This window comes from Calonectris borealis, chromosome 1 (genome assembly GCF_964195595.1).
Source record: "Calonectris borealis chromosome 1, bCalBor7.hap1.2, whole genome shotgun sequence".
Lineage (NCBI taxonomy): Eukaryota > Metazoa > Chordata > Aves > Procellariiformes > Procellariidae > Calonectris > Calonectris borealis.
Genome location: NC_134312.1, coordinates 142,925,681 through 142,997,769, shown reverse-complemented (window position 1 = coordinate 142,997,769; position 72,089 = coordinate 142,925,681). Strand labels below are relative to the sequence as shown.

The 72,089-nt window shown below is 39.8% G+C and overlaps 1 protein-coding gene across 1 annotated transcript; it reads right to left on the bottom strand.

The window, feature by feature from the left end:
- Window positions 1–26,226: 26,226 nt before the first annotated feature.
- MXRA5 (matrix remodeling associated 5) lies at window positions 26,227–47,613 on the bottom strand. The gene is made up of 7 exons (XM_075133732.1): window positions 47,414–47,613; window positions 44,822–45,043; window positions 42,334–42,463; window positions 41,612–42,002; window positions 33,933–38,942; window positions 32,391–33,291; window positions 26,227–30,867 (listed from the first exon to the last, which is right to left on the bottom strand). Exons 1-7 carry the CDS (start codon window positions 47,611–47,613, stop codon window positions 28,956–28,958), a joined length of 8,766 nt encoding a protein of 2,921 aa, XP_074989833.1. The 3' UTR covers window positions 26,227–28,955.
- Between the last annotated feature and the right edge of the window lie 24,476 nt (window positions 47,614–72,089).

Here is a 72,089-nt window from a genome sequence, read left to right as displayed (position 1 = left end):
TTTATTCCACACCTTGGAGGCTAGAATGTGGGACATGCAGACGTCTACCTCCTTCTCTGTCTGGAGGCATCCTGACACCAAAAAGTAATGTATGAGTAAAAATGATTACTCTCCCCATCTCCTCCTGAATAACTTCTTGTTAGCATGGATTACATAGATGTGCAGTGGGCTCAGAGGAAGAGGAGGAGTGAATGGATGAGCCTGGAGTGAGTGTTATGAGGGCTGTCACCCAACAAGGACAGAGCAACGTTTCCATCCCTTCACCCCTGAACAGAGCCATGACTAACTCAGGCATATTTTCATTCACTACACTCTGTCTAATCATGCTTATTGAATCTGGACTCCCAATTAAGGAAGATGGAGAAATGCATCATCTGTGAATCTTGGTAGTGGTTAGGCCTATTTACTGAGCATTTATAGACATGCTTAGCATCAGATACTGAACTGTTCCAAAGAACAGATGACAACATGGCAGCCTGTAGGCCTTAATCATCTCCTAGGCCAGGCAATCATTGCAGGGGAATTTTAAGTATCCGCATTTTCAACAGGGTACCCAAGGTGGTGACTGGACCTCTTGTTTTCCCCTAGTTCCCTTTGCAGTCCTGGCCCTACACCATATGTGTCTCCAAAGTCATACTATGCAAACACTTTTGCTGCTGTGGTACTGCTTGTTTTTACTAGCTTATTTTAAAAGCATTCCATTTGACTAAATCAGTTGCTTTAACTCCCAAACAATGAATAATTATTAACTTCATTTTTTCACTGGAGGCCAATCTTTGCTTATATCAAGGAGAGTTTTTATGTCGGCAGCTCTGTTAGTCTTGCTATTAGTGAGAAAACAGTCCTTTTTCCCATCTAATGCTGGGTCACTTCTCTTCTCCCCTTTCTCTTACATGAGAGTTCCTTATTCTGGCACAAAGAGGAAGTTAGTTACAGCTGTAACTTCACATATTTCACATCTGTCACCCATTATTTTAGGCATAGGCAGTAATGATTGACATGTATTGTATAGTTCTACAGATTAGTTTAAAGGAATTCTACTTCTGTTTCTACTAGAGCAGCAACTTGGTTACATTTTTAGCATTTTCTTATTCTCTTCTTGTAATTACAGCCTTTCTTTGGCTTAGAGTTAAAAGAAATATTTTGTAACTATCTTCAGGGGGACGAATTCACCCACCGTAGCTGAAGATCCAGATTCACTTCGCTATATTTTTTGTAATTTGAGTTTGACGGTGAATTTGACAGGTCTGCTCCATGATCCATTTTCCTCATGTCATGGTTAGGCTAACTACTATTGTCCTCACCTTGTGCACAATTAGAGTAGGTCCATTAAGGGGTCAGTGGATCACTGATGCTAGCACAGCTGAGGACCAGGCCCAGGAAATTTGTGAAGAAGCTATAACCATAACACCATTTCTTTAAAAGAATGCAGCTAAATAGGCATGTGAATAGGATCCATACGCATATTTTTACTTTATGTGTGTGGTTTTTGCACGCTGTGATTAACTCCTCTATCTTGGAATAATATGTGTTATTTCTTTTTAAATTAATCTGAAAAGTGATTAAAGTTTCTGGCCTGCCATGTAACATGTTACCATGCAGTCACATACGTAATTAATCGTTAAATTAAAAACCCTACTTTGTCATTTTTTTCAGAGTGATCTGGTTAGCATTTGTGAATTGATAGCACAGAACATTTGCTTTGAAGACTTTTTCATGAAAAAAAGTAACTATCATGCCTCTAGTCTATCAGTTAGTATATGGGGTCAAAACTATACTGACGAATGGTCCTGATCAGGAGTCTGCCGTGGGAGTTTTTCTACCATTGGGTTTACTAGTCTTTGGAACAAATCCGTGCAAGTACATATACACAAGGAATGAATTTGGCTCAAGTCACATAAACTGTTTAGAAACAAACTGTTGCTTTAAAAATTTTGTATTATTACTACTAGTATTGCTTACAGGATTTCTACTTATTTCAAAAAGCATAGTTTACACTTCTTGGACTCTTGTATACTCACTTATCTTTCACATCTGATCTCTCACATTGCTTACATAAGACAGTAACTTTTCTGTTTACCTCTTATTAAAAAATAATAACTAAATCCTGAAGATGTGGTTTAGACCAAAAGAAGGAGGAAGATGATTAATAATAATTTATTCTTCCCTCCAAAGAGAACATTTTCGTGCATGTTAAATAAAATTATCAAGTCTGCATTTCCATGTCATGTGCTTCCTCTCCACATTGAGCTTTCTTTCTTTTTCTGTCTTCTGGTGCAATTCCTGGATCAGTTTTAATGTAGAAACAGAAACACAAGACGACCAAGATATTTCTGGCAGTACTTCCAGACCAACTGGAGCAAGGAAGGCCTCGACACCATCCTCCTCAAGCCTGTTGGTTGTGAAATTTTCAGGGTAGGTTTGCAGGCACAAATGCTTAGATAAAGTAAATAAGAGTGAGTCCACGTTTCTCCAGTGTCAATGTTTTTGTTTTGTAGAATAGTGCCCTGCTCAGCCTGAAGGTCTTTCCCTTCCCCTAAAGCAGGTACTGCTCTCTTATTGTTGAAAATTATTAACAAAATCTGTCAAATGATCTATAATGATACTAGGGATGTGGAGAAAGGTGCTTTAACAAGTTAAAAGAAGCTCAAGAATATTTTAGATTTCTTACATGAACATTTTGTGGATACCTGCTATCTCTTTTTAGTACTGGTCACACATAATTTGGTTTTAACACATTGGCAGGTATGCAATCATTAAATATAAGCATCCTTCAAGTATGGGTTCCCTTACTCCACAGTCTGTCATCTCAGACATAGCAATTCTGTGGTTCCCTCACTTTCCACTTCAGGAGAGGCAAATTATAGTGCAGGCAAGTTTCACAAGTGAATTCCAGGTCTCGGAGGCTATCGCTTGGAAGCCTAATATCCATGTGATCACTGATTAATCTCTTTCCATTTCTTCCTTTTTGGCAGAGTAATATAAGTTCTTGAGATGAATAGCCATGACATCTGGTTTGAAATAAAACTTTCTAACCCATTTATTCCCCTAGCAGAGAATCTGGCAATAACCTTAGATTATCATCTGTGAACGAACACTGTCATGTTCGATACTCTGGACATAGCATCTGAGCTGCCATGCAGCTCTGTGACTGCATGGAAGTGATACTTGTTAAATAGTTTTATTTCTGTGACACATAAAACCCACCCAGGCAAGGACTGTGTTATGGCAGATGCTGTATACAATATATGATTATACTTTGAATATGCCCCTAAAGATCTTCTGTTTAGTATCTGGCCTTTATCCACCCTTAGATGCTTAACCAGCCAGAACTAAATACGAAATTCATCTCCTTATTACTAGCCTTCTCACAAGTATTGGAATTTGGATATATGCTTATTCATTGAATAAAGATACAGGAGAAATGGAGTGTAAAATGAATTAATTGAAGCATGCTGTTGAACACAGGAAAAAAACCCCACCATAACTTAACTTGAGGGACTGAAATAAAAAAAAAATATTAATAGAGAAAAAGATGTTTTTCAAACGTGATTCTCAACCTCTTAGAAATAACAAGCATCTATGCCTATGGCTGTCATTTATACTTTATGCCAATGGGAAAATTCAGGGTGCACTCAGCTCTGAGCACATCTACAATCTGAATGACAATTCAAGAAAATTTGCTGTTGATATTAAATATTTTTTTTTTAAGGAAAAAAATTACTCTCATCTTGATGCCACCAAGATGTTTAAATAAGTTTTTAAATCTTGTGATTACTTTAATTTTATTTAAATTTATTTTCATTTAAATGATCCTCATTGATATTGGAAGTATAATCTATGAAATGCATTAGTGGGCTGCTACCTCTATGAAACGTGGGAAATGTTTGCATCTTTTGTTGTATGACTTCCAGAATGTAAGCTAGCTAATGGAATATGAAATAATCGATATAGCCAGGAGACTGTCTAGGAAAAATACGTGTGATTCCCTTCCAATCTGAATTATCCTATGAACCTATGAGTCTAAGAATCACACCTCTTCTCCTCCTTCCATTTGTTTTAGCCAAGCTCTGTGATTTATTTTTATACATAAGCTTGGCAGAAATAAAAAATAAACCCCAAAATGGCTCAAAGGGAGAAACCATTAGATGAACCATTTTAATAGAACACATGGATTAAGGAAGTATATCAAAAAGAGAGAAAAAACACAATGTGTTGGATTCGAAGTGGTGAAACTGTAAAAAAATGTTAAAAAACATTTCAAGCTAATTAGATGCTGGGTGTGGCTTCAGCCTGTGCAGAGAATTTTATTGTTCAGTAACATTTGTGAATAATCTGAGAAAACTTTTGCTCCTATGAATGTTTTCAGGCAGCAGATTCCAGATCTGTAAGTCATGGTTTTGTTTCAAAATTTGTTCCAATAAACAGGGAACCAAAATTCGCTGTGGGTGGAACAGCTGTAGAGCTTGGCTCTTCCAGTCAGGGAGCAGAACCAAAATCCTGTGGCATGGCATTTGCAGAGCAAATATCAAGGGCCTTACTCAAAGGATGTCTATGTGTACATAATGAAGTTGTAAGTTCAAACAGACCAGCAAAGAAAACAATTGTTTGTTAATTTTTATTACCTAACTTGTTTGTAATAATAATTTCTGGTTATTAATAAATTAATGTTAAATGCAGACAACATTGTTCTTATTTTTCTTTTCTCTTAATGCCCAGTCAGTTCAACCCTGCCAAAAGCATAATGCAATCATTGACTAGACTGGCTATCCTCTATTATAGAATCCATATGCCTGCACTTAGGATCATATCTATTCTGCTTCCTCTTAGAGGCTTTTGAGAACATAATCACAATACAGTTAACAAAAACTAGAAATTTTAAGCAAATTTGTTATTTAAACAAAACAGAATTGAAAAACAATGCCTTGGTATGTAGGCATAAATGGACAAAACCATCTAAATTTTATAGAGTTAAAACTAAATTAAAATATTTAAATATATGACCTATAAAGCTGATCACTCAATGCCTTTAGCCCTGAAAACTAACGATTATCAAACAGGGTCCTTAAATGGAAATATCACTTGGGAGAACTAGCACAATGTTAGGAGGATAACGTTCATATTAAAAGCAAACAAAGAACATGACAAAAAAAAAAAAAAAAAAGAAATACACTGCATCTGGCACTTTAACTGGCGGGTGATTTAATGAATAGGGATTTTTAATCTCTCCTTCACCCTCAAGGGTGAAATTCCCTTGCAGTATACAGCAGAACTGGTGGGGAATGAAATATCTGCCACAGTGCTGGTCCCTGTAGACTGGGATTCAGGGCCAAAATTTGGATTGTCTGAAGAACTTAAATTGAGGATCTCTGTTTTGTAAAGGGTCTATTAAAACCAGGATTTTTCAATTCAAACCATTCAGCTGGCATGGGGAGGAAGGTTTCCTGCTCACTCTCCCTTTTGAAGTGTTTTCTGTTCCAATGTTTGTTCTGTTTTTGTTGCTTTTGATGTCTAGATTTGTGGCTCCCTCCATTCCTGAGAAAACAGACTCTTTTTTCCTCCTGCTGGAGAACTCAGTGAAGCCCAGAATTCAACTAGTCTGGCCAGGAAAATAGGTCTACCTCTATTCTGTGTTTCAGAGTGCTTGACCATGTTCCTCACATGTCTGAAAAATCTATATTTCTAGAGAAAAAACCTCAACTTTGAAGGTAAATCTTGTGTAATGTACCATACCATTGGTATCCATTATAGAAATAGTTGAAAATAGTTTTGTGTGTTGGTATTTCTGGACATTAGTGCTCCTTTTCATAAGAGTCAACTTCCTGGACAAGACCCAGTAAAAGAGCAAAACATCTGTTTCCAGGACGAAGGGAACTTTCCTTCTTTAAGTGTGATTTAAGAATATCTTGCATTCTAAGTGGTCAGTGATATGGTTCTTGAACTACTCAAAAAAAAAAGAAAAAAAAGGGAAGTGGGAGTAAAACCGGAGAGAAGAAACAGACACACGATAATTGTCAAGAGACATAAACTTACCAGGCGGCCTAACAAGACCAGCTAAGACTCTCTGCTCAATGTTTGCATGAGGCATTAATTCCCTATAAATTATGAGATGTCACAAATCTTTCCCTGTAATTTTTTTCTTCATTCAGCAAGATTTGTTTTGAACAGTACACAGGTATCTTCCTGGGTTACGTGGGAAGATAAGATCTGTGTTTGAAGATATGTGTAAGAGATGATTCAAAAAAGAATAGCTATGATGTCTAAAATCTGAGTTTTATGAAACATTTATTAGTCTGACTTGTGAAATGTGCTTTTTTTTTCCCCCCAGATAACAATTCAAGGGGTAAGGGGCAATGGAGACATGGCCGTGATATCCATGGTAACTCTGTAATATAGACAGTTTGATGATAATTAGGGCAACAGAAGGAATTTTAGAAATGAGGGTGAAATGTGTATATAAAGCCAAATCTACATGGAGTAATATGTGTTTTGGCATGATATCACTGCCGTTGCAAGTAACTGACTCTAACAGAATTGAACTTTGGAATGGGAGAAAACTCTTTGTTGGGACAGTGAGGTACATAATAAGTCCCATAATAAATAGAAGGAGATTGAAACACTAAATGAGAAGAGCTCATATTTTTTACATCCTTACCACTGGTCATTCTGTAAAAGTAAAGCTCACATTTTAAAATTCTGACTTACTGTGTAAATTGCTTCTTTAGGAAAGTAGAAGCAAGAAATACTTCATACAAATAATGGAAGATAAACATGATTATAAAGTTCATGTTGCAGTGTTTACTTCTGTTGAGACTTTATTTGCTAAAACTGAGCCTGTGGCGACTTTTTTTGAGACAGAGTTATTAAGCCCTGAAAACAGGGGTGGAAATGCAGAACAGCTGGCAACAGAGGGATCATAGCTTTAATAATGGAGGAAGATGCACCAATGGAATATATTGTAAGTATGTAAAACCCATAGGGAACCACACGGTGTTTCACTGCTATACATGTAAAGCAACAATTGCTCTGTGGCAAGTGTCCAGCAGGTAGCTGCTGTAGGTGGCAGCTTGTCTAAGGTGGAAGGGTTGTTGTTCATTTGAAAATAGGAATAGATCTGTGAGTCTTGTGACAAGGAAACTTCCAAGAATTGTAAAGTTTGCTGTGGATATTTATCTATAGTATCCAGATGTCTTTTTTTCTGCTGAATCTTGCCACCAGTAAAGTTTCTTTGAAAGACATCCGTGCTTCCTGCCAGACCTGATTACTGCTAGAACAGCCTCTCCTACAATGTTTAATTCCCTGCCTCTTCTCTTCATACTTTGGTCTATCTGTCAAAAAACACCCTGCCTTAGACATCGTTGTACTGGCTCTGGCTGGCGCTGCTGTGGTTGATGTTGCCTCCTACAGATGGCAATACTTGGATATGGCCCCAGCTAATTTTGGAACGAGAGAAAGGTTTTCTTAGCCATTATGCACAGAATTACAAAAGTTCCCTTTTCTGCTTACACAAAAAGGTGCAACAAGCCAAAGAAAAGATTAACAGGTAATTTGTCTTAAACATATTACAAAAGTGTTCCTTTACATGGTACAGCTTCAAGGAGAGCCTATGTTTATATGTTTACTATACGGCTCTGCAGAAGACAAAGACACTTGATAGACAACAGGAAAATTGTTCATACGAGATTAACCGATCTCATTTGATTAATAAAGTAGGTCTCTTTGCAAAGAGAAATCTTTTAATATATAGCTATAAAAGTTTCGTGGTTAGGCTAGATTAACTGTGATTTCTGAGTTTCCTGTCTGATGGGAACAGGGAGGCACAGCTGGAGCCTTATCTTGGGTCAGATCCAACCTAATTCCCACAGGGAGCCTCTATAAGGGTTTTTGATCTACTGCCTCGGATCATAGCTTCATTTCGGAATTCATTATAGCACACAAAAGAGCAAGGTCCGTTGAGCTAACTTGATTGGCATGCCACACGCTCAAGCTTTGCACCATGTCAGTTCAATTAACTGTTCATTCCTATATAAAACCCGAACAAAAACCCAAACAAAAAAGTCTCTCTTCTGTATTTCAGAGCCATATTGTTTAATTGCTTTTTTCCATCCAGCTTTCAGAATTAGACAATAGGTTGTAAAACATTAGTACCTGACCTACAGAAAGAAAATGAGGTAATATTTCTATCAGGATTGCATGTGCACAACTGAGACCAGAATTTGACTTACACCATATAAAGCTTTCCAAATCTTTAGCAGATCATGGATGTAAACGGAGGAAATAATCAAGTATGAATCTACAGTGGTTTTGGAGAAAGGAATAGATAAAGTTGGTGAAAATTTATACAGACGTTAAAACAAAATGTGCTTCCACATGAAAGGAAAGAAATGAAACTCTTCAAGCCTCCAGAAGTGTTCATCTAAATTTTGGTGGGATTGCCTCTGAGAGGCCTTTCTGTCTCTCTCTCTTGCTCTCTCTCTTTTGTCTAACCCCAAACTGACAAAATGGTTTTCTACTACTCTTGGCTGAGGGCGGGGCAAGAGGGAAGAGGCCTGTTGTACATTTGGGTAAAATCTTCTCCTGCTCTGGGTGGCTCAGCTAGCCCTAAAACATTGCCAGCTGAAACCCACCAACCAATGGCCCTATAAAAGTGGTGGCACGCAGGCTGGCTTGTTATATGACAGCCAGTCCATTGGTGAAGGCCAGAATACGGGGTGACTTCATTAGCTCTTGTGAGGGAAGCAGGGAATTGCCTGATTTACACTACATACCAAACCTGTTACTCATGTCAAATGAAATTGTGTAATCACTGTTTGATTTTTAGGGTAAGCTATCAAATTCAAATATGTGAGGTGCTAATTAAATACACCTAGTAGAAGAGATACTCATGCAGTAAGAAATTGGTCCAAGATATGCTGGAAACTCAGATCTGTAAAACATTTTGTCCAAAAGGTTTAAATTATAAAAAAAGAGACAGATTTATTCTTCTGTGTCCCAAAGCAAAACACAGTTTCTATGACAGGAAAACCTGCAAAGCAATGCTGAGGGAAAAGTGTTTTATTTTATCGTAATCCATCAGCGATTTCTGATAATTGCTGAGTAGTCAGGCAAGTCAAATACTTTTGAGATGCATAAACAAGTGCAGGCAAGTTCACTTTTCTTTGTGTTACTATTTTAGACATGCAGGCCTCCATGCACAAATGGACTTATCCTGAGCAACAGAATGAAAGCCCTGTAGGAGGTGACTAGGAACTCTGTGTAATACAGAAATTTAAAGAACTGCCAAAGCCAGTAAGATAGTTTTCCTAAAGTAACCAACAGATGCTGACGAAAACAGCTGGGCTTTCTAAGTCTCACTCTAAATATGAAACTTGGTTGTCTCCTTCTATCTTGCCTCCCCCTGGGATTCATCTTGACCTGTCATTTGCGGTTAGAGGCTCAAGCACTGCAGGGGTATAACCTTCTGTCCCTCCTCACAAAACACATGGAGGAAGGTATGAAATACTTGGTCCAGTCCATTGCAGCTCTACCCATATATACCTTGTTCTGAGAAAGCACGCTAACCGTCAGATAGAGCAGGGGCAACAACGAAGGCACAGGGGCCAAAGGCAGCGCAGCTTTTGAATGGCATTTGGCGGAGCCAGCAGCTGGTAGATCACTCAGAGACATTTGTGAGAGCCAGCTGTTTCCAGCTGCTGACTGCTGCTGTCTTGCTTCTTGGGAGACAGCGTCTTCTGATTCCCACAAGCACTGAGAGAGAAAAATGTGATGTGCCAAACCACCCTGGGAAGATTGTTGAATCGAGCCAATATGTTTGAGGGGTAGGGAGAATATTCTCCTTCCCTCCTATTGAAGCTGTTCCTCCTTGCATGAATATGCTCGGGCTTCCCAGTCTGTGCCCCCTGCGTCACCCACGGGTACAAAAAGGATCCAGAACATGCTGTAAGCACATGCCAACATTTCTGTCCTGTCAAATTAGCTAGAGTGCATGATAAGGAGCTCAGGCTGGCTGTGCTTTTGTCCCAGCTTGGCTCTGGGTGTGTGAGACCAGATGGTCCCTGATACAGCTTAAAGCCTCTCAGTGCAAAGTTAGCCTGAACAAATCCAAACCTCCTAGACGTCCTTACCTTGGGTCAGTGCTCTGTGACCATGCTGCGTGACCCAAACTTACTCATGTAATCAAAGACTGGTCACGTAATCGCTAGGTCCCAGAGAAAGTACGCTCATACGTGATGTTAGCATAGAAATTAGGACATTTACTTCAGGGGACAGGGAAGGCAAAGCAAGATGGAAGTATTGTTGCCCAGTTCAAGTATCAATCTGTAAAATATTTGCATAAGCAATATTCATAGATATTTCTCTCCTGCACACAGAGAAGAGAAAATAGTAAAAGTTTATGTAATATCTGCTTTTGAAGGGGAAAGATGACAGTGTTTGTTGTTGTTTTGGTGGTAAATTAATTGTCCATCCAAAGATGTTTTGTATGATGCAGTTTAGAAGGCGTGTGGTTTGCAAGCAGTTTATTAGTTTGCGGTCTGCTTGGAGGCTGCGTGTTACCTAGAGGACAGAGATCCTGCCCTCTGGCTTCACTACTGCTTTGTAATTAATTCCAAATTTATTACCTACCCGAAGGTAAAGGCTCAAATAACCAAACTGCCAGCATCCTGAGAGCAAGAAACATAATTTTATGTGTCCTTATCCCACTCTTTTAAAGGTGACAACCAAAAGCAGCCGTGAGAGATGCTGAAGAATAAAGAGACAGTGGAAGGGACTGGATGATGGTGCCGAGCACGTGTGAAAACCTTGCGAGTAACATTTGCATGTTTTCCCTCAGTGAAAGAGCATATGGAATAAAGAAATCGGAAAAATGAGACACAATTGAAAGAAGTCTGATGAACGAGATGGCCAGGAGGATTTGCAGACATTTTTGTCATGACAGTCTCAAATGGGGATATTAAGAGATAACATGGAAAACTGAACTAATTGGCTCAAAGACGTGTGAAAAAAAAACTTGATATGGGAATTTGCTTTACCTCCCCTGGGCTGGAAGTCAATGTGATTGTCAACTATTATTAGAGAAGTACTAGTGAGAATTATGCAATTATGGAAAACACTAATTTCTCAGAAGCAAATGATACTAGTAATCATTGGATGCTTGTGAAGGAAATAATAAATATCTTCACCAGTTATACAGCTGGGAAGACATGAAGCTATTTAAGATTTGTTGGAAAGTAGTGATGACACTGTATAGAAACTGTATGTTCAAAGTAATTTTGGATGGGGCCCTAGCAAGCCAATTGAGTTTAAATAGAAAGAAAAAACCAGAAATAATTAAACAAAACAACCCACCCTCCCCCAAATACAAAAGTATCTAAGGTTCAATATTCAATATTTAAATATTTAACATTCAATATTTAAAATAATTTAGTATAAATTACTTAACATTCAATGTTTTTAAAAAAAATTAAGCCTTGGTAAACTCTGAGAACTAGTTAGTGGAATCAGGTAGAACATAAAGATCAGGGAGCCGTATAGGATAAGTCACAGCTTGTGTACCAGTGACTTAAAAAAGAAAAAAAAACCAAACTATTCTATTTGAAGTTGTATTTAAATGACAGGGGAACTTTGGTGGGGAAGAGTTCTTGACAGAACTGGCTTAAAAGCTAATGGAGGAAAAAAATTAGGAATAAGAGGGTATCCTATTAAACTGAGGCAAAAAAACCCAAACTGCTGAGGAAAGACAACATCTTTTTAGGGAAATAAAAGTTCAAGGAAAGAAAATTGTGAAAAATCAAGTTGAATTGGCACTTTGAAAACCTAAGGGAAAGGAGGGATGACGGATGCAAGAACGCCATATTTATCCATCTGTCTCTTTTTCTTAAAGTTTGTGTAGACATCAATGAGTATTTGTTCTTAGAGCAAGCACATCGGGCTTTAATTTGGGACCAGGATTGAGACAGACTGTAACTGCACAGCATTGCTCATGTTGAGTGTTCTCTGGACAGAATTTCAGTCAGCTAGGGAAAACTAGTTTCTCAAACATAAATCAGATATGGAATTTGGTATCAAATTTTTCATCATCCCAGCTGCAGCCTAGCCCTGAAGTAATGTAAAATATGAGTCAGGACTATGTGCTAAATCCTTCAATAGATCTAGTTTGCAGTTTTGAGAAAGTTTGCCTTTATAGGTAAAGCTGTTCAGTTCATTAAGAATTAAGCTGCCTCTGATTTTGCCTGGGTTTACTTTAGATGTTTTTTCTCTTTTAAATAAAAAAAAAATGTCTGATTTCCTTCACTAAATATGCTTTTTATTTTGGAGTGATAGGAAACAAAGCTCAAAGAAATACTGTAGGCTTCTGGACTGACTGATTGGTAAAATGATAACAAAACCTGACATAAACCAAGCAAAAAAGTTCTGGGGAGTGCATTAGTTTTCCTGTGAGAGATTCACAGAGCTAAGAACCAAAAAGAAAAGAACTGCCAAGAAAAGCTGGAAAGGGAGGGATTTTCTCCAAGTCAGGAAAGGATAGCTCAGGCTAGGAAGGCTATCGCATCGCAATGTACAAGGCCTGGCAGATGACTTGAAAAATGTCTAAGGCCCCAATCCAACAAAGCACTTAAGCGTGTGGGTACCCTCTTTGACAACGGTCGACTAGACACCTACTTAAAGTTATGAGTCAATAACTCAAATGTTTTTCCCAAGGACAATAACCTGAAAATTTTCCCAGAAATAGACTGAAGACAAAAGCACAGACAACTGCAGAAAGGACCCTTCCAACAACACATGTTCTAGTTACCTTACTTTGTGGTAACATTTTAAACCCTGATACGTTTTTATATAATCCATTCTTGTTCGTAGCAGAGGAAAACATATCAATGGCTATACTCATTATTAAAAACCTTTCTTATATTGTGAAAGGAGAAAAAAGTTTTGTAAAAAAAATACATCAATCCCCTTGACGTATAATGTCAGGGACATTTTTATAGCAGTAAACAAAAACACTGGCTACCGAACGTGGCATGAGTTTCAGCAGATACAGTAGGAGAAATCAAAACAAGTTTAAATTAAAGCTCTAAGGATTCTTTCAACTGAAAATAAATGGAGGACGAGCACAGAGGAGTCCACAGCGTACAAAATAACAAATACTTCAAAACTGCTGACAGCAAGGCTGGACTGCTAAGGTGACAAATGCTCAGGAAGCTATACAATATAAACAAACGCATGTTTAAGTATCCAAGTGAGACCACACTTTGAGAGCAATGTCATGTCATTTCAACATCTGGCTGCCTGTGTCTAGTATTGTCTCAGTGGTGGCAAACTGGTCAACTACATTCAAGTCCAAAAGACACTAAGACCTCAAAGGAAAATACAAGTGGCCTGCATTAAGACCCTGGTCAGCAATGTTTCTTTTATTGAGTATTCTTTTTAAGTCAATTGGTGAGAATGCAAGCCCAAACTCAGTAACCAGCGGCAGAATATTATAACAGAATATTATTACTGTGTGGCTAAGATATCAAACTGAAGATCTACATTAGAAATATGTCATAAGGAATCCCAGCAAAAGTGTAATTTGATTGACTGGGGAGACAGGAAACCCTAAGTCCTAGAAATGCAAAGACTGAAGAAAGTAAGGTTAGAAAGAGTCTTGTGTTGCAAAGTATATGTTAACATATTTGAAAAGTCATAGTAATTTAAGAACCACTACTTAGGCTAACGTTATGAAGCACTGCAAAAATATCCCGAAGTGAAAAGAGAGAATAAACGATGAGGAGACACATGTAGGCACCCAGATTTTGACTGCATCAGAACACAGCTGAAGAAAGAATCCCTACAAGATGAACACTGAGCAGTTCCATAGTGCTTGAGGTTATTTTTGTTTAAAAAAGGTAGCAAAATGCCTTCCTAGCCATAAACTGAACAATAGTCATATAGAACTGAAAGAAATTCTGGTATTCTGGTGTTTAATTATTTAAAACAGAGTCTCAAAAAGCCATATAGATTGAATCCAGTATATAGAGACTGGAATACAAGCTATCCCTAATATTTCTAATTCCTTTCAGTGGAAAACCACAAAAAAGTAGAGTTCTTATGATCCTCATAAAGAAAGCATAAGGAAATCTTACCAGTCTTTTTTTTTTTCTTCTTTTTTTCCCTTATATAGAGCATATTTTGAATTCAGAGGACTTCTTAGACAAGTACAAATCAAGAGCTGAGACTGGCAATACAATGGTGGGACCAATGTGAATGATTTTCCTTAAACTGATGCCTCCTAGAGGTGTCTCAAATAGAGAAGAGAAAAAAAGGAGGGTACTCAATATCATTAACACAACTTTAAATCCTCTGGCCTGAGAAATTTAAAAAGAATCTGACTGGTTTATTCAGAAGTATTTAATTTTTCCCATTAACACGAGTTCTCCTTATATTAACCCAAAGCATATATATTTTGTCCAGTTTTAGACAGTGCTTAAGGGAATGGTGTTGTAGCCATAAAGGGCTATTGACAAAAGCAAGACAAAGTTAGGAGAAAGAGAGAATACATTTTATAAGGCCAACTAATATAGTCAGAACAACTGAAAGATACATTAGCGCAAAAGTCTTTCCTGAGGTCATGATACGTGTCTTAAATCCTATATTCACTTTTGGGTAGCCGCATTCCTGAAGTGGAGTTTTGGAAACAGAGAGCGAGCTGATCGAATGCCAGTATAATGTCAGTATAAATCAGTGTACCATCTTGCCCATAACTATCACCTTGCAGAAGCAGATTTTGAGACATGAAATGCAATGTGGTGAGGAATAATAAACAGGAAGCACTAACAATACCACAACTAAATAAAAAGTCTGAATTAAAAAAAAAAAAGGTAATCAAAGGCAGTGATTACCTATGTACTCTGCTAATACACTTGTGAATTATTTTCCAGCTTTGTTCTCATTGTAAGCAAACATTGCTTTAGGGCTGCTTTATTTTGGTAAATACATGTAAAACATCTCTTATTTCAAAGAATCTTTAAACAAAGTGAAAGATTAAGTCTTTTTTTGACATGCAGAAGTATTTGCACTGACACCTCATTTCACTTCAATTCAATGCCACTATGTAAAACACCCAAAGAATAAGGACACAATTATGTAATGATATTCTTTTCAGTTTTCGCTCTCTGGTATGTCCATCTGCTTATTTAGATATTGATCTGGGCATACAACATGCACCCATCTTTTACACTTTAGGTAAACGGCAGCTAAATTCCAGCTAGGTTTCACTGCAGACAATCCTCAAAGAAAGGAAATCAAATGAATGGCTACTATTGTAGTCATCACCTAGTAAACTTAATCTTTTGAAGCAGATATCCTTCCTGCCCTATTGTGTTTGCCTGTCAACCAAGCATGCCCTATCTTAGATCAAGAAAGAAAGAAAAAGAACCCGGAAAGTTTCTAAAGCAACAATATTTTCTTTTTAGTCTGTTTGACAACGAATACATTTATTTATGTTACTGAGCCCAGGAAGAGTTCCAAATTCCCAGTATCCTGTACTCGTATCGAGGCAAGATATTGGCGTGTCAGCCACCTTTCTGCTCCATATTCGAGTTTTTTTTATAGAAAGGAGGCCTGGGCATGTGAGCTTGCGGATCCCATGTGTCAGGGATCCCTGACATGCTCCGACAGATGTCTGAACCAGGAGATGAGGACCTCGGTTTTCACTGCAGTGGATCCCAGCAGGTAAGTCTAGACAATGTGTTCCTTTTTCAATTGCACATTGTATTATAAAGTAGGAGGGATTTGATCACTCTAGCAGTTCTACTTCATTTCCAAGCCCTCAGTCCCACTGGAAATCAAGCTGGGGCAGGGGGGTAAGATCTCGATTGCCATATATTTGGTTGCGTTTTCCTGAAGGAGATATAATATCATTTAAAAGAGCTATTCTGCCAAGATAATTATCTCTCAAATGTCTGAAAAATTTAGTGAGCTCTCTAGGCATGCTTATCCAGAATTTTACAACATGGCAATATGGGTTTACAATTAATTAGCACACTATTTGGGGACCTGAGGCCTCCATTTCATCTTCTTGCTATCCCAGGTTGAGGATACTTGCCTGTCTTTATGTTTTCCTTAGATATTTGTTTGATTTTTTTACATGGTGACCTCTTAACCAGCAATGTACTAGATGTTGATTCCAATATAACTACATTCATCAAAGTCAAGTAATTTAAAAACTACATTCCTGTGGTATCATGGGTTCATCTTGATTTCCCATGTGGATTTTTTTGTTGTTTTTTTTTTTTTTCCCCTTTCCTTATAATCTAGTTCAGCATTTTCAAAAAGTTTGCCATACTTCGTAAGCAGATCAAATCATTATTCAATTTAACTTGAGGTTTATTTGGGCACAATGAAGAGGCTCAGTCTATTCTGAAAGATGCTGAACATCTGTACATGTGGCAACTTAATTTTAGGTTCTTGTTCCCCAAGTTGGAATCTGGAATCCTTACAGGATGTGGGGGCACCACTGAGAGTCCACAGCATTTTCTTGCTGGGAGTCATATTAACCAATGTGCTTTTCTACCCTTAAACACATCACTTGGGGTAAGAAGGAACCAACTGGGATTGGGAAGTAAAACAGAACACAGAGACACACCTCTTTGATCCTAGAATTATGTTTTTCCAAACATCATAGTCTTCACCAAGCACTTCAATGAAATAGTTGGAAAATGTTTGCAATATTGGCAGAAATTTTTTCCTTAGCTTCATTTTTGGAAACAAACTGAGCCATTTTCAGCAATACCCTTTAAGGATTACAAAGAAACAAAATAAAAACATAAATCCTGAATCAGAAGCAAAGGACAAGCATGGAAAATTTCAATACAAACAATTAGTTTAGTGCAGTTATAAATATCTGCAAACTGAGGCTTTCAATGCTTCCATTGAGTTAGGCAATCTTAATGTAGACATTACTGCTTGCTATGCCTATAATATAATCCCCCATCCCTGCCCCCCAAAAAATGCAAAGGCCGCAGTTACTGAATTACTTAGTTGATGGTTTCATATTTAAACTCTTTCAGAGTCTTTATGCAGCTAATGTAGAAATAAGACTTAGTGTCCAAGTGTTGTTCTAATCTAATGAACACATGGAATAAAATAATCAGACACTAGCAAGTTCAGGCAGTTTAGACAGTTCAGTTTTGAACTACTTGTGCAAATAAATCTTTCAAAGTTTTACTTGACTTAAACAATCCAGTGGTTTCTGATGCTAGTCTTGTTCACCTTGTATCTTCAGTTCTCTTTCTCTTATAATTCTTTCCAACATTTTCAGTGCTTGTTTTCAATGTACTATTCTTACACAAAGATCTGCCAGCTACTGTCCTGTGCTTTGAAAATGGGTGCCAACGTAATGACTGTTTTATGTATTTCCTGAACTAAAAACTAGGAGGATAGTATCAATGCTATAATAATCATAAGGAGAAGTAACTTCCAAAAAAAGTATCTTGCTACCTTATATCTGAGAGTCCTTTCTGCACTCTCTTAATTTTTCTTCACTGAAGTCCCATTGTCAAGGTTTGTATGTGCCATGTTTATGTATCAGCTGAGACCACAGGCTAAAATCTTTCCTAACTTTCAACCATCTAATCTCACCAAAGTCAATAGGATTACACCAACACAAAACAAAGCAGTATTTATTCACTTGCCTCTATTCTCTATCAGCCTTTTATAACAGCAATAATTCTTTTGATGACTTCTGCATGTCTTGCCTGTTGTATCTTGTAATCTTGCTTATTATCTTTCTCAGCATGTCTTGCAGATTAGTACAAAAGTAGAGGGAAAGGTTAAATAGGAAGTGCTGTATAAATACCCACCATCAGCCAAGCATGCTTGAGTTCAACAGATGCTGTTTCTCCCTTGCTGTGCTAGATATAGGTTTTGGCAGTCTTGAAAATGGGGAGCTTTGCATTTTTAAGAGAAATGTAGCAAGACCCAGAAAACAATCAATTAAAAAATTCATTAATACCTTTTTAAAATATGTATTTTTAAATGTACAGTGTGATCCTTCCCAGCTCATCTGAATTATTATTAAGCCAAGGAAAATCAAGCTGGATTTTTAAAAAATCTCTCTTCTTTATGTAGATTGTAAATCTCATTCAAGTAAAATTAGCAGATGCTAGTTACTGCTAGCTACTGCTAGCGTCTTCTCTGGATCATGCTGGCAGAATATAAAATAAAAGACTTATAGAGCTGAGAATTTTCCTCAGATGATCAAAGCATTGCAAAATTTGCTGTTTCACTGTAGCATCTGCAGCTGGGTCATCAATTTCCAAAGCATGTCATGCTGGCTGAGAGGAATAAAGAGAGGCTATTCAAAGATGTGCTGGAAGATACTCCTTTGCCAGGAAAAGCAATAACTGAGCCCCTGAGTGAGGTGGAACATCTAGGTACTTCCAAAATAATCAGAAATGGTCCCTCAACTAGCCTGAGGCAAATGTGGTATTCCAGCATGTCGGAGCACTGACTGGTCTTCCTCAAATCTGAGATTTCATTCTGCAGGACTGTACAGTACTTCATGCTTTGCAGTCAAGGAAAAGGATGTGTTTTTTCTTATCAGGCCAAATAAGTTTGAACAAACTTTTTTAAATTTCTTCAATTTATCTTCCTCATTTATCCACACAGAAAGGGCAGAGTGTACATAAACAAAAATGTATGTATGCACATCTATATATACATATATATGCAAAGAGAATGTATGTATAAAGCCACATAAAATATACACATGCACAAAGACATGCACACACATATCTACTATCTAAAGAAAGAGAAGGGGTCATACAAACACACATACACATACCAGGATCTGTGTCTTTGGAGAAAATGGATATAAGTGCAGAATGTTACCCTTAATTTATAATTAACTTGATATAAAGGTTTAATCCTGAGGTTTCTATCTGGGCATTTGGTCTGGGTGAAGATTGAAAGCAGATTATGATACAGACAGCCATGCTGAATAGCATGACATAAGATTACTTTGGGAGTAAATCACTATGATCCAGGCTATTAGAAACTGGCCATAAGCAACAGCTTCTCACCTCCTTCTTTTTTTCCCAAGGGCATTTAGACTCACAGAACATCTGTAACAATAGGGATGGCACAATCCGTTTGGATCTTGTTGAATGGGAGACAAACCTTAGCCATATTGTTTTTCCCTTACCCAGGACCAGATTTTTACTTTTCAGTCTATATTTAGTAATACCTTGCTGCATATGTAGGTTTATCACCTTCAGTTGAATTTAACAGAAAGGTCGTAGCAAGGCTGGCAAAAGCCAGGATATTGTCAGTACGACTCAGTATAAGAAATTATTCTGAGCTACATTTTGCTCTTAGGGATGGTCTGACATCTCTAATTACTGCTATTTTTTGTTTTCCTCAGTTTGGTGTAAACACATACAGTGTCAGGAAGCACAGTTCTAGTCTTCAGTAATTGAATTTGGCTGATGGGCTATGTCAGTCAGTATGAAGAAATCTCTAATGAGGAAGGACTCAAGCCAATCTTTGCTGAGTAAGTCTCCCATGATCAAGTAGTTTTGCTTCCTATATTTTTGTATGTTATGTATGCGTTACCCTGTTTTATGTGAGGTGAATCAGAGAGGAAAAAAAGAAGTCTTCTGATCCCCTTAACTAAAGAATATTAAGCCTTTCAGCATTTGCTGTGTATGATTATGTAAAAAGAGCCTGTTTCTTATTTGTTTTGGTTTTTATGAGCTGGGAATCTCCCTCAGATTCACTGACATGTTGCATGAATCACCAGGACTATTTTTGTTCTAATAATAGTTCTTTTCTAAAAGTTGAACTGGATAAGCTGAAAACTCTTAAACGTTGTCCAGCAGTTTACAAATGGAATTGAAGGCTGTAAGAGGAAACCATAACAGGATACATTTAGTTTTAAAAGCTTGGCACCACATAGCCCAAATACATTCAAAATGAAGTCTGAAATACCAAAAAAGGTCACCACAAAAAAACCCTCAAAACTTAGTCCCCCAAACCTTTTACTGCAGATAATTTTGATGCTGTGGGGTCATGTATCCAGAGTCTTACCTTGTGCCTCCTCTCCATTTAACCCTTTACATGGCTTTCTCGCGACACAGCAAGAAACCATTTATATGAGTCAAAACACTATGATTGATGGAACAGCATGACATACAGCATAAGTTCATGGGGTCAAGCAGACCTTTGTTGTAAGTGTGTGTCTTACAGTGCTTCCCAGGGTACGCAAAATGTTCATTAATGAGGGGAAAAGGAATTTTCTTGAGACACTTGCTTTTCTCATTATTGTTAGCTTCGTGGCCGTTATTAAGCATAATTGTGTGTTCAATGTGCTGAGGTGACTAGGGTATAGATTAATGTTTCTTTTGTTGTGCAAGATTATGAGAAATGATGGGATATGGTCTGTTTGAGAGCAAGTCTTCAAGTCATCCAGAATACAGGGAAAAATCTGCGTAAATTCCTCTGGCCTTAGAAAGCTGCTACAAATTCAGTTCAAAGAGTTCCTCCTTTATAGCCTAGAGAATGTGCAGTTAAGTCATAGTTTGTGAAAAACAATGAAAACTATTGTAAAAGACAATTTGCCTGAGTATTCTCTTTCTTACCAACTCTGCCTTTTATAAAGATAACACTTCTTCACTAGAATGATTATTAGACTGTGCAGCTTTCATGCTATCAAGAGGAATGAACACACTGTGCTTTGCACCAGGAGGTACTGGTTCATTATGATCTCAGTAAGAAAGGCACTCTGTAAAGTATTGCTTAAAATGGCATTTATATATATAGAACAAAGAAAGAGAGGGTGGTATAGATAACCTTGCCCCCCTTCAGGTGCTGGAAACCCTGAGTCGTGCAGTAATGAATTGGCCTCTCATCAGGGCACAGCAGGCTGTGTAGAGCCCGTCCGTGGTAGGGTTGCCTCAGTTTGGTCACTTGAGCTATTTTTTAAAAGAAAACAACTCTATCCATCATTTCGACTGTCAAACAAAGAAGATATTCACGTGTTGCTGCACTGTTAGATAAAGGCAAGGCCACGCAGGTGGTGTAATCGCCGGTACCGAGCGGGAGCTGCCTGCAGGCTCCTCTGTTATCATTACTGGCCAGGTTTATCCTATGGCCGAGGGATGTGAACAGCACAAGGTGGGTCTGAAGGCCACGCTGTACGTGCAGCACAGCGCAGCACGGGCCTGCACCTGCTCAGGTGAGCTGTGACGTGGGTCACTGACTCCTCCATCTACAGTGGTCTTCTGGTCAGGGTCACTACATACAGTTATAAACATACACGTACATAGGCTGCAGGAAAGCATTCACAAGACTATACAAAAGCACATATATTGAACAATTGAGGTACAATACATCAATCTCATTATATTCTAAGAGATTTTCTTTTCCCATTTACTCACAGGGCAAAGTCAGATGAAATGTCAGGGCAAACTTAACAGTTCACTGCTGTTGGAAGAGGTGCTCCTGCTTCCCCTCACTTCACTCCAGACGACTGCATATTTTCCTTCTCGCCCATGGACCTTTCACTAGTTGCTATTCCTGGATGCGCCAGTTCAGTTCACTAACCAGGCAGAAAACGATACGCTCCCCCCCTCCCCTGATTAGTTTTTTAGCAAATTAATGAGTTTAACTGGCTTAGAGGGAGTCCACATTAACAAAAGAGCTGGTGTAAGGGATCTAGGGAAATTCACTGCTGGAACAGGGAAAGCAGAATGTGTGTGGGGGGTTTGTAGCAGCAACCTAACAGATCAGCCCACCCCACCTTGCCTGGCTGCATTGTAAGCAATCATCTTGTCCACACGCACACCTTATTGCATTACAGATGGGAGACCTACAGGTGATTAGAAATACATTTCAATTATATCAGTGTTGCAGGTTACAATACTTTACTAAGAATGTATTACGATAACATGCCTGTTATAGTTTTTTAATAACTATGTACTTTATTTATGTACACACACCTTCCATGGATACTGTAATAACAGCACAGTAATATTGTCACTGTGACTGCTTAGTACGGGTTTCATTCAGATTTTAAGCAAGATACTAGCAGGATTTTTAAAAACAGCTGAACAGGCTAGTACCTGTCCTGCACAGTGTGAAGAACCTTCAACAAGGTGTTAGCTTTTCAAAAGAATACAATTAAATGTTAACCTCTATTTTACATAAGAAAGGTCCCTTGTATCGAATATCCAAGTCTCACTTGCCATATTTTTCCTTTGCTTTCAAAATACTCAGATTTTCAATTTCCTTAAAAGTTCCCAGGCCCACTTTATCAAAAAAAAAAGATTCAGTTAAGGAACTGTTAAAAGTCTGTTTTTATAGACAATTTGGAGTCCAGGTACTTTCCTATTGATTTCAGTGGGATGTTTTGCTTGCTAGCTCTATAGGAGCTGCATGCATTTGTCATCCTTGATTACCAGGCCTCTTTCTCCAGGTTAGTAAATAGGGTTTTATGAAGATGTTGCTTATTTGGTCTGTTAACGTAATATTCCAGAGAAACTCATAAAACCACAGAGCACTTCTTAGTAGGTGAGTACAGTGGCTTAGTCCATTGACCATTTGTGGTAGAAACAAGGAAAAAAATCTAGTTTTGAGTCAGACCCTCAATGGTTTTTTAACTAACACTGCGAGTAAAAGTAACAGTGAAGCCCATGCATGTGTTGTTAATTCAGGGATTACGGAATACGCATATGATGTCAGGTGTGCTTTGAGTGATACAGAGCACCGCATGAGGTAATTAGGTGTGACAGCACCACTTATTCTTTTAATTTTATAATCTGACTACCCATCTCATGTCATTCCACCCCCACACCTGTCAAGACTCAGACTGCTGGCTGCCATCTCCAGTCCCTGGCAGCTGGGAGACATCGCATATTTATGCCTCTTTCCCACTCGGTGATCTGGCACATCAGACGTGGCCAGTCTGTGAATTCTTTGATATTATGGCCAGCTGTGCTTGACAAATGGGGTCATGGAGTAGGGAAGAAACCATAGTGCGGTACTGCTGCCAACATGCATTTCCCTTTACGGGGGCCCCACATTCAAAGAAGTGCTTAGTAGGTGGTACACAGTTGCAGTCCAATGTCATAGCATCTGCAGTCCAATGTCATAGCATCTTCCCTGTCGCATTACCTCAGGTGTCACATGCATCACTCTCACCATATGAAGAGTAACAGTGGGTCTTGCCTATGGGAAGGAAAGAAACATGAGATGTCTACCTTCCAGGCAAATAAAAGTTTGCTTATTCAAAAGAAAGAGTGAGTAGAGAGTGAGAACTTCCCATGTGCAAAAGACTCTGTTGAAAAATAGGAATGTCCTCAGTTACTGCCACACTGTCTTTCTATTGATTGCACTCTCTTTCTCTCACTATTACATCACCTATGAAACTCAACTTCCTTCCAAAAAAAGAGGTGGGGATGCTCACAGAAGGAATATTTTGTGAATATTTTGTGTGGCTCTTTAGCCAGTCTCAGCCAATTCATGGCAGGTGAGATTCTAACCCCGGTATTTACCAAAGTTACTAATGTTTATGCTAGCTAACTGTTCCATGCTGGTGCTACTGGACTGAATGAGCAAGAAAAGGTTTGCAGGGAAAAACAATACCTCTTTTTAGGTCAACAGGAATAGCTGCAAAAATTACACAAGTCTTCAGGGCGCAAAACCCATCTTCAATTTTATAAATCAAGAAATGGCAACAGCTCTAACAAGCCACTATTTCTACCACAAGATGATAATCTTCCATGATCTACTTCATGTGTTTCCCCACTGTGTGCAATGGCTTCTATCTTATTGTTTATCTTTTTCAGGAAACGTGTTTGAGGGATGATTAATGGAGTGTTAATTGTTCTCTGTAAGGACTTATACTGCATTTCATCATTCAAAATACACTATGGTCAAGTTGCAAACAATAAAAGAGAGGGAATTAGAGTAGAAGTTATACATATGCTTGTACAGCTTTTAGGATATTTTCATGTTAGCTGGCTACACTGAAAGATGGTGAATACTTATTTGAAAACATATGGATAAATAAAACCCAGGTTGGGTAAAATAAATACCTAAAGTCCTTGCAGTTCTTTATTTCTGCTCTTTGCAACTCTGAATAGTTTGGTGTGAGATGCCTTGGTAAACTAAACTCTTGGAATGATAAAGAGATCCTGTGATGTAGCTGCTTCTAGAAATTCCTCCATGAAATTTACCACCATAAAGATGTGGTCAAAGTGGACATATTTGTCATGTGCCCATATTTGTCATGTGTCCATATCTGTCATGTACTAAACAGTTAAGAATCTCTCATAGTTTATCATGAAGATTACATAGATAAAAATCACAAGCATAGACTAAAATTAGCAAAGAAATCTTTCTTTTACCGGTGTATAGAATTAGTATCTACCATAGTCCTAGGAAAATCTAGGAAAGATAGCAATGTAGATGCTGAAGGAATCCCAGGATTTCTCAGTTTCTTGGACAAGGATCTTGACTACTCGTGACAGATATCCAACTAAACTGTTTTTAACTGTCTCCAAAGATGGGAATTCCAAAATGTTCTCAAGAAAAATAAGACATTGTTCAACCGTTCTTACAGCAACAAAGTTCTCTTATTATGTAGCCTACAGCTTGCTTGGAGTAAGTTAACACTATTATTTCTCATACTAATGTCAGTGAACCTGAAAAACAACTGACCGCTGTCTTTATAAGGACTTCCTACACATTTGATTAACTGCTGTATTTAATACTTGACCTTTTTTTCTTAGGCAGGACTAACTCATCTTATTTCAACTTATCCTTATAGGTTATCTTTCCTAAAACACTTTCTTGGATTCTTTCCAGTTTCTTTGTATTTGGGTCTGGCTGCAATGAGAGTAATCATCTTCATTATCTCCATTACATTGCTTCACGCAATCCTCATGTGAATAGATTTCAAAGTGACAATGTTTTGTTTGAAATGGCATCATGTTGTTAAATTGTACAACTCCTACTCCTTCTTCACTAATTGTTTGCTGTACGTGTATTCAATTTCTTCCTTTTGAATATAATTTTTGCATTTTTATTTACTGAATAAAATTTTTTTGATTTCCAGTCATTTCACCAATCTAGAAAGATCACTCTGAATTGCAATTCAGTCCTATGTGCTTCAATCTCTTTCAGTTTCATATTATTCACATATTTTCAAAGTTTCTTCTCTGTACCTGATAGCCATTAATGAAAATGTGGGAAGGTACCAGACCTAAGCTGGATTCAGTTGACATGTCCTCCTAACTGACAACCAGTTACTCATGACTTCTCTTTAAATGTTTTGAAAACATCTGTTCTCCCACTTTATAATAGATAAATCACATTTCTTTAGTTTGGACATAAGTACATCCCGTGTGGCTACGTAAAAAATTCTGCTGAAGTAAGATATACCGTGCCAATTTTCTCTTCCCATACTCTGGACTAATTACTTTTGTGAGAAGGTAACTAGTTTGCTATTATGATTTGTTGTGAAAACTTCCAGAGCAGCTGCTTCTTATCACTGTATTATTCTACAGATGGTCTTAGATTGATTGTGTAGTAATGAATTAAACAAAGTATCTCTCTTGATACCAGGATTTGGCTGGTTTGTTTCCTCAACTACAGCTTTAGCATTTTTTCAGTCTTCTAGTACCTCAACTGGACTTCATGAGCTTTTGAAGATAATCACTAAAACATGTTTAGTGTAAATAGTGTTTTAGGAATTTTATCAGATCTTGATGACATGAATTCACTGCTTAATTCTCTGTTTTTTGCTTTTCTGGCCTATATTCCCACCTCCATTTTTGTTAGTTGTGTTAGGGATATGGTCACAGTGAACCTCTTTTTGTGAAAGCCAAAGCAAAAAATGTGTATACAACTCCAGTCATTTGGAATCTAAGCAGTTGTAATGAGACATCTTTTTACTTCTCAAAAAAAGATGTCAAACAAATCTTTTTTCTCCATTTTCAAAGCGAAAAGCAAGGAATGGCAAGTTTTCCTTTCCATGGAAACTATCCAGGACCTGCTTTGATTGATCAAGTAAAAATTGTGAAACCTTCTCAAACCAAGAGCAAGGACTTCATTTCCCAGCACTTCTCAAAATCAGCAAAGGAACAAGCTCTATTGTCTTTGAATGCATGGCTCCTGCTTGGCCTGAAAGACGAATGAAGACTTCTGAAAAAAAAAAGATCAATGAAGAGTTGTGTCCTTGAAGTAATGTGAATTTGTCATTGATTTATTTAACACAACTTGCAGATAATTACATAGACATAAAGGAAGAAGTTATGATTTAAATTCAATGTCCTATGACTGCCTTCATTTGACGGGTGATTCAGCACATGGAGTGACGCGTAGATTCAGGCCTAAGCACAGAAGGCCTGGAACAGACTTGGTTTCCCCGTGAACTTCTTTATTCCTACAAAAGGAACTCAAGATGGACATCCTGGACAACTGGTATCTCAGCAGAGAAAGAATATGACAGACAAGACATACGGCCAAACACTGCTTGAGTGTAAAAAGTGTTCGTATGATATTTGTTACGCTATAGTCACCGTTTATTTTGGAAGAGAATTATATTTTATAGGCCTCTCATTGGGAGTATGTTTTCATAAACGGGGTAAAGGCAAACATCATGGAAATTATAATACATAAAAAAAAGTTAAGTCCAATTTTGAGGGAATTTTGCAAGCATGCAAGACTTGACTTGAATGAAAAAAAGGTCTTGAGCCAAATCTTTCATTTCTTGTGCCTCCAAATCTTCCACTGGCAGCAGTGGAAATTCTGGATTGATGAATAAAACATTATCAGATGCTTTGTTTGATCCCAAAAGATCAAATGTTTGATTTTGGATTCTATTTTCTTCCCTTAACACAAAAAAAATTCCTCTAAATGGAAATATATAGAAGTCATACAGCATCCAAGAATATCTCTAAATTCACGTAAGTGTTAACTGAAGACTGGACAGAAGAATGAATAAAAGTGCTTGACTCCTACTCCAAAGCTAAAATGCTGACTTCAGACTCTTTTAAAAGAGTAGTATTATTACAAATTGTACTACCATTTCTCAAGAACTACTATAAAATAAAAAAGTGCTAAAATTAAGTAAAGGAACTAAAAACATATTTAATCTGTGACATGTTCAAGGAAAATAGCCAGATTAGAAAAGACCACGAGCAATCTAGTTAAAAATCCTAAATACTTGTTCCTTTCTTCATTAACTACTCTCACAAGCAGCTACATCCCTGCCAGATAATTTAGTTATATGCTTCACCTTGAGCACTGATTTGCTCATTTAGGGCCCAAGGGTTTAAACCATAAAAGAGAAACTAAGACATAAGTAAGTGCTATTTAATTAGGCCAGTAACGTAACTGCAATTTTAATAAATGCTTGTGTACAAACCACAACTTTTTAGCCTGCACTGACTTTTTTAAAAGTAAGTTTTATAAAATATTCTATCATACATATTATGTTCCTTGTATCTTCAGCAATGTCCTTGTCCTTGTCATTTAATTCAGCATTCTTGTTCTAATCAAATACTTTTTACTTCAAGTAGGTCAGTTCTGTTTACCATGATGATAAATATGCATTTTGCAACAACTTAAACTGGATAAATTTTGGGGTAAGGAAATCTTTGTTTACAGTTTTTACAAAATGTAAATACTAGAATAACACTCTACATTACTTTCTGTCATGTTTTGATCAATAGAGAAAATAAAAATAAAGCTTTTATTCTCATCATGTTCTAAAACATGAGCATAAGTTTTATGAACAATCAGAACTTTAAGAATTCAGGAATGTCCCAGAGAATTCATATGTTTTTGAGGTGAGTTAACATTTGCAAAATTCTGATTGGAGTCGTTTGTTGAAACATGGGCATATTCAGCATCTTGTAGCAATTATTTGTACAGCATAATTGATAAATCTTATTAAAATTATGTACATTATCCAATAAATGATCCTTGATTGCAGAAAAAGTATTGAAATTGTAAATGTATCCTGAAATATACATAACAGAAGTGTTAAGTTTTGACTAGGAAATCACATTTAGAAAGATAGAGTATGTGTAACACTACATGATTTCTGTGTTTTGAAATACTCTCACTGTTTGGAGTTCCCTATTTCCTCAAAACAAAATGAAAACCACAGTGAATACATTTTTTGGAAAATATTTTTTATTATAAAATGTACAGTATATTGACCTTAATATTATAAAACACTGTAATGTATCAGAGTCTTGTAAAGACCAATAATTTATAAAATGAGACCAAGTTCATTGTTACTCTTTCTAGTCTCATAGTCTGATTTAAAAATATATATAAAATATATAATGAATGACTTGACTGTGGCATCCTTAGTAGCTGGAAAAGGTTTGTTCGTATGTTAAGGTAACTAATGTCTGCATGTATTTTTATTAAAATAGATCACTCTTATTTGCTAAGTTAGTCTTTGATTTTGAAGAGCTGATAGTAGAATGAACAGAAAGGTTAGTAATCATATTCTATAAGGCTAGATTATGTAAAAGCGCTGCAGGGTATAAAGAAAATTATGTTTTACTAAAGCACTTCTATCACTGCAGCTCATTTATTAACAGTTAATACTTCTTTGGTACTTTTAAGGTGCTTGTTAAAACAAGGAATAGCTTTGGACTATTGACAACAGAGTACTTTAGGTCTCAGATGCTATTGGATAGCATGAAAAACCACACTACGCTGTCTTAACAATTTAAAGACCTTTTCCATCGTGTCCTCAATTTCAGTATGTCTACTGCCTCCTTTTATTGCAGGGATGTACTACCATATTGAGTACAAAAGCAATGCACTTTGCATGAAAATAGGGTTTTTTTCTGCCCTCAGCCTTCCTGGCTTTGCTGCAAGCAGTACTTTCCTTGTTGCACTCGCTTGGCAGTGACTTGAACACTAGTATCCAGCCAAAGGCATTTGTTTTAGTGTTAGAATATGTGTATGTAGGTTGTTTTCGAATCACTGCCTAGTATATTTTTAGCAGTGCATTTATAGAAGCCCGCATCCCTTTGAGTAGACTGCTGGATGACTAATGACCCCTGAGGGTGGAGGAATTTGTTTCCATACAGACGGGACTGAGCTCCTGTTGTCAGATGTGATTTGTCTGGAAGCTCCCACGTTATTTCTGCTTTAGGAATCCCAATGGCCATGCAATTCAGTTTTACTGAATTTCCAGGCCTGGCATAGATGACGGGTGCTGGCTCACTGGTGATCCGGGGAGGATAGGCTATCACGATGACGGGCACATTCATAACAGAATTGCCATACTCTGTGGACACCTTGCACAGGTAAGTGCCCCTGTCAAATACAGAAGCCTCGCGCACTGTCAGTGAGCCGTTCTCCAGCAGAGAGAAGCGACCCACAGCCTGGGGGGCATCCAGGACCATCCCATTGGGCAGCGTCCAGGAGATCTGCGCCCGCTGGTTTGGCTGGGTGACACAATGGAGCTGCAGAGTTTCTCCATTGATGATGCTCACCAGGTTGTTGTACTGGTTGCTGATTTCTGGCCTGAGTCCCACCTTCAGGAAGACTACCCGTTCCACATAACCTCCTGGGTTTCTGGCTGTACAGCGGTAAGTCCCAGCGTCCCCAGCGGAGAGGCTGCTGATGTGTAAGATCCCATCCCTCTTATGGTAAAATCTGTGCAGACGGCTGCCACTCAGCACTTCAGTGCCATTGGGAAGGATCCAGCTTGTGCTGGGCTTGGGGTTCCCCTGGACTGAGCAGTTCAGATTGATGCTGTGCCCAGCAATGGCAGTGATCCTTTCATTGACAGGGTCTCTGAAGGAGGGTTTCTCCAAATGGTCTGTGATGAGGAGCTGCACAATCAGTCTCGCTTCCCCTCCTTCATTCCGTCCGATGCATATGAGCTGCACCGCATCTGTCTGCCTCACCTCTCTGATGTCCAAAGTACCATTGCGATGCACAGTGATCCTGTTCCCATAGTAGGGAGCTGGCAGGATTACTCCTTCTGGAAAAGCCCATAGGACCCGTGGAGCAGGGATGCCTTCAGCTTTGCAGTCAATAAGTTTTCGGCTATCCCTCATGGCCGTCTCCCTCACAGATGTTATTGCACTGAGATGACCATTGATTCTGGGAGGCTGAACATTAACATGGATCCACACGATTTTCCGATCTTCTCCAGCGCTGTTCCGCACTACGCAAGTATAGTTACCACTGTCAGATCTTTGGGCCTTTTGGATGAGGAGGGTGCCATCCCTATATACCTGGTATTTGTCAGATAGGGCAGGAATGGGCCTGTTGGTTGGGGAGAGCCAAGTCACTTTGGGAGTGGGTTCTCCTTTGGCTTCACATGCTACTGTCACAACATCACCATAGGGTACATTAATAATGACGTACGTTTTGTTCCTGATAGTTGCAGGCTCGGCCACTACTTTGACCCGCACTTTCATCTCATCCTTCCCAATCTGGTTCTCAGCATAGCAGGTGTAGTCCCCTTCCTCTCTCAATCCAACGTCATTGAAATACAGGGTTCCATTATTGAAGACCACGTATCGCTTTGTCCGGCTGCCGCTGTCATCTGACTGCATGAAGGTATTGATCATGCTGCCATCTGGGAGCCCCCAGGAGATCTCAGGATTTGGCAGACCTGTGGCTACACAGTCAACTTTCAGGTCCCCTCCGTACTTGACCTTGTGATTATTCTCGTTCTTATGTTCTATTTTTGCTGGTTTCATCATCACATTCACTTTGAGGACCACGTAGTCATCCCCGATCTTATTGCGGGCCACACACAAATAGTCTCCTGCATCTTTATCTGTAACTGAATGGACAACCAAAGTCCCATTGCTGAATACTTTGATTCGAGTCTCCAAGCTACTGTAAAGAAAGAAAAAAGAACAGAACATGAGCTGCAAAATCACATTTTAGGTATTAATTATTGAGTGAAACCTGGGAAAAAAACAATTCAACAATACTGAAAAAAAGGAGAGGAGTATTGCTATTGTAGATAATTAGAATCGTCTGAGATGTCCAAGATATTCTCCACCAAAAAACAAATGGAAAAAGATAATTCTACTCATTTGTAACCAAGCAATTCTACTCTGTTACATTCAATGACTTTAATGGTGGTTTTGACCATCAAACAACCATAAATACCAAATGGTGGTATTTTTTGCTCTTCTGACTGCATGTACAGTATTCTGCAACGTTCAAATACAGGATCTTTGAATGATCTATCCCACACAAACCTATACAGACCATAACTATGGAGTCTGGCACTTCAGTCCTCAACAAAAAACAAATCAAAATGAGCAACTTCCTCTGGCCTCAGGTAATCTTTAGAACAATCACAAAGAAGCAAAACATGACTAAGCTTTGAAATATGGAAAAAAATACTTTCAATGTGCTAAAAAGCTATTATTCCTTTCCACTTCACCATGGAATCGGTGCATTGTGGTCAAAACTAATTTCCTCAGTAGCCCCAGCTTTCTCCCCAAAGAAGATCTGCTGTATTTGAAAAACAGCCCACATAAAGAGGAAAAATACCAGTATTTTGTTGCTATCGCTATGAAACGTAAAATGAATTCTGGATTTTGTGCTATCTACAGACTACCTAAATACATTTTTTGTCAGTATGAAAAAAATGATGAGTACATTCAGCTGTCAAGAAAGTTGTTGATAAGCGTGCATTTTCATTTCAGTACATTTCTCATCTGTCTCTAGTGCTCAAAGAGTGAGTAATGAATAATTTATAGAGCAGAAATTACGTTTTCAGCAAAGTCTTAGGACAGCTATTACAGTTTTGGAGAAGTGATATTTTACTTGATATTGTGAACATTGGAGAAGGTATTGTTTTAAGCATTTATATGCAACTAGGTTTACACAGACCTTATTGCAAGGTAACGTTTATTTATACAACGATGTTAAAATGATCATGCTTACTTAAATCATTATAAGATGATTTCTTTGCCCCGTATTTACAGTGTATAATGATTTGTACAACAGATAAACAAAATTCCGCGATCCCATTTCTCCTGGGGAAAAGCAGGCACCTATGCAACTCTATGCAAACTAGGCACATCGGAACAAGCAGTACATGAGTTGTACGTCTTAACTTTTGCCACTGGACTTTTTACTACATTTACAAGTGGCTGTAAAGGACAAATAGTGGCAGCTTATCCTAAACACCTGAAGATGACTTTTCAAGAGTACTATTGTTTTCAAGAAAATTACGCTAAATTATGACTTGGCTATCTTTTGATGTAATTTCAAATTCTTCCTCAAGGGTTGGTGGCCTAATTCAAAACTCACAGAAGTCAAGAATGAAACTTGTACAGATATGAATGGTCTTTTCTCTAAGTTCATCTAAACTGTTGTTTAGCTGTGACACCCCAATTTACCTGTGTAGGGAATCAATCATCCTTTTGGAAGGCAACCTCCATAGTATCCGAGGCCAGGGGTCACCAGAAGCACTACAGTCCAAATGCAGGATGCTGCCGTATGTTACATCTGTCCTCTGAGGAGAGCTCCCAGTGATCTTAGCATTAGATGCATGCTTCTTCACATGGAGTTGTATTGTTCTCCTGGCAGCTCCCACCATGTTAGCAGCAATGCACTCGTAGGTCCCACTGTCCTTGGGGGAGACATTGCGAATATAAAGAGTTCCATTGGGAAAAACAAATAAATTCCCGTTGACAAACTGAGAAGGTCGGATTTGCGTGCCATCAAAGAGCACCCAGCGGATGCTGGGAGAAGGTGCTGCTTTGGCAGTGCAGTGGATGTTAATACTGCTACCAAGGGGCAAGGAAATGTTCTCTTGCTTATCCTGCTGGATGATGGGGGGTAAGGCTGCAATGTGCAGCCTCACTGCAATGCTGTCAGCTCCTGCAGCATTGCTTGCTACGCATTTGTAAACTCCTCGGTCTGAAAAAGTTGCTTGCTTGATAGACAAGGTTCGATTTTCATGAAGCATTATCCTGTTTTCTGTGGTGGTGACTGTCTGCAAAATCTTCCTATCTGGGAAAATCCACGAAATATGTGGGCTTGGAGTCCCACTAGCCTGACATTCCATTGCTATGGTCTCTCCAAAATAGACCGTGACATCTCGATAGCGGGAAAGTAAAATTTTGGGCTGGTAGGCTACGACTGTCAGCACAATGACCAGTTTATCTACCCCATGCAGGTTCTGAGCTGTGCACAAATACTGTCCACGATCCTGAAGTTGAACATTTCGGATAAGGAGGGTACCATTTTTCCAGACTTCAAACCTTTGTAACCTGGTGTTGGCTGTCATTAGAGCTCCTGGGAAGGTGAGCGGAAAGAAAGAAACGGGAAGTCAAAGGGTTTGTCTTTAACACATACATCACTGCATTGAAAAAGGCTTATGGAAGATTTTAGATTTATTTAACACCAACTACAACTTCAGATGGATCGCATCTTCTGACACTCTCCATAACTCAAATAGGTCTTTATTTCTATTGCAGAACTAACCATACTAGCTTGCAAGCCTGTACAGTGTGGGAACTTTTAAGGGCTTTATGCTTTAGGATTCCTCTTAAATCTTTACGTAATTTCTCTTTTCCTTTTGCTTATGGAGATGACACACAATATTTAAGGCAGCAATGTTAACAAACCCACGCTCACAAATGGTGTCATCGTAAATTCTAACTGCTGTGAATAATCAGAGTTGACTGCTATTCCCCCTTCAAAAAATCAACTCGTTAAACGGTTAAAGGGTAGAGGTTTTTTTTACTACAAAGTTATTTTTACCTGTAATGATTAGTTGCAATTAGTCACATTTTATCTATAACGATTAAAAGAGACAGAAACTATTCTTCAGTGTTGTGGACTATTCCTGCCATCACGTTGCATTTCTATGCAACAACCCAAATATTTGTACCCTTAAAAAATTGTGTGGAAGAACACATTTTTCTCTGTCTTACCTGTAGAGACTTTTGTCCAAGTAATAAAAGGCTTGGGTTCCCCTACTGCATCACAAGGGATAAAAGCATCTGTTTCAGCAAGGATGGATATGCTCTGAGACCCTCTTGTGATAATTTTAGGTCTTTCTCCGTGTATCCTGAAATTAGTGGAAGATTGAATTACAGTCGAATTGTGTGGCGTAATGCCTCCCACATAAGGCACAGATGGAACTTTTTGATGACGATGGACATTTTTAAAAGGATGAACTGTAGTGGATATCTGTGGTTTTGTGCGCTGAGAGAGAAAGGCTGGAGCGGTAATCTTCAAAATCGCTGGTGGTGGTGATGTGGTGGTTGTGGTGTGTGGCACTGGAGGCACTGGAATAGCTGTAGCTTTCTGCACTGTAATCCTAGTAGGGGAGACCTGGGCAACCTTCTTCTCATTTGTGTCTTTTGGGACTAGTTGACTAGGGACCACTGGTTTAGGATGAGGGAATATCCTTGTTCTGTTGAAAAGGAATGGCATTCTGGAACTGGGATAATAGGGGATCCCTTGACTTGGTAGTCTCCCTGCTGTGCCTCTGTTATCTGGAACATAGTTATTTCCAAAAAATCTTGAATTAATATTGTATCTGTTCTGACCCTGATTACCGAACTTGCTTGCAGTGAATGGATTTGTTCTGTGAAATGGAGAGGCTTGCGTTGGGGTAGTTGTTTCTCTCTGAGAGGCAAAAGATTTTTTGTTCTGGATGGTATGTGCTGCATATGCTGTTATCTCTGGTTTGTTTGTGTAGTGAAGAGGCTGGTGTGTTATAAAATAGCGAAATGAACCTTGTGTTACAATATATGGAGGCTTCACCGTGCCTCTTACCGGAACGTGCTTTGGAGGCACAACAGGCAGTCTTTGGTTTAGGCTTGGTATCATTCCAGCGGGTGGATGGGGAAGGTTTGGAGTTATCAGTAAAGTGTTGTTTGACTTGCTGTTATACATCTCTTTGAATTGCTCCTCTTTCGACTGTATGCTAATCCTGTTTTGGCTAGAGGAAAGAGTAGGGTGTACATTCCGTCTGGAGCTCACCACCATTTTGTCACCATCTGCTTCAACTTGTTTTGCTTCTGGGAACTTTTCTTCATTGAAGGCATTACTTTCCTCGGTGGTATAATGAAGAGAAGGATGTGAAGTGCTTGAAATGGAAGGGGGAAGAGTGGCAAGTTTTATAAATGGAATAAAGGCAGTGGATGTAGTTGGAGGCTTTTCAGTTGTCTGCAAAGTGGGATCATGATGAAATACATGTGACATAGCTTCCTTTTTATCCAAGGAAGATAGCTTTGTCCCAGTCTGAGAAGCAACAGATTTCTTTATTTCTCTAAGTGGAAAACTCTGAGTTTCTGTCGCGCTGAAGGAGGAGGACAAAGTAATCATCTCTTGTTGCTGAGGTGGCTCAGTTATTGCTGGTGTTTCTAAAGATAGTGTGGGCTTCCATGGCTCCTTTGAAACAGAGAGGTCCTTAAAAACTTCCACTGTGCCAATAGGAATACTTAAGTCAGTCATAGTGGGATATATCAACTGGAACGTTCCAGCGGTTGTTTCATTAACCACAACTTCTGAGTCAAATAGGATAGGCTCTTCTTGAGATTCTGGTTTTGTAGATAGTATCAAGCTGTTCATATGGTCAGGAGAAGTTGTTGTGCTTGATTGTTCTGCCTTACTATGCATACTTTTAGAATCTGCTTTAATGCCCTTCTCCTCAGATATATTGTCTAATGAGTGGTACGTTGGCACTTCACTTTGCTCTGGTTTCAGAGGTGCACTTGACTCTTTTGTGGGAACGGCGTCATGTACAACATATGATGATAAAATCGTGATAGGTGCAGTCACTGGAAGTGCCAAGGTTTCAGGAGCGGTAGAGTGTGTCACATGTTTTGCTTCCGGTGGAGAAGCAGTAGGCCTAAAGAAGGAAGTTGTGTCCACCTCTCTGATTTTCGTAATTTTCTCTAAGACAACCGGATCAGTAGCTAATGAAGGAGTGAACTCCATGTGCTCCTCTTCCTTAGCCTGTATTTTGACATTGTTTTTAAGATCAGGATTTTCAAGAGTTGCAGAAGAAGTTTTGGTCACAGCTTCAACTTCAGGTGTTCTTGGAATGACAGGCATTGCCTCCGTGGTTAAAACAACAGGGGGGAAAGGCTTTGGTCTTTGTCGGATTCTGTTTGGCCTCAATCTCCTTCTCCCATAAGGCCTTTTTCTAGCATGCTGAGTAACAAGTGAAGGCATGGTCTTTCTATAGGGAGTTGTTGTTGTGGCCACAGTGGTCAATCTACTGATGGAAGAAGCAGTTTTTATCCCCTCTGCTGTTTTATGAAGGGCATTAGTACTTGGCAAAATGAATGTGGGATCTGGTTTTGGAGTAGCCAGGTTTCTATGTTCTCCTCCCTGAAAACTCTCTGCATAACTGCTGGACATGCTTTCTTGAGTCACTGTATTCCTGTGGGTCTCAGGCTCTTCCTTGCTCTGAATCCTGAGGGCTGTGACAGCTGGAAAACTTGTACTTAAGTCGGCCATTTTTGCTTGACCTGTGGATACTTCTTTGTGCTGGTGTATCAAGTCATTGCTCTTTTCTGTAACAAATGGAGAAACAGATGAAGAAATGGTAGTAGTGCCTACAGAATCTGTTGGGATAAGCTCATGCAACTGAGAAGGTGTTAAAATTATGGTGTCAACATTCATTGGGTCCACTTCATTTAACTTCACACTTGTGTCCAAGATGCTATGAAGATCCACAGTCTGAGATTCAGCTAGGACAGTAGCATCAAGTGGTAGCTCAGCAAAAGCAGAAGTTTCCTCTGATATAGAAGATACAGTCCTATCTACATTTTCCACTGTGAATGAACTGCTCTGAATATTAGGAAAGATTGTTACAATTTGTCTGGTTTGAGGTTCTTCAGTGAGAGCATGGATATTTTCTTTGACTACAGCTGAATTATCAGTCCTAACATCAAGATGCTGCTGGCCTTTGGGTTGCACAGTTGCAGACACAGGAGTCAAATACGGACCCGATACAGGGATTTCTACAGAGTATATACTTGCAGGTGTTTCTAAAGCCCTGTGGTTGGAGAAGGGTTCAGCTTCTGACCTTGTTAATACGGACTGAACTGAAAATGCTTTAGTGTTGTGGGAAACAGTGACTGAGAATGGTTCATCTTCACCTACAGGTGATGCATCAGCCGAGGAATCTACCACATCAGCTGCTCTCTCTGAAGGCGGAGGGCTGGCTACTGGATGAGGGACTGGAGTAGTTTTCTGCATGACGGATGGCAGCGCGGTTGTTAAAGAAATGGCTGTAGCTGCTGTTGTTCTAGGAAGATTCTTCCCACGGACCTTTGCCAAAATGTCAGCCCAATGCTGTGGATTAATTTGCTTGCTTGCCATATTAATTCTCCTTCGAGATTCAAATACTCTCCGGCCTTCAGCAACATTGCTGTCTTGGGTTCTATCAGTACTTTTCCAGATTTTCATTTTCCTTCTGCCTTTCTTCCCCTTTTTAATTTGAGCCTCTGGCACCTGGTCACTTTTTTGTTTAAAGGATATTTCCCGGTCTTTCAGGTGATTCTTTCTTCGTGGGAACTCATCCACACCTCCTGCCCCTGATCCCTCTCTGTCATCTGTGACCCGCCCTCTTGTTTTTGATGAACTTTTTGAGCCTGGGCGCTTTTTTAGCTTTATCCTTTTAAATGACCTGTCAGACACCATTTTATTTACTGTCACCCTTACAACAAACTGATCTGATCCCTGCTGATTGACAGCCACACATCTGTAATGGCCACTATCACTGACGTGGCTTTTTGGAATAAGCAAAGTACCATTGTCCAACATATACCCTTTTGAAGAGTTTGATAAATCATTAAGTATCTGGCTGTTTGGAAGAATCCAGCTCAGCTGTGGCTCTGGGATGGCAACTGCATTGCACGGCAAAACTATTGGATCTCCAACATTTTTTTCAACTCTCACTATATCTGAATCAGCTACCTGAATAGCTGGAGGCTGCACTAGAAGTCGGTAAGCCATTACGTCCACCTCATCTCTCACTTGGGCAACGCAGTGGTACAGACCACCATCAGTGTAACTCACTGCTTTGATTATTAGCTGACCACTACTGAGAATGGAAAACCTACTGTCTTTCTGATTAAATGGCGCCTGCAGTTTAGTCCCATCTGGAAAGAGCCACTGAACGGAGGGGCTCTCGGAGGCTTTCACATGGCAGCTCAGCTGACACTCTGACCCTTCCACCACGCTCTGCGCTGTCCTTGTGCTCTGGTTTTGCTCTATCATTACCCAGCTTCTCTGCTGCCCGGTGTCTTTGGTACGAATTGTCTGAGAAAACACAGTAAAAAAAGACAGCACCACTTTTTTCCCTGTACTCTGGCGCCTGTTTAATTGGATATTTATAAGAGGTTGCATCACCCAGGAAGGCTCAGCCAGTATTTGAGCTTTTACACCTGTGTAGTAAAGAGCGTCATAATCTGAGCCTTGCCTGTACCGATAGCTTATTTTAGGCTCTTTGCTGAGCATAATTTCCCTCTCTAATTTGACAGGTACTTCACTGTAATAAGCTATAAGCTTCCACAGTTTTTCATAGTTTTCTCGATTCATTGGACATTCAAAATCCAGTGAAATTGTAGCATTTATATCAATCTCCTGAGTCTGTATTTGATTCCACTGAATTTTGGTAGAGCCTGTTGGTTTTTTGATTTCACAGTTCAAGTGGACTACATTGCCATGCTCATCAGTCATATTTAGAGTAATGTTCCACGGAGAGGACTGAAGCTCCTCCAGAGGGAGTTCGTAACTGTCACCATCTTCTTCATCTTGAGTGCTGCTATTCTGCCTCAGTGAGGACTGAATGACAGGTTTCCTACAGGAAATATCTTTCAGGTTTTGAATATCTTCTTTCTGCAGCTGTTTCGGGCTGCTGCACTTAGGACAGAGCTGTCCCCCTTCATAGGCTTTGTCCTTTTTGCATTTTAAAACACCTGCAAGAAAAAAAAAAAGAAAGAAAAAAAGCAAGGGGGGAAAACAAAAGACAGGTAAGCTGAAGAACTCTGTTCTAAAGTTAGAGAACTCTCAAAAGGGCGAAATGGACCGCAGGAGGAACACATTATGGCACATGACACATACGGCAAGGCTTTTAAAATAGCACCGCTTTGTTTTCACAGTCGAATGGGTGCCCGACTCTCAAACTGACCACAATTTCTTCTGACTTTAATGAGACTTTAATCCTTCTGAAAATTAGATTCGCTGCCTCCGAATAAAATGGTTAGAAATTGAAGTGTTCAGAGCAACATTTTGTAAGCGAGTAAAAAGCTATGCTGTGTCAAAAAGTCTGCATCTGTACAGTGACAGCCTACCCATCTAACTTGTGGGTCTAACGTGAAGAGGACTGGGTCCTCTCAGCTTTCAAAAATGCACCATTTACCTGAGAAATGCTGGACTTCCTCATTAAATAATCCAGGAAGCTTTTTTATTTTTCTCTATTAATTAACAACAGTACTGGCAATACACAAAACATTCTACTGTAGGTACCAAAATCTGCTGACTAGTTCCTGCATTTACAAGCTATCTGTCAGCAGCAAAAAAAAAAGGAAAGTGTCACTTCTTCCCTGACCTCTGAAATAACTCTAAACTCCGTAATGATAAAATAAAAACTAAAACCGAGAAGGAGAACTAAAACAGGAAATTATAGCCTTGGCTCCTCTCTTCTACCAATGCCAGAAAGACTCTTGTCTGTGAAATAACAGTCATGTATTTATTGCATTGTTCTGCTCACTAGAATGTCAAATGTCGCCTTACATATTTAGTTTGGAAACATGTTGTAAATAAAATGTATTCCAGTTATTCTAGGAATAAGTGTCATGCTGATGACTCCTGAGGAATGAGGGATCTTTGAATGAATGAATAATATACGGCTGGGTTATAAGGCAAAATGCTAGGAGAAGGGGGAAAGACTGGCAAAATTTCATACCATTTTTCAATTGAAAAATATATGGCTTGCCAGTCTGACAAATCAAGTTTCTTGAAAAGTTCTTAAAAATGAAATATTTAACTGAACCAGTCTATCACTTGCAGATTCAAATATGATGTTTCAAAGGTAAGGAAAGCATGCTTCATGACAAAACTGGCCCACAATCACCTTGGCAGTGGCCACACTGGTCTGAAGAACTTTAACGTGATCTATGAAACAGCACTTTGAGAACTCTGTCTGGACAGAATTCCCAAAGAAGTTATTGTTATAGTTATATAAAGATACAAAATCTGTCATATGTGAAAATGGCATGGATAAATTCTTTCTCTTTCCAATAATCACTACTGTTGTACTGTAAAAAGGGAATCTAATTGAATAAAAATGCTAACAAGCCAACACTGCACAAGGAAAGAAAGTTCATCTAATATTTCATTGCTATAACTTACAGTGCAATCTAAGTACACTTAATACACATACTCATTTGGATAAAGGAGCGTATATAAGAATATTAAAATGTAAGTCAGCGAAATATAATATCAAAGTTAGATGCCTCAAGTATCAGTTCAGTCAGGAACACTTACATTACACATTCAAGTATCACACACACTGAAAGTATTGTCCTACAGCTAAGTGCAAAACTGCGATGAATTACATATTCTAAGATGACAAGACCCAGCATCATCCACCGTGCTCCAAATCGTTATATAAACTTTGTGACTCCAGCACTCATTTGAGACATCTTCAGTTGCAATTAAATGACAATTCCCTCTTAATATTTTAGCAACGTCTCTGGTGTAACACCAGTCCCTCTGGTCTACTATAGTAAGCACTTAGCTACCTAAAATGGGGTGCTGGTGAACTGAGATGCCCAAATTGAAAACTGACATTCAAAAAAACCCTCATTTAGTGTATTCCTGAGGCATTATAAAAATGTTTTGGCTTTTTTTTTTGCTTCTAGTATTTTGCTTCTGCACATGGCCAGAAGTGTTCTAGCCTAAGCAGCGTGACACTTATCTCACATCTAAGCCTGAATGAAGACAGACCAGTTATTCTAGGAAAAATATTGCAGGATTATAGATGTTCTCTGAAAATACTTAAAATAGATTTGCTCCATCATAAAAGGAAGTTGTGGTCAATGAAGAAACACAGATAGACATGAACGATGCATCAATGTTATGTAACAGCCTTAATGTTAATAGCATCAAAGTTAAAGGACTCATCCAGGAATTTAGAAACCCGATTTCCCTTCCTTCCCTAGCCAAACAAGTTCAAATCCAATGTTCCCACCTTCCACGAGAGCACATAATTACTAGCTTTGTTGGTTGAGGACAATTGCCAGCCCTTAGTCAAAGGTGTACCGCTGTGCAAAGGAATACACTAACGGGTTATAACCTATCTCCTCCTTCCAATTGTAAACTTTACTAAAACTTTTTGCGTCTTAAATGTAACAGCTAATTCCTTGTTGTTGAATACAGATTTTTAGCAGGTGACACACAACTGCTTCCTCTTTACACTGCTTTTTAAATATATGCATTTATAGAATGGTAACAGAACATAATAGTGTCCATAGACATCACGTAAGTAATAATACTCAGGAAACAACAAAATCATCCATAGGCAGAACAGGAAAAAAAAATCTAACATTGTGAGATGAAGAAGCATTGGTATTTTGGCTCTTACCTCCAGAAACTTCGTTCCATTCAAGAAACCACTTTAAACTGCAGTCACAGGCCCATGGATTCCCATGAAGGTAAAGGTTTTCCAGCAGCGACATGCCTTGAAACATGCCTGCAGGCAAGGTCCTAAGAGCATTTTCAGACAGGTAGAGATGTCTTACTGTTGACAGTTTGAAATAATCAAGGACCATAAATGTTGAAAAGGTGTTGGGGCGAAGCTGCTGGAGCAAATTTCCTTCTAAGTGGACCAGTCTCAGAGAAGTTAATCCATTAAAAGCATTTGGATGAATAAACTCGATTCTGTTGTGGTCCATGTGCAGTCTCATTAAGCTTGAAAGTCCTTGGAGGGTTTGGCCAGTTATGACTTTCAATTTATTGTAACTAATTTTGAAAACCTAAAAAAAAAAAAAAAAAAGAATAGAAGAGATTAATTTTGCTTTTTGATCCAAATCCAAACAGAATAGTAAGCATGTAGAAGTTCTCCTCCTGCATTCAAATATCCTTAGCACCACTGAAAAACGATACACTGGTCAAAGAGGGAAAATACAACTGAATATTAGTTGGTGTTATCAAATATGACATAGGCATTGTTAACAGTTCTCCAATGTATTTGGGAGGAAAATGGTATCTTAGCCCTATGAAAGGCACTACAAAAACTGCTTGTTTTTCTCTTCTGTTATTCATGGAAGTTAGAATTTATGAATTTTAGGAAGACCTGAGCATTACCTGTAGAGACACGAGATCTTTCAAAGCACCATCAGGTACATTCTGAATGTCATTTCCATGTATCATGAGCAATTCCAGTTTTGTAAGTCCTGCAAAGGAGTTTTCGACTATAGACTGTATACTGTTAAACCTGGAAAAAAAATCACATCCACGGTTACATTTTATGCAATGACTGTCATGGACTGCAAATGTAAAATTAGTATAACCTAACCTTCAGGAAAAATTGGAGGGATCTTAACGCACTGTCAAAGGGCCAGAAGTTACTGAAACATTTTTACAAGGCCAAATATACTTAGTTCATGTTTACACTAAGATTTCTTTTAACTCAATTTGTGGCACGTTAGCCATAATTTAGGAGTAAGAGTAATAAATAGGCATTTAAGTTCTAATAGTTGTCAGTATGTTTTTCCATGCAGCTCAGTTTATGGAATGGTAATAAATTAATGGCCTGTAGCCAACGAATGATGCTATGTAGCCTGGCAAACTAGACGGGCTGCAGTGTTGCCAAAACAGCATCTAACAATAAACGAATAAAGATTTGGAGAGAGGACATTAAAAATGGGTATCTCCCAAACAGCACAAGAAGCAGGAAGTCACATCCTGCTTCACTTACTGTTACAACATGCAATTGGCTACATCAACTAATTACGTAAGAACTAGGAATTGACCTTCCAATTATATAGTTTGAGCCTAGAAACTCCTTTTAGAGAAGGAATATAGAAAATCTACTTTTTGAAAACAATTCAATTTTGCTTTGGACAAATAAATCAGGTTTTATATGCCAATATGGAAGCCTTAAGTTTGGCAGCCTAGCTCTACATTTGGGTTTTCCATAGGTAGACATAAAATTAAATGTATGAGCTAATCTGGGCATGAAGTCTCTAAAGTAAGCATCGAGTTTTAAAGTTTTTTCCTATTTTTTAACACTTTCTAGAAAGGAAGGGAAGAGACAACGAGAAATTAAAATACTTTGACTATGGAGGAAATACTTGTAGATCCTGATCATGCTATCTATCTGAAGATTTTGCATTTTCTAAAAATTTAGGCTACCATTTTGATATTTTTAGTCCTACTACAGATCTACTAGGCTTATAGCAGTAATCCTGTTAAAATTCCTTATTTTAACATCAGCCCTTCTAAAAAATACGAACTTCTATAAATAAGAAATTTTCCTACATTATTTCCAGTTAGGCCAATAATCTTTACCTCCTGAATATATAGCATCTTAAAACAGAAATATGTTAAAAGCTCTTTTCCAAAATGAAAGAAATGCAACAACAGATAGTTAAGACTGTTTCTTCCTGGGAAAGGACACAACTCAGACAATGTCATTTGTAGTGATGAAATACAAAGATAGGAAAGGGCTTCTATGCCAGCAGTATCAAATAATGTACTTTTATTAAAAAACAGCCAAAACGCCTAAATAATTTAGAAGCCATTTCAAAAGCAATTTAGGGATAGAATTTGCCATAGAATATTGACGTATGGAGGAGGGGTGACTGTGAATATGTGTGAGTTTGAATGTGGGAGGAGAGGGAGGCATTTTTGACTCAAAAATGGCATGGAAGTACAGATTGCTGTAATGTGGATTTATTGAGTACAAGGGCATTTTGAGACTAAAATTGGGCTTTAGGTAGATAAACTGTTGGTGGATAGACATTTTAACTACAGAGAAGCAGAAGAAAATCAAGGTCCCTACTGTCAGTCATTGCATGATCAATCGCAGCTTACAGGCCTTGGGGCGGTCGTGTGAGTTCATACCAGGTAGTGAGGCAGCTCTGATATCAAGCAGAAGAGGACTGCGACTCTTGCACCATGTCATCTCACATAATGACCCTATGCAGCACTTTTGTGATATGCTGCCTGCCAACTGTCCCTGCCTTCTCGTCTCACAATCTGACAGATAGATGTGAGTTGGCAATACCCTGGCAGAGGAAAGTGAGTTGGCGCGTGAGCAATCTCTCCCCAAAACATTGATGTCTGCTTATATTGCACTTAAGTTCCTTGAAAAAAAACCCCAAACTCCAAAGCCAACAGAATAACTCTGTTTTTACTGTATTACTTTAAGATATGCTATATCTCATTGTTCTCCAAAATGCTACCCGGCTACATTATGGAATTTTACTCCTACTATATTGTTTTACATATTTAGTAGGAATCCTATAGTAGGTTTAATTCAATATAACTTTTTATGCACTATAAAAGACTACATGTAATATTTGCCAAGAAGAACTGACACCATGATATAAATATTTATTTGAAAATAATAGTAACTTTTCTTTGAAACATGAGGGCTACAGCTACCCTGAAACTTTCTCCATGCCAGTAATTGTAGCGTTTGAAATACAGCGTCTGCAAGTCACCACCCGTCTCTGCAATTCTACTTAAAAAGTACACGCGGAGATCCCGGTGCGCCGCACGTGCGCGAAGCATCCCAGGATTCCCCACCGAGAACATAAAAACGTTTGCTACAAACTGCCATACAAACCCGAAATTGATTCTTTCCACATGTTTCGAAATCCTCGCCGGCACGGCTGCTAAGGACCGAAAGGTGCAGTGGACTTCGGTGGGGAGGTAGCAGGCGCAGGGGCGGGGGCAGGCCAGGGCGCCGGGCGGCAGCCCCAGCCCCAGCCCCAGCATCAGCACCACGGAGAGTGCCCCCGCCGCCGCCCGCTCCCCCATCTTGTCGCCTCCCCTCGCCTCGCTCCTCCTGGGCCGTCCGGGGGAAACGGGGGGGGGGGGGGGGGTCGGGAAAAAAAGAGAGAAGAAACCATGATTTCGTAATCCTTTCAAAAAGCTTTATACACCTAGCGATGCTCTGCAGCGTCCCAGAAGGTCCGTAGACAATCGAGGCAAAGCTCAGTTGAAAAGAGGTTTTCTTTCTTCCAAGTCACTTGCCACTTCAAAGTTAACTTGTCCCCCGTAATTCACTCCTACTATTCTACTATACTAAAGCTATGCTGTCTCCCTCTGGTAATAAATTTTGTAGGTTTGTTCTATAGCCAAGGGTAGTACTTGTCTCACCTAAAAATCAGAAAACTTCAAGGGAAGCATCTACTTCACGCAAATTGCCATGGCTCCCTCTACAGTCAATGAAAGAAAAAAAAGCTACCCATATTCACTTGAAGGTGAGTGATATTAGGTATCTATCTACCTGATCAGATACCTAGAAATAGTACAAATCAGCCTCATTAGATCCCTAATTAGCTAACTCACCTAGCCTAGCTGCCTAATTTGTAGACAGGCTACTAACTTCCAGGAGGGTAAAATCTGGCTGAACGAATCCCATTCATAATGTGTGTGGGAAATGGCATCATTGCGAGAGAAAGTGAGTGAAAGAAAGAATTGGTTGGCCATAAATCTGGACTCTCTCATCCTTTGCCACGCATTACTGTGCGATGTCTGATGTGCTTTTACATAGTAATCTTAACCAAACAGGAGCTACGAATGATCAGAATTGATAAAACCCGACAATTTATTGCATAAGCACAGACCTCAGAGGAAATGTAAGCAAGGAAGTTTATCTTTATAATCTTGCCATGTCTGTCAACGCTCAAGCTCAGATTTTCAGAATTCTGTGTCTAAATCTGCGTGGCTAGAACCGTGGAGAGTCATTTAAAGATGCACACTGTGCTACGACAGACAAGAAAACACAACTGACCTTGAGCACTAATCATTTCTGAAAATAATTTATTTGGTAGATGTCTAATTACAGATTACGCAGCCTAACTTTGGAGAAATGAATTTGAAATATCCCTATTCTACCATCAGAATAATTTGAGCTCTTCAGATTAAAGCCATACAAGAATGCAGGCTACTATTAGTAGCAGAAATTTAGTATTCCTGCTCTTGTATAACTGCATGACAACGATGGAAAGGCATTCAGCTCTACTAGGTATTATGAGTTCCATTAGTTATTGCTTTTAGTATAAAAGTCAGATTTTCTCAGATCTGCTAGCAACGAGACACACATTTTTTTTTCTAAGACCATCATGTGCAAACCATTACAGTTCAAAGGAAAGGCTCATCGGGATGAAGAGGTTTCTCAAATATCTGTGGTCAAGTTAATGAGACGTTTACCATTCTTTACAAGACAAAAAAGCTTTTAATTTGCTTAAGAATATTCAGGTGCTGTTTTCCTTCATGTCCTCTTTAATGAAAACTGCCTTTAAGAAACACCCTGCCCATTTCAATTCCTTTTGGGAGGGGGCACCGCCTTTCCTTACAGGAGGTGCTCGCTGCGGTTAAGAGGAAAGGGCAGCGACTTGCGAGGGGCTGGAGAGGAGCAGGCCAGAAGGCCTTACCCGTGCTTCGGTCGGATGAGAAACAACGCCGGCCGAGCGCAGGGCCGCCAACGCCGCCGCCTCGCCTCCCCCGCAGCTTGGGCCGGAGGAGCCCGGGCGAGGCCGGACGGGCTCCGCGCTGCCCCGCCCCGCCGCCCGGGGGCGCTCTCGGGTGGCCCTCCCGCCCCGCCCGCCATTGGCTGCCTCCACCAACGCCGCGCAGCGCGTCAGCCAATGGGCTGCGGCTCCGCCACCGCCTGCGCTGCCGCCGTTGGGGCGCGGCTGCGGAGGGGCGGCGGGCGCGGAGGCGGGCCGCGCGGCAGGGCGGGGGAGGGGCCTCGGGCCGCCGCGCTGCCCCCACGGCTCCGCGCGGGGGCCGCGCCCGCCCCGCGGGGAGGTTTGCGGGGGGAGGGAGGGGGACGGCGGGTCCCGCGCGGCGCAGCCCCTCCCGCCGGGCCGGGCCGCGCGCCAGCCGCGGACATGGTGGAGGGGCCTTGGGGGGCGGCGCGGTTCCCCCCCACCCGTGTTTCTTTTTACAGTACCGGAGGGCAGATGCTTCCCGTTAGGGAACAACGTCCCCGCCGGGCCGAGCAAGGGGAGCGGACGGGCTGAGGGCGGGCGCCGACACACGGCGGCCCGGCCCCCGCAGGGCACCCGACCGCCGCCAGCGCGGCGGCCGCGCCGCTCCCCTCCCCTCCTCCTCCTCCTGCACGGACCCGCGAGGGACCCCCACCCCGACAGCCCCCAACCCCCGCCGGGCCCCGGCGGTCGCGACCGGCCCTGCGCGGGCTCCGTACCTGCGGCCGGGCGCGGCGCTCTCAGCAGGCGCTGCCCACCGCTCCCATGCCCCCGGGGGGCTGCGGGCGGCCGGCGGCGCGAGGCGGCTCGGCGGGCGGCCGGCGGCTACCTGGCTCCCGGCCTCTCCTCCGGCACCGGCTCGCCGAGGCTCATCGCAGCCCGCGGTGGCCAGCCTCGACGCCGCCTTAGGACTCCTCATCGCCCGTCATCTTGCGGGATCCGCCGCCGTGGTTGGGTCCCCCCGAACAAGCATAAGCGACGGGCGGCAGCCGGGCAGGACACCGCCTGGGGCGCTGCTTTTTAAATTACTCTTATTTTCTCTGAGCGCTCGCCTTCGCCGGGTGCCCCGCGCCCCCGTGGGAAGTTGAGGCGCCGCGATCCCTCAGCCCCGGCGGGAGCCGAGCGCGTCGCTCCGGGCGCTGCGGCAACTCAGCGGGCGAGCGGGCGGGCGGGCGATGCCGGCGGCTCCCCGTCGCTTGCCGGGCTGCCTGGGCGCGCAGCTCCCGCGGCGGCAGCCTCCCGCCGCCCGTCGCGGCATGGGGACGAGGGGCGCGGGGTGCCGGGGCGCCGCGCTCCGCCGCTCCGCCCGCCTCCCCGCGCCGGGCGCTGTGCAGGGGCAGGGCGCGGTGGAGCGGCTCCTCTTGCCGGGTGGGCGGCCCCTCCGCGGGAGGGGGGGCTGCGGGCGGGCCCGGGGCGGGGGGGTGGTGGGAGGTGGGCGCCGGAGCCGGCGAAGGGGGGCGGCGGGCGCCGGAGCCGCAGCGGGGGAAGCCGAGCCCACGCCTGGGTCTGGGACCCGAAATTCACGGAAAGTTTGTTTCTGGGACCTCGGCGGATGCAGCACTCTTGAAGCGCTCAGATGTGCGGCTCTCCGCGTTGCGCGCGCACACACACACACACGCACACACACACGCACACGCGGAGTCCAGCGTATAACCCCCAAACTGGACCAACCAGTCTGGATTTGTTATTCTTCTCATAGTGAAGTAGGTGTCCCATCACTACACAAAGAACCAACTTCACCATCATCCTCAGTGCATACTGGCACAATACTGCTGCAGAGACCCATATCCAGTCTGTATGTGAGAATTTCATCCCCTGCATCACACCTGAGGAGAGCCACTCAAATAAATGCGCGTGAACAGAAAAATCTCAAAGGTGGAATGGAGAGGCAATGACAACGATACAGGAAAAGGCAGAAATCAGTTACGAAATCAGCCAGACTGAATGTAGACTCAGTCATGAATTGCCTTTTACCTTTAAAATCCACCAGAGAAGCAAACTTCAATTTAGAATCATTAAATCATTAACATCTCTCTCCTCAATTTCCCTCCTGTATTAGCAATTTTTTCAGTACACAAAAGTAAGCCTACTTCTGGTGCAGTAAGAAATGCATCATTCAGATGTACCACAGAAGGCCATGTACTATCATCCACTTAGTTCCACTGTGTGGTTTTTGGATACACACAATTTTCTGTTCTCTAGATAACCAATGTGGCAGTTACCCTCATCTCTTCTAGAAAAACAACGAACTTAGTCTGTCAAGACACAAGAGTTGCAGAAATCAATATAGATGCATCTTAAGCCATAAGAATCCTTCTGAGTGTTGGCATGGAGCTTTCAAATTCCATCTCCAAGGTAAGTAAATATAGTGAATGGCTTTACATTCTAGACTGTAAAGCTGTGGGAAGTGTATCATCACCAAATTAATAAAAAGAATCAGAATCTGAGTTAATGAACCATTTTTGGCTTTGAAATCTGTAAGAGTTGTGATTGTCAAAGAAGTTGGGGGGAGGGAGAAACCTCTTCAACTGTTAGCGATCAGCTGTTGTCAGCATCAGAATCTGGACAAGTTACATCTTCCAAATGTACTCATAAAGATTCACCTTCACAAAAAAGCTCATATCCATGCTTTTAGCTGCAGAACTTATTTTGTGTCATGATTTAACCCTGATTGGCAGCTCAGTCCCACCCAGCTGCTCGCTCACTCCCCCCACAGTGGGATGTGGGAGATAATCGGAAGGGTAAATGTGCAAAAACTCGCGGGTTGAGATAAAGACAGTTTAATAGATAAAGCAAAAGCCACACACACAAGCAAAGCAAAACAAGGAATTCATTCACTACTTCCCATCGGCAGGCAGGTGTTCAGCCATCTCCAGGAAAGCAGGGCTCCATCATGCAGAACAGTTACTTGGAGAGACAAAACGCCGTAACTCTGAACGTCCCCCCTTCCTCCTTCTTCCCTCAGCCTTATATGCTGAGCATGACACCATATGGTATGGAATATCCCTTTGGTCAGTTGAGGTCAGCTGTCCCGGCTGTGTGCACCCCCAGCCTCCTTGCTGGTGGGGTGGTGTGAGAAGTAGCAAAGGCCTTGGCTCTGTGTAAGCACTGCTCAGCAGTAACAAAAACATCCCTGTGTTATCAACACTGTTTTGGTCACAAATTGAAAACATAGCCCCATACAGGCTGCTGTGATGAAAGATAACTCCACCCCTACCAAAAAATTTTGAAAAAAAATTGTCATTTAGTTTGATGACAGCTGGATTTTTTTTTTAATTACCTCAAAGAGTAGGACCCTTTGAGTTCTTCTGCACCACAGAGAACATTTCAACCACGCATCTTTGCTCAATGAGAATTATTTGGTCTCTACTAGTGTATCATCTGATCCCCCTGACCTATCTCAGTAAAATTACACTGTGTAGAGCCAGTCTGAATGCAGCCAAGAAGAATCTGACTTCACTAAGGTCTGATTGAAGACAGCAATAGTCAGTGGTTTCATATCTATTTGAAGGCAACACTTCATCCCCACAGATAATCTGATAACCTATAATGACAGTAGGAAGAAATTATTTGGCCCGAATGCAAGTCATTTTTTGAAGAAGTGTCACATAGTAGATATAGAAAAGCTTTTGCACATGGCCTTTTATAGGACTCAAAAGTTTGGAAAATGATCAAAACTTACTTTTTTATTAATTCATAGCTAATAATACTTTGCTCAGATATTTTATCAAGCTTAAACTAGTGTGTGAAGAGTGTATTACTATTGCTATTACTTTTACTATTATTCAGGGCAAATTCATTTAAGCACTCCCTAAGATGTTACTTTCCACTCCTTGTAGTTAAAATAATACCATTATCATATATACTTTCTCAATAGGACCCTACTACCTTTGGGTAGACATGGGTTTGCTCTAATATCTCCTCATCATAGCTCATAGCTACAGAAGTACTGTTACTAAGTATATAGTTTCTCTGTTACTGGGAGGAGAGCTATTTCAATACTCCAGTGATACACAGAGGAAGTTACAGCTGAGTTAGTTGTGGTAGCCCCTTAATGTACATAATGGTATGTTCATTCTGAAAATTAGTGAAATTAAAACAAATCACATAGTAGGACCAAGAAGAAGTAGAAATCTGCACAACTAGAACTGGAAAAAAAAAAAAGGCGCAGAAGCCCAGATTGCTAGGTCTATGCAGTAAATTGAGTTTGAAAGTTGATAAGAGATTTCATTCAAAAAGTTGTGCTAAAGTTTGAAAGCAAGTTTTTTAACCATATTATAAATAAATATGAGAATAAAATATTACAGTGACATCTTAAAATAACATCACTAACATGATCTTCACTACCTTCAGCGTAAATAATTTTTCAGACAAGCAAATGTCAATATCAACCCGTATTGTTGTATCAACTGTGTATTAACAGTAAATACATCAACAGTTCACAAGGTAAAACCATGCTACTTTGACAACAAAGCACATCCAGCTGTATTATATGTTTACCTTATTGCAAAGTTTTATAATTTTTTTTATGGAATCAATTTGAATCCAGTTAGAAAATTATGGGAATGAAAAGTATTAAGGACAGGATTTTTTTTAGTTGATATGTAGCAGATACAATTAGGAAGTTAGTAGTAAAAGATTGTCCATGATAGGGAACTTGTAGATGCTACATAGGCCTGGGCAGTGGTCACAGTATTTTTTGTAGTTCGAGATTCCAGGTATATTTCAACAAGAGACATTTACTGGTATCTAGATTGACAACTGTTGTACATCAGTGTAATTTCTCTGATGTTAATCAAGTGATGCTAGGTTGTCTGGTAGCTGTTGCAGTAAATGGTCGGAAAACCTCTTTATAAACTCTAGCTACGTTGGTTAAAGTTTTTACACGGTGGATAAGGACAGGCAGAGCAAATAAACGGTGAAGGTAATCATCCGTGTCACTGATAGGTGCCATTCCAGCTGTGGTACCTGCTGCTTACACAGCGTTTACAAAGTGGTGGGAAAATGCCTCAAAGGAACAAGGGAAGCAGAGTAGAAATACCAGGGGACTGTAGGGTGCACCAGGTGAGTTTGTGATACAGCCATTTCTGAAAGATAACCTGAGGGTAAAAGGCTCTTCACATGAACCAGAACCTGTGTGTTGTAAGAGGGCGATGGCAGCAACTAATGCCCTGCTTTTGGACAAGACTGAGAGGCAGTGAAGGGGAAATTAAGGATGACAGTTTGAGAAAGGATATTGTTAGAGAGAGCTATCTTTCTTATTTTCACTGTCCTTCACTAACTGTGAAATGCCTTGATTTTGTTCAGATCAGCAGTATTTGAGGGAAGCTTCCATCAGTATCACTAGCCTTCCAGCAGTATCACTTACAGCCTCAGAAGTTACCTTCTCCTCTCGGTAAGAGCCAAGGTAAAAGTAGGATGTTGACAACCTATTGTAGCACTGCTGCTCTCTTAGGAATGAAGTTTTGGGTTTTCTAGGAACCAGTTATCTTGCTTAAGTTCTCTTGCCTAAGTATTTTTGACAGTTTGGATCAAGGAGCCCAAATCAAGGACAAAAACAAAGCTTAGCGAGCTATGCAACAGTAGTTTGTAGGAAGCGCATGTATACCATGAGGCAATGGTGGCTGCAGACATTAGATCTGACCATCTGGAGAGAGGATGGAGTAGGCTGAGGTTCTGGGCATTGTGAAGAATAATTTCTCTGTTAAAAAAAAAGAATTCTGTATTTACATTTCAATAAAGTCACTAACTACATTTGTAATATCTGAGGATAAATAAGGAAATGCAGTATTATTCACATTTTACAGATTTCAGTATAACCTAATTTTCAGAATAGTGGGCATTTACTTAAGTCATAGTCTTACAAATTTTGTCAGTGAAGTATTGTGTTGTACAAGGTGGTGTAATATTAAAAGCCTGGAACGGGTATAGAAATGGAAGCACACGAACCGATAACTGTAAATAAGTAAAAATCAGTAGGCTTTCATAGTCTGAAATCTGAGCACCATAGTAAATTAGGACTGCAGATAACAAGCAATTGTAAGGAATGTTTGTTCTCTTCTGGTATAGATCAGTACAACCAAATGAAAAAAAAATCAAGGGAATTTTCAAGGCTTTTGCTTGAGTTGAGAGATAAATGCTACTGGTTCCTGAGAGCCCCCGTCATTACTGATCTATCCTATTTAAACACGTGGGTGAGAGTGTCAAAGGAGGGAGATGGTGTCCGTACATCCATGTGGTTATGCTTGCTTAAGAAGGTTTGTGTCTCTTTCCCCCCATGACCCCATGGTTCACCGACTGATCTTTATTCTCTGAACCTCCCAGGAGAGGATCATTTCTGCTTTCTCCTTGCAGCTGCAGTGCCAGTATATCACGGCCCTCAGCGAGTGCTCTTCTCTATACCCTCCTTCAGACAACTTATCTCCTCCTTGCCTTTAGGCCTTCCTGTTTGGGGTTGTTTTTCCATCGCTTAGCTACCCTTCTTCTTGCCCAAGCTTCTGCTTCCTTACATATCAAAGCGTACTGCTCTATCCCATGGTCCTTGTTGAAAGAAGAGCAGCATGCGGCATTAAACTTTCAGCCTTCCCTCCTCCCCTGCTGGCTCTGTCCGGTGCCGTCCTTCTCACAGCGATGAGCTGGGCTTCTCTCTTGGCTTCCCTTGTCAAGCAGCCTCATGGAGGAAGGAGGGAGAGCACTGAGCTTCTGTTTATTAAACAGTACAGACTTTTTGAAGCTGAAGCCGAATTCTTTTATATTCTGTGGGTCAACGAAGAGAGGAATAGACAATCACAGTTCCACTGATGAATATACCCGATGGACAGGTTGAGTTTCCCAGCCATCTGCTACAGAGCAGAAGGATGGAGCCCAGAAGACTGAAATCCAGTGAGTGGTACACATGTGGAAAAGCAGCAGGTTTTAAATGCCTTCTAGTTGGAGCTGGTAATAAATTAACTCTTGCTTTTACCACTTGGCAGAGAATTGGGAATAAATTTCTGCAGATGAATTAGGACCTTGTTTAACTTCCAGCAGAAAAATGAGGAGTTCTAGAAAAGTTGATGGACTGCATTCAATTTTATGATGCAGAAAAACGAACTGTTAACTTACAGAAATAATACCCGTGCGCTGTCATGACTTGTTCTCTACTTGTCTTCAGGCGCTGGGTATTTGTATTGGGAGAGCATGCTGACTTTAGTGCCAGTGCCAGTGTTTCCTTTATTTGCTTTTGACGTTTCACGTGTTTCTACTGTAGTGTCTGATGAGTTATATCACAAACTAATTGGAGTAAATTCTGATCAACAAGAAAAGAAGAAAAATGAGGGTCAGCAGTGTGGGAGGGAAAGCAATGATAGGCCAAGACTCACCGAGGCATGCAGAAAACCCAGGCAACAAGGGAAGGCAGGGAATTAGTAACAGATCGTATCACGGTCCGCCGCAGCCTTGGTGGGCCTTCAGCTGGCATCGGCAAAGCAGAACTGTTTCTTGTGCCAGTGCAAACAAAGATGTCACACGACTGTCCTTGCGTCCAGTGCCTTTGCTTATGTCTGGTGGTGGCTGGAGCCCGCTGGCTGTGGATACAGGCCAGCTCCAGACAGGGATTGTGTAGCTGTGTTAACCTGATCCCATGTCTGCCTTTCCGCAGCGTTTGTTTGCTTGAGCACAGTGCTGCACTAACGCTTCTGCCCGTCACGCACCTCCAGACTGACACGCATCTTTGAGCACAGGACAGACAAGACAAGTGTTATCTACACTGCTGCAGCTACACAGGGCTTTTTGGCTTTTTGACCCCAAACCAGTGCAGCCCGTTTGTACTTGGCTTATCTGAGGGGTGATCTTGGGGAAAGTCCATTCCTCTTGTTACCTTGAGAGACACAGCGCTGCTTTACCTTTGTGCTCTAAACGACAAAGCAAAAGGGCAGTAAATGATGTGGCACCTGAAAGTACTAACAAGTGAAGGTATTTAAAGATGCACCGTGATGAGAAGGGTGAATGAAGGAATCTGCTGCAATCTTTAATGAGAGGTACCTCAAGAAGTAGGTTTATTTTCCCCTGACTGTATGCCCTTATCTCTTTTTTCTTCTGATTCTATTTCTATTTTCCCAGTGAAGTGGTGTGAAGAGGAAGTTTTTCTTTCAACTGCATAGGATACTTCTATCAGCCTGTTAATAACTTGGGAGTAATAACATGGAAAGAGTTGTCGGGCATTTTCTATGCTACTTCCACATCTATGAAATGAAGCATAACAGAGCCACATTTTCTTCTTTATGTTGTGAGCTAAAGAATTAACCAAGGAAAGAAAAATATTTCCCTCTTTCCAAAATAAAAACTGAAATAAAAGAGGTGATGAGAACTTTACTTCATTTGCTTTCCTTCCTTAGCCAAGAATTCAAGTTTATTAAAGTATTTAAAAAAAAAAAAAGAATGCAAGAAGGATCTGTAGCAGTGTGCAATAAACATTCTCAACATGAGCCTCCTTCACTTTACTGGGGTGACTGTGGTTTTCACTGTATTATTTGGCATTGCAAATTATGAAATGTTCCTCCACTTCCTCAGTTTTAACCTTCTCAGTCACTGTTGTTCATTTTAAATTGAAGAACAAATTCTATCCTTGTAAGTCTGCTGCCAGTCCACTGCTCAGCTGTGCAAATTCCTTCTGCCAATCAAACCTAGACCCAAATAGTCAGCTCTCAGCAGTGGGCTTCCCTTTAAGATCCAAGTCTTGCTGACACCCTTTCCAATGTCTGCAGTCACTTCTCATTACCTCACTAACAAGCACATACGACTCTTAGGCCAATGAACTTAGCCTCCTATTAACACAGGCTATCCTGATGTACAACCTTTTTCAGAAACTTAACAAGGTCCTTTGCAAAACTAATCAGAGATCTTTCCCCTCTTACTTTCACTGAACAGCTATTCCAGCATTTTAAATTAGAAACCATTTTCCAGCTCCCAATTTTTATCCATCCCTGCTTTTGCAAACACTCCCTTGATTTAAACAAGTGCCTCTCCTACTCCTTTTGGTATTCTCATATATGTATTTCTGCATTGAAGACTAACAGGGAAACACTTCAGAGTCATTGGATTTTACGTGCCTGAGGGCAAACCTGAAATCCTGAAGTGGATGCCCAGCAGCGTTGTCACTGAATGTATTTATTACAGCACTAAGAGTAGCTGTTCTGAAACAAGCTTTGAATAGTTGGTGCCAGATAATTAATGACAGTTTAGTGAGCACAAACTCTGGAGAAGTGACTCTTTCACATATATGTCCCGCTCCATCAGGGTTCCTATGGAATGGAAGATTCCTATAGGCCACAAATGTCTTAATGCCCTCTATAAGAACTGAACTGAAGGCAGTAAAACCAATGTTTAGTTTTAGAGGTTAGAGGATTTCAGCAATTAACAGGTTTTTTTTTGATTTACTTACATATAGCCTTACAGAATGAACAGTTGTAATTGTTTTGTATGGGAGCTGTGTAAATAGCATAACAGAATGTGAACAAAGAGAAAAGATGTTTTCCTTATGCTCAACAGGTCAGGACAGGTAAGTGCAGATTTAGATGTTTTGCTGTATCTTATTCAGTTTTAAGATGATTGTAATAGTGCAACATTAGACAAATCTGCATTATATGAACAGTTAAATAAAATGCAGTGGACCAGAATATTAGAAATTAGAGTTTCTATATGCCGTGTGATTTGTGTATTTTTGTAGCACACATCACAAGCATGTATTTATTACTACGTGATGACAAGCAAATTATGACTATGGGACAAAGAGCAAAGTGAGTGGCCACTTTGCTACCTGACTCCACCTTACTTATCCACATCTTTAGTTGTGAGGTGCTGTTGTTATAAAAGAAGTCCGAGTTCCAGCAGCCTACAGATCTCATTCCATACCAATCCCATGCGGTATAGAACCTAGGGGTCCTTCTAGGAAAGTCCCCACGTTTGATTTGTCTTCCCGCTGGTATGAGAGAAGCATACAAAGTACATGGCTGCTCTAATAAGCAGACATAGCAAAAGTCCAGGCTTTCTCCTACAATACACCCCAAATGACACTTAGAGGACTAAATACAGATTTAGGAGTGGGGTTAAAACTATCTGACTCTATGTAGAGTTGAGTTTAAAGTACTACTTCACTGTATTTTAAAAAATTTTTGAAAAATAAAAGATAGATAATCTTTTTCTACACAAAAGGTAGATCTATTTTAAAATATTTCTTGCTTATTACTACCTCTTATTTTCCTCAAGAAAAAACTGTATACCTCTACAGACTTTTACATTACTGTATCTACACTACTGAGGTTTTCAACATTTATTTGTACAGACTTACATGTAGAACGTCCAAGCCTTATGATGCTCCCATTGAATCCAGATGCAGGGACTTGGTCTTGCGTTTGTAATTGCTTCCGTTATAAACCCCTATTTCAGAGTTTGGTTATAAAAAATGCTTCCCAAATACAATTTGGCATCTAAGATATCAGTCAAGGAGCATTTATTACTAGTTTGATTTCAGTGTGGCTTTTTGAACTTACAGATGTGTCCTGAGAGTTTTATCCATGCTTTCAGATATTTTAAAGATTTAAAATACCTTTGACTAGCAAATGGAAATCATCACACTATGATGTGGAATGATAGCATCCTCTTTAGCTAAAAATGCCATAAAACCCCTAAGTGGTCACTTGAGTTTTTTCTAAATAATAAGAATATAGTTACTTCATAACAGGCTTGCACTAAGGGTAAATTGCAGCCTTGCAATGCTCAAGTAAACATGTTTTCCCTTAAAGAAATGGAAGAGAATCCAGCTTTCTTAAGCGTACCAGCTACACTGTAAATAGTTAATCAGATAAGCTGCTGATTCCAGCTATAGGGTGGAATATTGGCTTCTGTCTTTTTGGGCTCACTGCAGATAAACTGAGCCAACCCCAGCAGGCTTCTCTTGTGTCAGCTTGTTTGAAGACTGCATGGAAGAACAACTTCCCCAGCACTTGGGGAATGTGAAAATTTTGTCAAAAACTCTGCCCAAGATCTTTTTTGTATTGTAGAGCCTAAGCAACCCAGGGGCATGGCTCTTTGACAAGGGTACAGAATTAGCCCTACACGCAATGAAGATAGGTCTGTTTAATCACTCCTCTTTACAATGGCAGTTAGGTAAGGTGGATCAGGCAGATGGTGAAGCCCACTTGGCCTGCTGAATTGCTTCCTCCTGGCACACACTAAGTTGCACCTGGAGCAAAGAAGGAGTTTTCTGGTATTGCTGCAGTTCATCACATCTAGCAACTGAAACAATAATAGAAAAATACTTTTAACCTATCTTACTGAGTGTGACTGACCAATAAACCCCTAAAATGCAAGAAGGCTCAGAGGAGATGGGCAAGGACGATGTGCCTGTGAAGCTCAGGGAATAATGCAGGGTGTGACTGATCGCAACTGTTGCAAAGAAGCTGACTTCATCTCGACACAAAACAGGACTGGAGGGTGGCCTTTGGTTTAGATAAACAGCTATCAACAGTTGAGTGGATCAAGCTCTCTGAGTTCACTAAAAGAGTGTGAATATTTCCCTGAGTCAGGCAGACCAGCATGGGGGGACTGAATACGTAGCTCAGCCCAACATAGAGTACACAAACTAGACAACTAGCAAAAGAATTTTGAAGAGAGGAATGGGCTTGAGCTGGCTTCAACCCACGTATGCCTTCACTGGGACACCCAGCATCGTGATGGTGAGCATATTATAGAGACCAGTAATGGGAATCACATTGGTGTTGTGCTTGAACTGTATTGCGTTTCAGTATATTTTGCATCACTGCTAAATCAGAAATCCCATGTAACATCAACCGCCTTCAAATAAGTAAATTTGATATTAAACATTACATCCTCCGTGCGTGGAATATCTAAAAGAACCTGGACAGCAAGTATTGGACTCTGACACTGAGGCCTGAGCTGACAAGATTTTTCTGGCCTTAAATTTGCATCTAGAAGAAAGTATTTCCTTGTCGCAATTAGTAGGTGAAACAGTTGAGAGTGCTATGCATTTAAAGAGCATCATTCTTCATGTCGGAATAGGCAAACACCAGTAATCACTCAAAAAGCCAGTACCGTCAAAGGCAAAGACCGAGGAAATGCATAAGCTAATTTAAGATTCTCCATGTCAAAAAATAAAAAAACAAGTCAAGAACAAGCTCAAACTTCCATCTTTACTTCTGAAAATCCAAACTTCCTAACAGTAGCAAGAGATAAAGGATTTTAATTCTTCCTACTTTGCAGAAAAAACTGCTCTGGTACTGAAAGGATATTGAACATCAAAGGAATACATAAATGCCATGCCATGCATAAATGCCATACATAAACAGCCATAATGAGTATGCAATATCTTCATTTACAAAAAGCTGGTGCACATTGCTATATCTTGAATTTCTTAGCCCCCACATACCCCTCAAAGTCAGTGGGAATCAAAAGTAAAATTGCAAAGTCCAGATTAAGCCATTTATAGCACCGGTGCCTATATACAAACAAGCTGATTGTCCAGACTCCCTTTATAGCCAATGTAGAGAGGTTGAGGTGTCTAGAGGTTAAATGTCCCTTAAAATGAGATGAATCACGTCCTCAGGGTGCCTATTTCTCTCCATTTCTTGCAAAGGAAGCTAGATGACTCTTAGCTGCAAATGTCAAATAATAGCATCCCTTGCTAAATGAGACGAACTCCACCTTACACATTAAATGTCCTCTGTCCATCTGGACAATACGATCAGGTTCTGAGTACCTCAGTCAAGCGTGTCCTGTAGATCCAGTCCCATCCTATGCTGTATTACTGTGGTTTTCTCACTGTAGGGAATGCTGAACCGTTTGTCCAGACCTAGGTGTCTAACGACCCCTGAGTCTCCCTAGGCTGGGACACTACACAGGAGACTCCCAGACTTCTGGAGGCTAGTGGCTTATGCCCTGGTATCTCAGGTGTTAGGAAGTTTAGGAAACTGAATCCAGTGCGCAACAACTGCAACCAATATGGGTGATTGTATCTGTTCAGCATTTGTTGCCCTATTAGCTTTTGCCTTGATTGTTTCTAGTTGACTTGATCATCTATGACAGGCAGGAATTAACTCCATGGTTTGCCTGTGGGTCCAATGAGTTTTAGCTGTGAAGAAAGATGACTTCATGCATTGTGGCTGTCAAGTATAAAAGTCAGCTATAAAGAGTACCCATTGCCAAACAGGCTCATAGTATTTTAAGATTTTCATAAGAACTGCTTCTTTCTAATGAATGTCTTCTTTAAGGAAGAACTGATAAAGAATTGAAGGATTTTGACCTGATATCAAACATTCTTGCTTGGAGTAGGGGTGGCTAGCAGTAGTGCAGTCCAATTTGTGTCACTGAAAGAAGTACCATGCTGCCTCCCAGGGATCAAAAAGTCTCTGGCAAATTAAAATATATGATGAGAAGTTAGATGTGCTATGGTGTCTCCATAGCGGAAAATAATTTGGCCAAATCTTGTAAGTGAGATTTAGGTGTTCAGACAAATGTTAAACCCAGTTTTCTAAGGTTCATTTCCACTTCTAACTATGGAAATCTTTGGTCTTCAACACTTCTGAAAACTGGGTACACAGAATTCTGGATTAAGAGCTTCACCCCATCAATGTTCAAAAATCTGGATTTTCTTTCATAAGGAATTTTTTAGGTGTATGGTTGTCTTTGATTCTAACCGGAATGCAATATCTAAGATGTAGGTATTAAACGATCTTCTCTAAGTTGGTAAAGTATCTGAGATTGTCTGAATGAAGCTGTCTGTGAATTAATTAACTAATTATTGTTCCTTTCTTTGTTCAGAGTTTTTAAACATTTTCCTGTTCTGAAATCTTGACAATTTTCTCATGGAGGTTCAGAGAGCTGGAAAGCAATTTTGGCCAACCAACAATAGATGTGCTGTTCGTAAATAGCTTTCACAGGAGTAATTTAGATACCGCCATAGTTTCATGAAGCACAGGATGAAAACCAATAATGTAGCTATTACCAAAAAATGAAATAATAACATTTTAAAACTATTACTTTTCATGCATAAATATGGATTATATACTACTACTCATCCATAAATCTCAAAGCTCTTTATAAAGTCTCTGCTATTTCCATTTTACAGATGTCCAATGTCCAAGGTGCATGCCAGGCCAGTGGCAATACAAAGAAATGAACATGGTCTCTTGAATGCTAGCTTAGTTGAACATCCATTAGACTATCATCTCGCAAGTCTACTAATTACAGCAGGTATTTTTACACAGTACAGTGAGTGTAAAGGAAATACTGTAAGGAGGTAGTGTACTACACGGATACTAAAACTGGGAACCTTACTAGAACATGACCAAAATTCCAAGTTTGTAGAATTTGTTCAGGCAAAACACTGGATTAAACAGGCCAGTAAAAGATACAGTGAAGAGCCAAACACAGAATAAACAGAGTATAAAACCTGAGTACATTTCATTATGATTTTAAACTCAGCAAATTTGGAAAAGAGCATAGGAAAGCAGGAGAAAGAGGTGTAGAGAGGCAGGACACTGAGTGTCCATATGCTTTTGTATTGTAGCATGAAGGCAGCATTCAGACTGATGGCAATTTTTTTAATGGAATATTGCTTCACTGGAAAATGTTGATTTGCTGAAATTGTTTGCAGGAATGTAGACATGTCTGATGGATGAAAACCTCCCTCCCTGGCTCCTTAGCAGAGCCTCCTCTCCAAGCTACAGGATCATCATCAGACCACCTGGAGGGATATTTCTGAGCCAAGAACATGGAAGTCCTGAGAGGCCCGATCTCCCCAACCTTCTTGGCTTCTTACAGCTCACTTGATAATGTGCCAGGTTTTTTGATTCTGGGGCTTCTCAGAGCAATTAAGGCTCCAAGGCTCCCCAGGCCTGCAATATAAAGCTTTTGGCTACTATAAGTTGGGACTGAAAATTTGTGAAAAAACTCAATCTTTTTTTTGGACTTGGAAGTCCATTTCCCTGCCATGTCAAGTACCATTTTTTTGTTCAACAAATATAGTTTAACTGTTATAAAACCAGTGTTTTCAGGTTGCGGTAGTGCTAGGTTAAACTTCTCTGTAGGGTCCCTGTCGCTTGACTCTTTATTCTGAAATAAGACTAAAACTTTCAATTTAGGAGAACAAGTTTAATGCTGGTAAGTGAATTATAAAACAGAACTAAAAAGTCATGCTCTGTCATATTTTGAACACCCAAAATATTTTTGTGATATGGAAAAGATCCCTCATTCCCTATTGCCAGGTCCTCATCCTGTGAGGGAGCTGTCTGCACCCGTTACTACTGCAGCTGAGTCTGCACTGACTGTCTTGAGAAAAAAGCCAAAATCAAAACCAAAACCCAAGTAATTAAGAGCATGATAAGAATTTTTTAGATTAAACAGTCTCCATTGTGGATTCTAACAAACGCTGCATTTTAGAAAGACAAACCTGATTAGCATCACAGCTTGCTCTTATTTATTACTCAGGATGTAAGAAGCCTGAGCGCCTTGATTCTTTTTTTAAACTCTCATAGATTTCTGAACATTTGCTGGTGAAATCTTGTCCCCATTACCGTCAACAAAAATTTCATTATGACTTCACTACATCCAGAATCGCCTTATTTTCAGTAGGGGTTTGTGGCTGTTATGACAGAATAGCTCCCATCTTCTGTTTTTGTCATGTTTTCTTCTTTCAAAAAAGGAACATGGTTCAGATCTAACTGGCAAGATTAAGCTTGTCAACAGACCCATGTTTGTGATATATCTGTTCAATGATCTTCTCCCTGTGGATCTTTTCTATTGCTTAATGCTGCAGTGTTCTTATATGTGTAATATACTCAGTGATTAAATCCAGCATTTAATACAGCTCTAGTATAATAAGAATTATCAGATGGATCCAGTCCAGCCCACCCGTTTTACCTTTTTCTCTCTAGTTAGGTACAGATTCATGTTTTTAGGAAGTATATCTTATCTGAGAGGAAATTGGGCAATGGGGAAGTGTAGGGGAGGAAGCTGCTTTCAAACACATACACAGGAAAATGACAAATGACAGGAGGTGCAGCTGTGATTTTTTAACATCTAAGGCTTTTTGTCAAGGGAATGGCAGCATAGGAAAGATGAATAGTCCATAAATTTAATGGAAACCAAATATAAGCCAAGTATCATGAATCGTGAAGTTTAAGGATGTCACTGTGTATTTATTGAACATTGCTGAAATCTGTGGAAGAACTGAATCAGCTTTTGACATGTATCAAGTAGTTACTTTCTCATGGTTTCCTGTTGGGTGATGTGACACTGGAATTTTGCATTTTTTTTTCCATGGTTTCCACGGCTGCCAGCACTTGGACAATGCTGTAAAACCTGTAAATTTCTTTTCCAATCTAGACTCACCTTCCCTGTGATATTTACATGCAAGCACATGTTCATTCCCTGGTTTAGATCGTGCTCCTCTGCTGACCAGAGGTGGGAACAGCCTCTGCTGTGGCCTATGCATACTTGGCAGCTCAGGTGGTGGATCAAACTCTTGTTCCTGTGTTGCGAGTACACTCGATCTGGGAATGGTGGGCCATGCAATGGTGCATTACGCTAACAGATTTCTAAGGGTCACTTTTTCCTGTGCACAAACTGGGTGCTCTGAGCCCCCTCTCTAGTGGAACATCACCTAGACAAGTGTTTGGAAATGGATGGGTCCCAGGTCTTGGCATAGTTATCCTTCATCTTAAAAATTCTTTTCCTTTAATCACATAGATAAAGCTTTGGGGTCCCATTGCAATTGGATACTAGTTGTGGCAAGAATCTACGTTATATGCAAAATAAGATAGGCCATTTTGATTTAAACAAATGAGCCACCTCTCTGTATGCCCTGTTTTAGATCAAGAACACAGAACTGCATGGAAGATAAAGAAAAAAGAGTTATCCCACAGAAAGGAACAGAGGAATGTAATGGAATAGTTGGGGAAATGGCTTAAAATCCAATTTCAGTAAAATAATTTTTGCACCCAAGTATCTAGAGGTAATACACCAGAGATTAACTACTTAAAAGCAAACAACCATCTTAGTGATTTATGATGTCATTCCTTGATCATCAGATGGAGAGTTAAATTAGCTAGATGGGATACACAGGGTTGTGGAATTACACATTGCTTTCTTCCAAGATATATGAAATCCATGTGTTATAACTTCCTTGAGGACTGCATTGTGGTTAGGCCACTTTGTGTTTTTTCAGTTTTCTTGTGAGGAAAGACTAATCTCACAAAGAAAAAGCAGTTCCCTAGAATACAGTCTGGATTTTATTAGGCACACATTACTACTGTTTCCTGACGTTGTTACTCTTGCAGTATAACTTTTGCACCAATTTATAAGCAATAGTGTGACTCAACATGCTGAAATGCCCTCAGAACAACTTTATAGATGGCATTTACAGACACTTATAATTTAAATGCAGTGAGTACATAAGAAAGCACATGTAAATAAGGGCCTGGCCCTGTATCCACTCAAGTTAGTGGCACAATTATCAGCCACTTAAGTAAGTCAGATTCATAGCTATGAACTTGCCAATTCTTTTTTCAATAAAAATGCATTTCATATGAAGGCAACTAACCAAACAATTTAGGTTTTACAGCAAATGGAAGGTAGAAGGTATATCACGATAATGTTTGAAATAGACATCTAATACAGCTAACATGAAAGAACAGAGTATGCCTTGCCTTGCCCTGCCTTGCCTTGCCTTGCCCTGCTTTGCCTTGCCTTACCTTGCCTTGCCTTCCCTACCCTTCCCTACCCTGTCCTGTCCTGTCCTACCCTGTCCTACCCTGTCCTACACCACCCTTCCCTTCTTCACGTGTAGACTTTGAAGTTTACTTTACTTTTCTGTTTGGCCAGTGCTGTCAGTGACATGGCTTTTCTAGCTGATATTTAGGAACACGGAGCACCACAAAACAGTGATTATCTGCAAAGCTAGATGCTGTCAAAAGCAACATGTGAAAATAAAATGAAAACCAGAGAGAATCAAATTTTTCTATTCTCAGTTACATCAAGCACACAGTGATGACTTTTCTGCCAAATGTCTTCCAAGAAGGAGGAATGAGACTGAAGTGAAAGTCCAGAATGGGTGCACCCAGATCAAACATTAAACTTATCTATTCCAGGATACAGTTTTTTGGAAGACAGGAAAGACGGGAATGTTTTAAATATATTAATCTATTTACCTAAGAATGGTAGAAACAGACAGCATGCAGTATTGCATGGTTTTAATGAGAAGCAGGTTTTGGTGGCATCACCTCTCCGGGGCTTGGGTCTGTGGCAACATTGGCTCCCTTGAGGCTTCTGGTCTTAGCCTGGTGTCCAAATTTTTATTGGCCAGACTGATGACCTGGTTAGGTAGCTATTTTGAAATGGGGGTCTGCCAATCAAAGCAAATTGGTTGCAGCCACATTTTGCTGCAAAGAGTATGTTCTCCTTTTTTCCCTCCTTCACTGAAATGTATTTATTCACGTACAGCATACGTACATGAGCAGCTGGAGGCAGTTATGCATCTGTTCCGCCCATGCTCTAGGACAGCCAGATGCGAACAACCTGGATTTAAAAGCCTGTGTACATGTTAGCTCATGCCCGGCACTGTGCTAACCCAGTTAGTTTCCAAAGTTATACAACCAAGTTAAAGACAGGGCGATCTGGGCACATGTCCCCTAGGTAGGCAGACTTGTGGCCTTCACGACATAAATGACCTTTATGCTGTGGGGATCTCCTCAAACAGGATTACTTTGCTAGAAAGGAGCATGTTAACTTTGATCTATTTTATGGGCATAAGAGACAGGTCTATAAGTGTTGTTTTGCCCTTTGCTTTTTCAATTTTCACTTACGCTTCTTTCTAAGCTGTGACCTTAATTCCTTTTGGGACAGTTTTCATCAAGCAAGTGGACATGTTCCAGAGATGGTTTATAGCTTTTTGACCCAACTAGAAGGAAAGGGACCATGGGCCCCACACAATAGAGCAGTCTGAGATACTTTGGCATTCTGATTATACAAATATTATTACTTAATTAAATGAAGTTAATGTTCATTTCCTGTAGAAGATTTTGTGCTGCTTAAAATGATCCAAATGCATACTAACTTGGAAATTTTCGATACTTTATTTACAGTATCTTAGAGTAATCCTATAACTTGCCCTGCAGATTATTATATTTAGGAAAACAAATAACTGCAGTTTAATTTGTAAACAGAATTATAACTTTATTATAAATTTGCTATAAACTCCTGAAAATAGGCTTTATAATGGAAACTATGACACAACCTTTTCCATCTTTTCATAACTCAATAAAGGTCTTTTTGGACTAGCCAGAACTGGCATAGAACAAATAAGCCTAATAAAAATGCTGTTAGATTTATTTGCGTTATACGCTGTTCACTTACAAATGTATTACAACTATCAGATTGAAAGGTTCTTTGTTTCTAATACAGCTGCTGAAATGGGCTGATGACTCAGTCTAAAATTTATAAAGAAAAGTATCGTTTTCAGTTACAGATTGAAAAGGGCCATGATAAAGCCTTCAGTGTAAATGAATAGTCTGTCTGTCAGACCATGACAATATTGTGTGTTACTCACAACTCAGTTACATTTTTTAGATATATGGACACTTTCTGCAGTTTCTGGAATTTAACTGCTAAAAGTAGCAGTGACTCAGCATTTTAAATGTTTTTGGTTTTGTTTTTTTCCTAAATAATGGTTTCTAAGGTGGTGCGGGTTCTAGAACTAGCAACCTCTGGATTTCCCCCTTGATGGTCTCCTGACAGGGAGTCTAGTCCTGTACATCACCAGTGGCAAAGAAACCTCTGTTGTTGCACGCAAAACTGTAATATTCTAAGTGTTAAAATCTTAACTACTGTATGTCAGCTTGCACTAATTCAGAGCAGCACCTGAAACCAAAGGAAAATGGCTTTCATGGGAGACACAGTAAAGGAATGAGCAGTAAATACAATATAAACATTTGAAAAGAAACAAAATCATTGCAAAATGGATTCTGTAAGACTGGCATGAACCGTGGCATAGTAGTTAAGTCGAATCTTCCACCCATGTATAATCTGAACTATTTTTACACATGATAATAGCTGTTTGAGTTTCCTACGGTTCTGCCCAGTTTAGACATTCATTGACAGAAAACAGCCAGCTGAGACATTAATAACTGAAAGAAGATATTTTTTCAGACCTCAGTATAAAACATGTTTCTATTGTTTCCATTGCATAAGCCAGAAAAGCTGATTATCTTTGCTTTGGTAACACACATTCTCTCTTTTTCTTCCTTTCTCTATCTGTGTAAATATATATCTACATATATACGTAGATATGTATATATATGTTTGTATATAAAAGTGTATATATTTCACATATTGTGTAAAATATGTGATTTTCAACAAAATGCAGTAAAAATACATCATGTGAACCAAGACTGCAAAACAGACAATGTAAATATTTTCACAAAGGGCAGAGTGAGTAGGAGTATGAAGACAATATCACGCATATATATTTTCCCTAAGGCGACTGTAACTAACAACTCTGTGTTTTCTTTAAAATTACTTTCGCAACATATCAATATTTACTTAAATTAGATAACTTGTCAGATGAATCATCCCAGCATGATCTGTATCTCAAGTTGCTTCCCGGCATTCATAGTTGCAACTTGATTTTAATTTTGCACTCTTGATCTAATTAAGATTATAATTTTCTTACGTGTTTGTGAAATACACAGGCAGTTGTAGATACACAATTTAGGCACAAAAAAAAAATGCCCAGAATGGCAGCACTTCTTAGAATTTGAAGCATTTGACAAATATGTTCCTGGAAGTTATTTCTGTCAGATGGCAATTTAACTTATGTCTTTCTCCTCTTCGCTTTTATCTGTTACTTTGTGCTCTTATCTGAATTAAAATGTTTGTCATCTCTCTGTCTGTCTGTCTGCCTATCTATCTGTCTTGGTTCTGTTTTTATTTTGTTCTGGTAGAAGCATTGAAGGTATTAAATATCCCACATGAGATTTAAGCAAAGACTCAGAATTCAGAAGTTTTTATTTCTAAACCATATGAAAGCAATAAAGAAGATTCAGTTCTTCTCCGCTGAATAAAGTAACATATATAGTAGGATAGATTGCTTCAGAACGTGGAATGGGATAGCTGTCACCAAAAACTTTTGAGACCAATTCAACAAACCTATTTTTTAAACAATTATTTAAGTGTACTTGGCTTAGATTTGGACTGTGGATTGAATGAAATTCTCTCCCAAGGTCTTTTCTAGCTTTATTTTCTCTGTTCTTTACTTCTGGAAGAGTGTCCATTCTATTCCATCTAAGAAAGGTTGGAAGAGTTGGCTGTTATCACCTCAGCAGCCTTATACCTGGGCACTCGATGCTTATGCATTGCTTATGCATTTGCTTCACAGAGCTGAAAGTAAAATTGTATTAATAAACCAACATTTATGATAATTGAAAAAGATGGGCTATGGATACATTTCTGCATCTGGTCATCTCTATACGGAAAGAAGTGGGAAGAGGGTGTTTCTTCATCTTACATGACATGGTTGTCCCTTATACCTTTCACACTGTGGAATCCAATCAGGCAAAACTGGAAATAAAAGAGAAAAAGGATTATTCCTAATTAATTCACTCTTGAAAATAAAGGTGATCAAGACAGGCTAATTAAAAAAGAAAAGAAAACAAAAACAACTGCACGTATCCTCCAGTGACTGCCTGAGTAGCAGAAATAAGGAAATTTGGTTCTCTGTGGGACCATCCTCCCCTCTTACCAGCCCTTCTCCCTACTTCTCCTACAGCCTGCAACACAACGCTCAGCTTCCTCATGTGATCCCAGCAACCACCCCCACAATGCTTTCAGCTTTGTACCATAACCCCAAAGCGTATTTTTCTGCTCTCTAGCTGAGCAAGAGGCAGCGTGCCAAGTCAGTAGTTTAGAGACGCACGTTCCTGACTGGCCTACCAACCACGACCTCTTTGCTGCACCTCCCCTTTTCCCTCAGGGGAACATGGATGGGGATCTCTAATCTTTTTACCATCTTATTTTCATGGCAAATGTAAGAACATAATATATCTTGGATTCTCCACCCCTCTCTAAGGTATTTTTTAAATAACTTAAGATTTTAATAGGTTACTGGATAAGGGGAGAGCGGAAGAAAAGGGAAAGACAGGGCACAGTCAGATGGACATGCAGATGGGGATTATTTAGATCTTACTCTCTTAGAGAACTAGGTTGAGGAAATCAGTTATGATCATTTCCATTTATAGTTGGATATGAAAAGATGCTAGAAATCATTTAGCATTTTACAAGAGAAAAAAAGTCTATTTTTTTCTTCTTTTGGAAAGATCATTCTTCTCATTTTACAATTGAAAAAGAAAGCATTCAGAATAAGCTGTCTGGTCTCTTAATTTACTGTTACTGTTCAAAGGTTTCCTTGGTGTATAAAATTTGTGATCCTTTGTAACAAGGCCAAGTATGAAAACAAAGGGAGAGAAAGTCCATGGGTAACCAAGCTTAGACATAATAGAGAAAACCTCTTTAAGGGCTTTGGTATTATATAGAAAATTTGCTCAATAAAAATAACCCAAACCAGAAAACTTTCTGGATTTATTTCCTTCATGCAAAGTAACAGTCTATAAACACCAAACAAATAAGTTAAAAAAAAACCCAACCAAACAAAACAACATCCCAGCCTAGCTCTCTCTCCACCTACAGCAGTTCTTTAGTGTTCAAGCTTTACTAGGCTCAGCTGAACCTGGTGGCATCAGTGTCTGGTGACGCAGCTCTAGTTATGAACTCTAAGAATCCTCTGGCATTGGCACTGAAAAGCCACGTCAACCTCTTGCTTCAAAAGTTCATCATCGTGTGCCATTGTTAAAGCAGAAAGTATTATTTTTAGAGGGTCTCAGCCATGGGGAACTGTAGGATCTGTGCACAGTATCACACTATATTAAATATTACTGAAGTGCAGCATCCTATTCAACAGTCAACATGGAAATATGGGCATGGACATTTCAAAGTCTCAGGATAATAATAATCTCTCCCTTTTCCATTCTCTGGAAACTGTAGTTTGAAATAGCTTTATTTACTGGTTAATGTTAAGAAACCATTAAAACTAAGTTCTATCCCACTTACTTTAACTAGAAACCTTTTCGGAATATATATGTAGGAGTATTTAAGATCAAAATTATCATTTAATGTATTGAGAGAGGTGGGTTTTTCTGGTGGCATCTAATGATTACATGATTTGCTATAACTTTGCCAAACTGTTCCAAGTGGCAAATTAGACTCCTTATATGGCCAATTGCTCTGTCTGTCTTTTGAGAAATTCAGTGCTTTCTTGTCCACGGTGCTCCCTTTAGCCATATTTTCTTTTTAGATTTTTTTTTGTTAGTATTACTTTATTCTTCAACTGGAATTAAACTCAAATTGAATTTACTATTGCCAGGGCACCATTAATGCTGCTATGGAATTTTAAGAACCATAGGCATTAAATATAGCTTCGCTTCCCTCAAGGAAAGATGTTGCCAATCAATTCACATCTGATGTTCTTGAAAACAGCACAACAGATGACAGCAAGAATGTAGAGAACAAAGAGCTGTTACATATGCCATATTTTCCCTATGATTAGCTGTGCAGTATTTTATGTCTTTTCCAGCAGTGCTGGTTATTGTTGATTCCACTATTCATGCTTTTACGTACGGTTTTAATGAACTGTAGGACAGATAGAAACCACCTCACATTACCAAGTAATGTCATGCATATAACTGGAATAGAGATCACGACCTCTTGATCAAAATAGAAGAAAGGAAAAAAGAAAAGAAGTATTCATCATTCAGATGTCTTTTAATGGTTTGCCTCTGCCTCCTCAGACTGTTTGAGCACCAGAGTAAATTCCTGACCAGTAGAGGGTACTAGTGCATGTACACAGAAGTCGGTAAGTAGCACCAAAGATGGCTGCATGAGAAGTTTGGGTTAAAGTCGTAGAAAGAGCACTGCTGTTAATGCAGTAAGACTTAACAAGATATCTTTAGCCAGCCTGCATTATTTTCTCAGATATTAAAAAGTCCTTTCAGCGTCAATAGAATGCATTGTAATTTAAAGCTAGGTTGTTGTGACATGCACTTTAGAAGACCAACATCGACATCAGATAAAAGGGCTTCATTCTGCTACATCAATATCTTCGAGATGGACTTTCAGAAGAAAAGGAAGCCTTGGAAACACGTATACCAGTAATGTCTGTGTGGGGTTTCTTCCTTTCTAAAATGAAGGGTGTATCTATAAAAAGTGTCATGCAATCAGAATTATTATCGTCAGGAATCAATAGCCCAGGTGAGAAGTCAGATTAACACAGCTGTATTACTTTTTCCACAACTATGTAGGTTATCTCTGGACTGTGTACAGTCCCTCAAATTTGACCCCTAATTCATATCTAGACACCTAAATAAAGCTTTGCTGATTTTTAGAATTGCTGAGCCATCATGCCTTACTGACAACAATGGGAGCTGTGTTATGTAAATATTTATTTATAGCTTCTCTTTGACCTTGTCCCTGGATCCTTGCCCAATAATCCCATGCACTGAAGCTTATTCAGTGTTCTACCTTCTGAGCACATTTGAACAGCTGCTATTCATTAAAAGAAAAAGAAAACAAAAAAAACCCAGAACCTATAACTTCAATCTGAGAGGGATATCATTCCTTCTTTTCTCTCCAAATGAATGATTTCCCTAAAATATATGTATGTCTGGCCCAGGCCCAGGGTTGTAATAAGTTTTCTATGCACAGAGATATTATGGCCTTAAGATCCAATATCCTTTGCCCCATAGGGTGAGAAAAGGGAGCTTCATCCTGTTTGTACAAGGGTATATGCAGAATTCAATCCATTCGCTGGAAGGGCTGGAATGAACTTTAAGTGTTTCCATGTAATAATGTACTTATTAAAAAGTTCCTGTACATAATCTTGTGAAGTCTTTTGCATATAGTAGTTTTGCTTTTCACCTTTGGAGCTCTGCATTGTTAGATTCTAGGTGATCAGTCCAGATATTATTTATGCAAGGTTAACATAGGTTTAACAAATTTGGGTCTCAAAACAAGAGAATTGTACTCTTTCACAGCTCAGAAAACTGACTTTTCATTGAGGAATAAAGAGGGGGGAAAAGGATCCATATTAGAATGATAAAAAAAATCTCAAATAGCCAACCACTAAGTTCCTCTAATATTACATTATGAATTAAAAACATGGTGGTGGAAGGCAAGATTTTGTTACTGGTTATAGTCATAGTAGCTTTGCAACTGGAGGGTAAAAAAACACTGATGTCTGACCAACTGAGCAGCTTTCAAAACTCAATGGAGAGCTGTGATCAGGGCACAATTAAT

Bases quoted from the DNA above. Each gene is read 5' to 3' on its own strand.
- MXRA5 (XM_075133732.1), bottom strand. From the start codon at position 47,613: ATGAGGAGTCCTAAGGCGGCGTCGAGGCTGGCCACCGCGGGCTGCGAT. The intron at 42,464-44,821 runs GTTTGTATGGCA...TTTTTTTTCCAG, and splicing joins GTGGAAAGAATCAATTTCGG to GTTTAACAGTATACAGTCTA. The intron at 30,868-32,390 runs GTAAATTGGGGT...CTTTCTTTACAG, and splicing joins ATGATTGATTCCCTACACAG to TAGCTTGGAGACTCGAATCA.